The sequence below is a fragment of the Gymnogyps californianus genome, chromosome 4 (assembly GCF_018139145.2).
Source record: "Gymnogyps californianus isolate 813 chromosome 4, ASM1813914v2, whole genome shotgun sequence".
Taxonomy (NCBI): Eukaryota; Metazoa; Chordata; class Aves; order Accipitriformes; family Cathartidae; genus Gymnogyps; species Gymnogyps californianus.
Window position 1 is genome coordinate 27,690,541 of NC_059474.1, and position 72,089 is coordinate 27,762,629.

The 72,089-nt window shown below is 38.9% G+C and overlaps 1 long non-coding RNA gene across 3 annotated transcripts; it reads left to right on the forward strand.

The window, feature by feature from the left end:
* The first annotated feature begins 2,396 nt into the window (after positions 1-2,396).
* On the forward strand, positions 2,397-28,521 carry LOC127015826 (uncharacterized). Of its 3 annotated transcripts, none has more exons than XR_007766385.1 (7): positions 2,397-2,535; positions 3,600-3,728; positions 3,947-4,079; positions 15,010-15,137; positions 18,752-18,921; positions 25,256-25,309; positions 26,127-28,521. It is a non-coding gene; the product is annotated as an uncharacterized LOC127015826 (long non-coding RNA). The 3 variants fall into 3 exon arrangements; XR_007766386.1 differs by lacking the exons at positions 25,256-25,309; positions 26,127-28,521 and adding exons at positions 21,175-21,283; positions 21,407-22,300; XR_007766387.1 differs by lacking the exon at positions 25,256-25,309.
* The last annotated feature ends 43,568 nt before the right edge of the window (positions 28,522-72,089 follow it).

Consider the following 72,089-nt stretch of genomic DNA (forward strand, 5'->3'; position numbering starts at 1 on the left):
ATGCCATCACTCGGAACGTCCCCCCCTTCCTTCTTCTCCCCCCAGCTTTATATGCTGAGCATAATGTCATATGGTATGGAATATCCCTTTGGTCAGTTGGGGTCAGCTGTCCCGGCTGTGTCCCCTCCCAACTTCTTGTGCACCCCCAGCCTACTCGCTGGCAGGCGGTATAAGGAGCAGAAAAGGCCTTGACTCTGTGTAAGCGCTGCTCAGCAGTAACTAAAACATCCCTGTATTATCAACAGTGTTTCCAGCACAAATCCAAAACATAGCCCCACACTAGCTAGTATGAAGAAAATTAACCCTACCTCAGCCAAAACCAGCACAGCAGTGCATAAAGAACTCTTCTCTGTGTCTTAGAGACGTTGCACAGGTCTTGTCCTGGTGTATAGATCTGCAGGATTTATAGACGTTATGGGATCTTGAATAATTTTCTTCCACCCAGTTAACACCAAACAGGCCGCATTTAACAAATGTATATCTCCAGGAGAGACATTTAATCTTGATACAAAGACATGAAACAATTACAAATTCACTGTTTCCCTTAGGATTTCCCTATAATGATTAATCATCTTCATTGCTGGAAAAATGTCATGCCAGAAATGTCTGGCATTACATTCTGTCCATATGTTCTTATTATGACTCTACTATATTAAATATCCCCTTAATACATAATTTATTGCTGTGAAGGCACTTGCAAGCAGTAATCAAGCCACCTCTCAAGCCCCTGGTTTTGGGCTGAACAGATTGGGCTCTCAAACTCTCACTGCAAGGCAATTTCTCCAGCCTTTAAATCGTTTACATGGCTTTCATCTAGAGATTTCCTAGCTACCTTTTTACTATGCAGACACTTAAACTGTACACAGTTTCATAATATTAGTGTCAGTCTTGGCATAGCTAAAAATAAATTAATTTCTCATACACCTATTACTAACTTAAGCATGACGTGACTGCCAGCCCTTTTTAGTGCTGCATCATATAGGAGCTTGCGTGGAGTTGTTTTTTTATTAGGAATATGATACCAGGTCCTTTATTCTTTTGAAGCCTGCACTTGGTTTCCAGCACTAAAACCTTGCTTAGATGTTTTATTTGAGTGTTCACTCAAATACTAATCTAGTTCACTCATCCTGCTAATCTATTAATCTTTTCTGCCATTTTCCCTGTGCTCCCCATAGTTTTACTTATCTATTCTGTTCACTATGGATAAATATTTTAACACTTATGCTGATTGTTAATGGACAAAAGCACTCTATGATGCTTGGAGTAGAAGCATAAAATACTATCACAAGAAAAAAAATAGAAACATTAAAGAAACAAAACCAGATTACTTGTGAACATGTTTGCACTTCCCACGTCCTGACTGGCTGTGCTGTCTTTTTCTTAAGTTTCTAGCATTTTTATTTTTTTGTTCTTAGCATAATTTTAAACTCCTTTTTATAAACCTTAGTTCTCTTTGGGATAGAGAAGGATTTTTTTCATCGAGATCTTTAGCTTTGGTTATTCATTCACAGCAAATTGATTGCTCGTAAGCTATATTGATTCCATGTTTATTTCCCCCCTTCCACATGCATTTGCCAGATACTGATTTCCCACCCCATCCAAACTTCTGCCTTGACTTCAGTGTTGATCCGAGTAGTCTTCTAAATAAGATTTTCCTCCGTCTTGGAAATGTAATTCTTAAAACAGACCCATTTTTTATGGGTTTTTAACAACATTCTAGGAAAAGGGTCATCATTTTGTTTCCTGCAGAATTCTTACTTTTTTGTCTCAGTTATAATTTTAATCAGTTTGGGGAGACAGAGGCAGCCTGACTAGTGCTTGCCTGTCCTTCCTTAAAAAGCTATGTCTTTAGATATTCTGCAGAAATTCTACTGATCGTACAAAAAACTTCAAGAACATAAAGGCCACACAAATGCCTGGCAAGGCCTAGGATATAAATGTACACAATAGAGAAACATAAAAGAAAGCTCAAGGTAAAACACAAAATGAATAACTAGACCACACTGCTTGGACAGGTTTAGTTTTACCTGAGTAAAAGCTTGTTCTACTTAAATAAGCAAACCAAACAAACCAGTTACAGCCTGGTAACCTACATACAGCTTGAACACTATCGAAAATAAGCAGAGGCAGAAGCAAAATAAATCACTCCTCTGCCTTAACAGAGCCTACCAAATGCTCTAATCCCTCTCCCTCCCCTCTTTTTTTTTTTTTTTCTTCTCTTTTGAATGTGTATCATCATCACAGGCTTTTATTTAAAAAAGATTTTGAGCTTAAAAATATTCAGCTGCAACCAGTTACTTCCCAGCTGGGATACTGCCAAGCCTAAATGCTGATTTAACTCATTAGGTACATACTCACAGTTTGGCAAAGAAAGGTCATTCCCCCAGGAGAAGGGCTGTGTTGCTGGGAGCTGCTAAACCCATGTGTATCTTCCCATAAGTGCTACAGGAATAAAACTGCTTTCTCACCCCTCAGCTTGCTGTCCTGCTGGTCTGTGGTGCTGTGGGATGAACGCAGCCTCTGGGTTATGGCAGGGTAAGTTCATTGTGCCTTTGCAACACCTTAAAGCTCAGCACCCATTTCTGGCATGAAATCAGTCCCTTTGGTAATGTTGTGGGATCGTTGTCACCTTTGCAGTCACGGAAGATGGGATAGACTTTGGACTTCCTATGTGAACCTTAGAAAACTCTAGTTGTAGAAAGAATATTTAAAGCACTTATTATACTGTGTTCTTTTTTTATGTCTAGTTGATACTTTTTTTTTTTTTGTCTTTTTCATTTCCCTTTTCTTTCTGTCCTCTCCACTGCAGCCTGAGGGACCTGTATTGTGTTTTCAGGAAAGGCTGTCTCTCAAGCTGTGTGGAATCATGTTCTATCTTAAACAGGCAGTATTCATGAAAGGAAACACCCAGAGGTTACTGAGAAGCTTCATTACAACCTCAGATGCAGCTTCCTGAGTATTAGAATTAGCACAATGGCTAAGTAAAATATGCTAAGTAACTGTGTAATTGAATGCCTTAGATTTTCCACCAGATTAACAGCTGGGGTGTGACAAGTATACATGTAGTCCCAGAGATGGTGAAGTCAGTATCTGTAAAAAGTTTCTTCTAGACTTTGTCTTCACAGAATAGCAAATATTTCACTAGAATACACTTCAAAAAAAGAAAGAAAAAGGTTTTTTTTTTTTTCTTGTCTTACAAACCGATACTTAACACTTGGTTGAGAAGATCAAGCACAGGAAAAAGTTTCTCATCACCCCTTCTGGAACACAACCTTCACAGCTAACAGAAGAGACACTGAGCAGGGATGTTGATAATTAGAAGCCTGAGCAAGTACAACAGCAGCTAATAAGCCAACCTGCTACATGTGGGGTGTGTTTAATATTAATAGCCTCTGCGAGTCCACAGATGTGCCAGTGGATGATGCTGGAACAAAGCACTTCACATACCCTTAGCAAGGGTAAAGCTTTGGGAACCTGCATCAAAAGAGTCTGTTGTTAAGAGTGTATTGCTTAGAAGTAGTACAAAACTTTGTTATTTGGTTTTTGTGCATATACTGTTTTCTTTGCCTTTGTGGTTGTCACTTTTTTTTTTTTGGTAGGTCTACATCATTTTTGATCTTTCTTGCTGCCCTTGGGGGCAGCAGCCAGCCAGGACTTGGGTAGAGGACACCCACAGCAAGGGCTAGGACTGATTTGTGCTATCCAGTAACCTCCTGGTCTGAACAACTGTAAGTTCTCCCACATCTGAAATAGATCTTGGGGCCTTCTGGTAAACTCCATAGAAAGACTAGCACAAAGTTTGTTTCATTAACAATTGCATGTAAACCCAACATGTTAGTAGGGTTGTTTTGTTTTACCTGACTGAGGTATCTTCCAGTTGATTCATGCTATGATTTAGAGGCATTTAGAAGCCTTACTTCGGGATTTAATCTATTCTCTTTTTCAGTCTGGCGTCTTAAAGTTTAATAGTGGAGGAACAATCATTGTTTAATATATCTGCAAGCTGTCACGACTTATCCATCAGAAAAATACTTGCCCTGTCTCTGATGTTTTAGCTCTTGAACTGGATTCAGTGTCAGGTGAGTTAGCGGCTACGTACTAGCCTGAGGTCTCCTAAGAAAGAATTCTCTCATCTGTTGTGTTTACTTTGCATTTTTCTTTATTTTCTTGTTTGTTTTTTTGGAGTTTTTTTTTTTTGCCAAATTTTCTTGGTAGAAGCTGTAAAATACAGGTTTCAGTGATTTCTATGCAAAATTCCCATCCTAACAGTACTTCAGATCACTTTCTTTGGTGGGGGGTAGGAAGTGAAAAACTGTCAGTTACTTTTCCTTGATGATCGATTTACAAATTTTTCATGAGTAACAAGAAAATATTCATTTTGACATAAAATATATTTCACATAGAAAAGACACAATCTTCTGAATTATAAGTTTAATTCAGCATTTCTTAACTGCCCATACACAATCTTCTTACTTTTAGAGCTATCAGAACATAAAAGTTATTTTTATGATGAAAATCTTCTAAATTTGGTAAAAAAAAATGCACAATAATGATAGGAATGTTGAAATAAACGGAGGTCAGCAAAAATAGGAAATAGGTAGAAAGACTAGTGATTCATTTTTGTAATGAAGTTGTTTATTCTTACTATGAAGGACAATACATGTGTACAAAGTAGATTTTGAGACAACATTGTTAATATATATGTTTTTATTGAGTCAGCTTTGACAAAGAGACTTTCATTGCAATCTTACCTGCTTTCAATACTCATCTCTCAATATCAACTGGCTGATGCAAATAAATCTCTTATCTAACACTGGTATTTGGGTAAAGCTGTGCAGAAGCAGTTTCAGCAGATGGAGCTAGTGTGCTTCCAATCTCTAACAGCTGTGCTCACCGTGGAAAAAGATGAGCAGAAAAGTATACAGGACTGTGGTTAGGGATATGTTAGGGTCAGTGGTGAAGATTTTCTTTTGGCTTAGTGGAAAAGTAGCAAGCATAAGTGGGAATTAACTATCCTTTATCAAGCTCTGGTGGATAAGAGGAGTGCAGCTTTGTGATTCAGATACTAGTGATGTACCATAACATGGAAGAAAACCTGAGAAGAATATTGAATATTGCAGTTGTCTCCAAAGTTCACCTGAGTGACTTGCGATTCAATTTGCATATCCATGCGTGCAGGCAGGGAAGGAGTAGGAAGGCAAGAAAGCAGAATGATTCCGGAAACTTTCCAGTCTGCGCAAAAGTTCAGGATTTCCTGTTTGTGACATTAACTTTCTAATAGTAAAACACGCAGATGCTGGTGGCAGCGAGTGGCTGCGCTCTGTCCTCGTGGTGGGGGCAAGGATTCACCCTGTTCACACCCCTGACAACTTTTTTTCAGTGCACTGAGGAAAGTTATGTGCTATTTCAGAAGTTTACATGTGGTATCTGTGCTATCACGTTGTACCTTCCCTGCAGTTCTTCAGCTCTTACATTGTGATTTAGTGTAGCACATTATAAGAGCAGTGTGTGAAAGTTTCAAAGCCATCATTGGTCATTGTTACAGCAGCATAACACTGACAAGCAACTGATGGAAAGAAAGGTTTTATTGCTGTACTGTTCTCTCCTTCTTGCCTATTTAGGTCTTCAGCTTCTGTACTTTAGTGACTCCATAGGCTACTGAATTCTTGAACAAAGTTTCAGTGTATAAAGTTTAGGGTATAAAGCAAGGCATTATTTTGTTATCTGCATGTCTGATACTGAAAGGACAATTTTACTTTACTATAAGTTGCCTACTGCAGCAACAAACTAATTCGTGGTTTTGCACACACATATAAAAAATTGTTCTGATTTTGAATTCACATTGTTTTGACTTCATGATCTAATTTGATTTTAGTTGTCTTTAAAAGATTCTTTTGTGCAAATTGTCGTCTATTGTTAGTATTTCAAGACTTTGTTCCATAAATCTGTAAGATCTTGCCAATCCTGAACCCTTACTGGGCATTACTGCTCTCAGATACCAGGAATGTAGTATAAAAATGTAGGCAAAGCAATTCATCATATGTCAGAATCTCCTCTTGGTTTTCATATGGCCGATATTAGTTACATAGAGCATACAGCCATCGCTAATTATACTTGAAATGTAGTTTCCTCTAAAGGAGTGAACACTGCAAAGTGTTGCTTAATTTTCCTAGTTATGATGAGTCAGCTGAATAATGACAATAAATCCCGACTGGAAACTTAGAGATCTGGGGATTGTCCCAGGTCTCTGACAGAATTCTGAATGACAAGTTCTTGTATCATTTGCGGTCTCAGTTTCTAAAACAGTTGTGCTCATCTGTTTTTGTAAAGTCCTTGAAATCAATGGATGAAAAGTGTTGCATAAAAGTTGGGTTTAACATTGCAGTATTGTCTACAAAAGAACATGTCCACAGTTTCCTATTCTGCCATGAATGACTTGTCTATGTGGAAAGCTGGTGCACAATAAATTACAGTGTGAATTTACAGTATGTGACTTACTCTGCACTGGCTCCAGGTGAGGGCATTCTCAGCATAACTATCCATCTCACCTAGCTGCAGGTGTCCCCAGGCTTCTGCACTGCTGATGGAGAGTCTTCTGCAAAGGGAGATTCAGAGCATGTAAGCTAGACCTGTGCTGTGATCTTGCCATGGATGAGTGATTTAGGATCCTTAAAGAATCTGTAAAAGTGTGACTTAACAGAGTTTGATGGCAAGGTTCACTCAATTTTCCTTTGTATGTTTCTCCCATGTAATAGAGTTAGAATCAATTTTCCTTGATTTGCACAGAGACAGGAGATGCAAAAAGGCAGGGGAGACCCTCCTGTTGAGTCACGAGGTTCAGAATGGACCCCCTTGCTTTCTAAACTCCTAACGGAGCTTAGGTGCGGCTAGATCCAAACTTAGTCTCAGACCTGGTCAACGGTTTGTATCTAAGAGATTCAAAGCGTAAGGAAAAGCTCCTGTTGAGTCACGAGGTTCAGAATGGACCCCCTTGCTTTCTAAACTACTTCTCAGAGAGGAGTCTAGGTGTGGCTGGATCCAATCTTAGTCCCAGACTTGGTCAACGGTTTACGGCTAAGGGAATTATATATGCACAATCAATCCTTTGTATCACTTAGTTAGGATTTAAAAGTTTAGCATGCTATTAATCACTTACCGATCCATCCAGACATCTGGGGTTAGTTTGCTCCAAAGTTCAAGCCCTGTTTCCCGAAATAGACTATAAGGCATTGAGTCTTATAAAAAGAAATAATTTAATAGAGTGGTACAGCAGCAGGGTCAGCTCCAGTGGAGTGCTGTCGGTCAAGTTGGGGGGTGTGGGGGAGAAGGAGAGGAAGAAAGGAAGCAAGGACAGAACAACCCGAACAAAGAAATCCCTGGGCAATTATACCCTTACAGACTATTTACCTGCCCCTCACGCATTCTTCACACTCTCTTCATGCATCTTCCACACACCCTTTGGTCCAATAGTGATCCTGGCCTGACACCTTCTGACTCCTTATTGGATTCCTTCACTGTCTCCAGACAGGCCGTTCATTGTCTTGTTGAATTGCAGGTGCTGTTGGTGGTAGTAGCCTTGAAGCCTCCTTATCTTCTGATTTACGCTGGTTCTGGAGGCCCCTGTTTTGACTAAGTAGGTACACATTCAGTAAATCTAAGTGAAAGTTTACAGCCTGCAGCCTAAGATTTCAGCAAATTTAGCTACTCATGCTAAGTAAGTAAAGCTAAGCAAATAGCATACTAAATCACACATTATAACTTTAAGTGATTCATTCTATTTAGAAGTTACTTATTTAAGCTAAATGACTAATGTCTCTTAACATTGAGAGGCTTCCCTGCTCAAGGGGAGAGTTGCCTGGCATGCAGTCCAGTTGCTGTCCAGGGACAACTGAAATGGGGCTCATCCAACAATCTGTCGTTGGTAAAAAATCTGGTTGCTGGAGATCACCACCATGCAGCCACGCTGCCTAGCAGGGAGCACTCATAGAAGGCTCACTTAGGCTGCCATATTTATGGGATAAAGTGGTTGGCTCGTAGTCAAATTGCATACAACGGGAGAGGTATGCACAAGACTCCTTGTACCCACAACTTTCACTGTGTTGCTCTGCTCCTTTGTGGGTTTCCTAGAGGAGTTCTTAGCCCGGCTACGGCTCAGGCCTTTACCTCCTTTGGAGACTGTACCAAACTGCTACTGGTTTGGATAAGAGGGGTTGAGTGCATCCGTCACAGATCTCCGCTCCAGAGAAATCTCCCTTTCCCCGCACAGCGACTATAAAGAGAGTCTAGGGAGATTAGCTTCCACTTCAAGTGATGTGATACCTTTCCCTCTCACCTCACTGCCTTTGAGACAAAGTCTTCTACATTTAGTTTGGAATTAATTGTACATGCTCTAAGGGGTATACTCACAGGGTCCAGACTCCCTCTACAACCAGCAGAAAAAAGATAAGTTTCTTGAGAAATGGATTCAGAGTGGGAGACTGACATAGGTATAGCAGAGATGCCTCTGCTTCTCTCTCTGTCTCTCATTCTCTATTAGAAGTGGTAGCAGACTATACTCCCAAGCATAAAGTTAACCTTTGTGATGAGCACATAAGGAGGTGGCACGAAGGAACTCATAATTCACACCCTCCCTAATTCACAGCACTCACTAACTTCTCCATGTTGCCAAGCCAAAGTGATATAGCTTAATAACAAAAATGCTGTCTGTATAGAAACTCCCAGAAAGTGAATCAGTGTCCCATGGGCAAAGACTCCACATCCACTCCTGGGAGTTGCTAGTACTCCAGGTATTGTCAGTGGAATACTTAAATAAGCAACATACGGTATTATTTTCCCAGTTGTAATACTTAATGAAACTAAAAGTACTTTTAGTTCTTTACTACTGTGAAACTAGGTACTGTGCATTTACAACTGATATGACTATTGCAATGAAATATCATCATCTTACTGATGCCATGGTTTTAAACCCATGTGACCTACCAAAACCGCATTATGCAAAAAAATAACTTTAAAGGAAAAGGGATCGTACATCATGGCCAACGACAACAGCACGTGAGAGGCAGAGCTGTGCAAGGACTAGTGTAGGAATTGCAGACTTTGCTAATAAATGCTTTCTGTCAGGTTCTTGGCAGGAAACAGATAGAAAAGCTGTAAATCTATTGCAAAGACAGGTAGAGATGCTGTCTTTCTGAACACCAGATAAAGTCTGACCACCTACAGAAGAGATCTGAATTCTGGGCTGGCAAAGATATCTCACCCTCTTGACAGTGTTGGCAAAGCACTCATCAAGGACTGGAGTACTGAAGGTGGTACATGAAGGGAAAGAGCTTCTGTATTGCATCAGCTATGGTTAAAGAATGCATCAATTAATGATTATTGAAAAATATTTAGAACATCATGCAGTAACGTTTTCCTTTGAATTATCCCTGCACACAGGTTCGTGAACAATCACAGTGATGAATGAGATCTTACATAGTTCTGTAAAATAATAGGAAAGAGATTCATAGTAACTGGGGAAGTCTTTCTAAAAGCAGTATGTTGGAGGGAAAAAAAAAAAGAGGGAGCTAGAGATTTAGTTGTTGAAATCGTTTTGATTCTTCCTTAATAAGGAACATACCCTTAACTTCTTTGGGTGCTGTAGTAGTTGTGAATGACAAAGATTGACTGTTACAATGTGAAAGGAACCTCTTCTGTCCTGTGTATTCTAGGATCTAACATAGTAGGATTTTGGTGTTAATTAGCTATGTTAATATAAACAATTATTAATAATGGAACTGAGAGATCAGTCTATAGCAAGATAAATCACCTCAGCCAAATACAATCTGAATTTCATTGATTGCTTCTTTTGAAGTTATCTGAAAACTTTTCTGCAGTAATTTTTAAACCTTTTCTCCCCCAGTGTGGATGCTTTCATTTTTTTTCCTTTGCATACACTTGATTTCTTATCATTCTCCCCTTATCTTCACTGATGTGAAAACAGGCAGGAGAAACGCTTTTTAACTTTTTCCTTTTGTACGTAACTCAACAACTATGTGTGGAACAGATGGAAAGTGTCCTATGCAATATATTTCATCTGGATGACTATTCATGGGGTGTATGTCTTGTTTAAAACTCAGGAGTTTTGTAAATGTCATAGGAGTTTGAGTCTTTTTTTTTTCTTTTTTTCTGGGATTAATTTTCTATTGCATACTATTTTGTTTGCAGACTTATTTGGATTAACACACATACACACACACTTTTTTCTTAGGTCAAGGCTTACCAAATTGCAGCTCACAAGACATTTGTGACCCATTAAGCCTTTGTATGTGGTTCACAAATGACTTTTTTCCTTTTGTCCATCCTTAATGGAACCAAATCATAGAATTACAGAAAGCTTGGGGTTGGAAGGGACCTCTGGATGTCATTTGGTCCAATGCCCTCCCTCAAGCAGGGTCACCTAGAGCAGGGTGCCCGGGACCATGTCCACATGACTTTTGAATGTCTCCAAGGATGGAAACTCTACAACCACTCTGGGCAACCTGTGCCAGTGCTCAGTTACCCTCACAGTGAAAAAGTGTCTCCTGATGTTCAGAGGGAACCTCCTGTGTTTTGGTTTATGCCCATTGTCTCATGTCCTGTCACTGGGCACCACTGAAAAGAGCCTGGCTCCATCCTCTTTGCACCCTCCTTTCAGGTATTTATAAACATCGATAAGATCCCCCTTGCACCTTCTCTTTGCTAAGCTGAACAGTGATTTTTTTTTTTTTGAAGTACATGTTTGAAAGTAAGGCAACGTGCATGCCGTTAAATAAGCCAGAGCCAAGGAAATGGTTTTGACTATTACACTGTGATCACACACACTGTTTACCTGTTAACTTGGTTCATGACTTTCTTATGGCTTACTAGATCCTCCAGACAATGCCTGGGCAAGACTTCAGGCACCTTGCACCAAGGACTGTTCCCAAAAGGCAGGATGCATGAGACTACACCAGGTTTGGCTCCCTCTTCTCCCTGCAGTTCCCCAGGTCTGTGTCAGGAGGCTTTGTACCCTCAGACATCCCTCGTGCTCTGCTCTAGGGCTATTGCACATACCTTCAGTCTCACATTGTGAAAATGCCTCTTGAGTTGTAGGGACCTATGTAAGGTACATAAACTCAACATCCCTCCCCCTCTGGTCAGTTTTACAGGACAGGGATGGAGACATATAGGACTGCCCAGGCAAATGGGGACTGTAGCAAATAAAAAGCCTCTTATGTAGAAATTCAAGGCCATCCTTGCTGCCTTACATTTTGGGAAGTCAACCTTACAAAAATGTCACGTTGGATAGAAGGCATCAGCAATAATGTTGAAAAGCATGTTCAACAGGAGAAAAGAAAGCACATTAAACTTTCCACAGTGCAGAAGAGTGTACTGAGGACAGGAACGCTGTTTTCATCTGTGGAGTGACAGAAAAAGTCTCAGAGGCCCTTGTTGCTCTTTAGAGTCTCAAAGACGGCGTTGATTAAAAAAATAACTATTCTGAGTGCCACACTATTGATGAAAACAACACATGGAAAGCTCATCTCTCGCTTGTGTCACAACAGATGGTGCCTCCTTTATGATGTGGAGAGAAAGGGGTGTTGCAGCACTTATGAACAAAAAAAGTTGTAGAGTCTGGAGATGAAGACACTGTTTTATTCATTAGCAAACTCTCATTGCACACCTCCTTAAAATGGAGCATGTCATAAACATTGATGTTAAAAGTGTGAAATTCTCCATACCCAAAAGTCTAGTCCTCTGTGGAAGACCATGAGGCTGAATTTAGAGACGATGTGTATTCACAGCCATTCAGTGGTGATTAGGGGTGCAGACCTAAAGCACATTTAGGTTGGTTTGTTTTGTTTTGTGGGAGGATATAGATGTATTTCTGCAAAAGAAGAATAAGGCTAACAATATCTGTGAGGTACTGGCTGGGACTGCCTGAGCCATTTCAGCTTTTTTTCATATCTCAGTGAAGTGAATCAGAAGCTGTGCAGTGGCAGAAGTTCCCATCTGCCCTAATTGACTGTATGAAATCTTTGAAGGAAAATCTCAAAGTATTGCAGAAACATCAGAAGCATAATGACACTGCCAGGTTGCAGCAAAGGAGGAACTAGTGGAGAAAAACCTTTTTCCTTCAGGATGTGAGAACCAGCGGTCTTTATCCAAGTCCTTAGAGATCCCAGAGCTCTGCCAGGAGCAGTTCTTGGATCTACAAGCAAGCACTTGTTCCTTTCTCCTGTGACCCAAGAAATGCTCCAGAATCTGTGCAGGTACATCTTTTTGACCTGAAGTGGACTGTGAAAACAAAGGTAACATAACATGAATGATGTCTGGCTGTTTTCTACAAAAACTTAAATTATGAGCCTTCCTAGCAATTGCTGGCACTCGTACGAGATTGTGCTTTCTCTTCAAAGCATACCCAGATGTGAGCAAATATTCTTAAATAAAAGTATTAATAAAGCTACTTTGTGATCGTGACAGACCAATGATCACTTTACATCAGTCCTCTTTGTTACATCAAGTTTTAAACTCACGTTACTGCTAATAATCAGCAATAAAAATCTGCTGTGGAAGTCCTAGTCAACCATAAATTGAATAATGACACTGAATTCCCCTTGTAGAAACTTAGTGTATGCATCATACTACATCTATGAAACTTTCTGAAGTCTTGTATTGCAGATGGGACATATTTCTATGACTCAGAGCCTGATACCCATTCAGTATATCTCTTCTGAATAAATTTGTGGGGGGAACACCTGAAATAGATGCTTCCAGGGTAACAGTCAGATTTTATATATGACCAATGATTCTGAATCCTTCCTTTTTTTTGAGTGCCCCAGATAAGAAAAAAAATAAATGGATCTGATTAACAGAGAGTGAGCAGTCATCAGGAATTCACCTCATCTTGCCCTGGAACCTATTTCTCACAGCAGTGATTCTACAATTGATTAGCTACTCTAAGGACAAAGTAATGTGTATCAAAATAGGAAAAACCTGTCGCAATTTCCCTAACAACATCCTGGAGGTAAGCCCTGTGATTTTTAGCACGCAGAGCTACTGACTCTCTGGAAAGAATCTATACTGTTTATTAAGGGCAAAAATTAATGACTGCCACAAAGAACGCCACTTCTAGACATAAATGAACACAGCTGGTCCTACAAAAGCTATAGTACATATTATTCAGTACTGCCGACACTGTGCAGGACTTTCTGAAATCACCTATTTCAGATCTGGTGAATTGTCTACAGGTCATTTTTTCCCAGCTCCTGCCAGTGTCTCTCTTCCATCTGCATGTGGAAGAGAGGCCTTTGCTTGAGTCAGGTCTTGAAAAAACTTTTCCCTTTATTTTTCTGAGATAACACATTAAGGAAGGAACTCATCCTTTCTCTTCCACCATTCAATGCTGCTCTTTGTTTACATGTCTTTTCCTTCTTCTTCAATGGGGATCGACAGTTTTCTGGCTATCTTCTTATCTGGTGTTCAAGGAGCTTTTTAGCTTGCCTGCCACAGTTTCAGGTGGCTTAGTTAGGATATATCCGTCTTTCACCTTTTCAGAATTGCTGGCTTCACAGTTTATTTCCTTTAGCCAGCAGAGTTGTTGTGGTGGACTGGTGTCCATGCCTTCTGCTGTTTTTTTGTTGTGATTGTTTTCAGTTTAACGGTGCAGTCTGGGGGCAGGGGTTGTATGGTATCTGTTTGCCTTTCTAAAAATGTCTTTCCACCTTGCTGTTTCTTTTTGCTTCACAGTTAGGTAAGATATAAGGCAGAGAGTTAGTTCTGAATTGTGCAGATTCTGCAAACTTCATGTTCCTTAATAGCAAATAAAGTCCACTGTCTGTAAACACAGTCCCTGGAAAGCTGTGCCAGGCAAGCTGAGGTGTGCAGGTCAGGGAGAGCAGGTACCATTTTATGTCTAAGACATCTTTTTGCCAGTCGTCCCAATAGTCATGGCCAAACACAAGATTTTCCTTATGTACGTAGAGAAAAATGTGCATGTGTATGTACGTAGATATTATATTTGCATACCATATATATATATGTACTTCTAGTTTACTCAGGTATTTTACCCACTGAATCAAGACTAGATCCCTTTGTCAGTTTAATAGATAGACAGCTAGATGTTTTTGGGTTAAGGATTCGAGAACCTCACCACTTATATTTGTTCTGTAAAGAGCATAATGAGTCTTGGTTGTGCCTCCATTCTGGAAAATACTGAAAGCAGCAACAACTCTAAGTCACATATATCTAGTAGTCCTTCGTGAAAAACAAATTAACAATGGAACAAGTCCAAGTTGTGATGTTAGTTTTGGCTCTAGGAAATAGCTTTACAGTAGTTTATGACAAATATATATATATATCTGAAGAGTGAGTCCTCAGAACATATTTCTTTTGGTATTATGACCCTAAAGTGTTGCTTTATTTTTTATTTTCAGTTTGTTCTTTTTTCTTGGTTGGTTGTGTTTTGTCTTTTTTTTTCTTTTTCTTTCAGAAATGGCAGCTCTTCTTTCTTGTCATCCTAAAAAAATGGTGTTTTTTGAAGCCTGAGTTTTCTCAAAAGTGGGAAGAGCAAGCAGGTAGCACTTAAAACTGCAGTATGCAGTACCTGTTGTTTTGTGCGAATATGGCTGCAGGGCCAAGGGCTTCTTTAGACTGAAAAGACAACTAATTTAAGTACACAGCAAGTTCCAGCTCCCCTGCCTTAGAGTTATGTACCTTCTAGAATAAACAGTGTATTTGCTAAATACAACCTGTTACTGCTTTACTAGAGTTTGTGACATACTGAAGCAAAAGCTAGAGGGTAAGTGGAATGAATTAGCACCTGTTTGGTCCTTGGATATCATGAGTTTACATACTTTTGGAGAATAACAGGGAATAATGTCCCTGCAGGATTTTGCCTGAGTACCTGTTGTGCTGGCAAATTAAAGGAGCTGAACACCAGGTTTCTCAGCACTACTCCTGTTTCACACAGTCCTTGCTGGGAAATTTACAACTACCTTTTTTTTGTCTCAGCTTTGGTCCAAACAACCCTTGAGAGACAGTGGAATAAAGTCAGAGGTCCATCTGAGCAAAGCGGTGATTCATGATCTGATGTCAAATATTCACATCTGTCGCTGAATCAAGTGTCTCATAAGGAGAAGGTGAGCTGTCTTACTTGAACATTCACTCTTTCTGAAGCAAATACAAAAATCCAGTAATTAAATGGGGGGGGGGGGGGGGGGGGGGGGAAGGAAAAAAAACCCAACCCAAAGATACCTAGAAAAATCAACTTTAAATATATTGAACAGGTGCAGTGTTTTTCATATGTTTCTATAAAATAACAGGATGCTGTCTCTGTGGGGCCAGGTTAATGCTAGTATGTGGAGCTAGAGAGGGGACAGACTGGTGGCACTTTGCTCCCACCAATTGTGTGACCCAGGGGGATTGTGCCAGCAGCATGTTTTACCTAAGGAGAGATGTAGAGGAAAGAGCAGGGCTGGTTGCCTTAGATCCTCTTCACCATGTCTCAAGAGAGTCCTCCAAGACGCAGTGAGTCTTCCCTCTCAGAGTCTGGTAAGAGTATCCCTCTCCAAGGCCAGAGGTGGTAATGCTCAACATTAAGGAGTAAAACTTCCAGCACAGGCAATGCAAAAATGTTATGTTATCTGATGTGTCATGTTTCTTGCAAAATGATGCAGATCTGAAAGACTTAGAAGGGCTTTATTTTGTATTTATTTAATAAATAATCACAAGAAAGAAACATTGTTATTAACATATGATATTCTATATATCCATTTTTTCAGACCTCTAATTTACAGCTTCAACCACCTTGACTCTACTTAATTTTCTAGAGTTACAGAAACAAAGTAACAAGGTAGCTGAAAACAGACACATAGCTTTAAAGTAAAGGCTCTAAAATACTTTAAAACTAATCTTTTTTTTTTTTTTCCTTATTGAGTCAGATGACAAATCCTTGCTTGATAACTGCTACTTTTTAGCTCTTGGATTTCTCTTTTAAATGTCATTATCAGATCCTTGAAAAATTCAGTATCTCACTTTTCACCCTTTTCTGTGATTAAGGAGATTACCAGCTCCTTCACAACTCACAAACGAGTCCTTCTCTTTCACAGTAATTAATACCTGACTAAATTTTTTCTCTCATCTGTTTTCTTTGCTAATCTCAAAATGGGTATTTTGGCATTTACATAATCTCTATACACAGACTCATATAGAGACTTTTAAGAGTCTGTACAGAGACATTCAAATGCTTTGAAAATTAAGGTAAGAGATAGGAATCTGAACAATATTAATCACATTTGAATATTGGGTGTTGAAACTCTTAAGAGGTGATGTAAACAGCTTTCTCTCTGGCCGAAACCAGGACAGGGCTAGCTACAGCCACAGCATGGTGATGAGGTGCTCTCCCCTGTTAGATCCCATGATCTGTGAGGTGCTCAGGTCACAGGCTCCTTAAACGCTACCATTTTCCTGTGGAAAATCCAGACCTTTGCTGCCTGTTATCTTAGTTCAGATCTCAATAATGGCATCAGTAACCCCTCTACAATGATCGGTGTCACCTACTAACTCCCACCCCATTCTCTTCCAGGATTTTGAATCTCAAGCATTCAGAAGTCATAAACCAGGCTAATAATGTGTCAGAGTAATTAAAAAGAAAAAAAAAAAAAGAAAAGAAAAAAAGGAGAGAGTTTAAAATACTAAGTTTGGGAGCGCTCTTTATTTCCTTTTAGTGCTGATATATTTAGGATTCATGTTTGAATGAAGAAGCTTTTTTTCATATTTAATGTAAACTGAGATTACAAGCAATACCATGATTCTGATATGTGGGAGGAGTAACTATGGTAAGACTTGCTGAAGAGCTGGATATATTGGAGTTAATGTGAGGAGTAAAGCAGAAGAAATGGTTATGCAGCTTCCTGAATACTATTTTTCTTGGAAGAAGTTCCTGTTATTTTGGTGCTTGCCCTAAATGTGGTAGAAAGGTTGGAATAAGGCAGCAGGGTAAAAGCAGGTATTAGAAATAAATTATTTAATGTTTTATACATCTGCATTAGAGTTTCCTGTAGTGCTTATTACTATAATGCCTAAGCATTCCCTTAGTAATTTACATCTGCTCTGTGGAGGTGTTAATGCACTTCAGTTGAATCATCTGCTCTTCTTCTTTTCCTAGTAGAGAGCCAATGCTCAGGATCCCCTCTCTCTTCATTTTTCTTCCTTGCTAGGTCTTCCTCATGCTGTTTATAGTGGAAAAGCTTTCTTGGAGAATATAATTTTGCATGCATTCTGATGGTGGTCAGATATTACTGAAAGCTGATTGCATTACTAACCCTTTCTAACTCTGAATGTTTTCTGTTTCTGGCCCTCATGCCCTTCACCCTTTGTGAACTGCCTAGCTGCAGCATAGTCAGGCATGGCCAGAGGTGTATTCACTTGGGGTCCCAGGTGACTTCTAAGAGTAGAACTTGTGTTCTTGAAAAAGTAACAAAAATACCCTGGAACTGAGAGAAATGGAGCACAAAGCATCATGTGTTTTCAGTCGCAACACTAGTAAGGAGGCAGCACTCAGCAGCCAGCAGAAGCCTCTCAAATCTCTGGAGCAGTGATGTTCTGTAAAACTGTGTGGAATAATGCAAGGAAAGGTTAATGCTGCCAGACCTACCTCAACCAGTTATTTAATTTGCTTTAATACAAACCTTGTGTATGGAGTCCAAGGACTTTGCATCAGAACTGTGCTATTTTAGTACCTGGAAAGGCTGCAATAGGAGGCTCAGTGCCCAATTGCCATTGAAGTGCAATACTTTTGAAAATCTCATGAGGCATCTGCCTACCTCCCCTAATCTCTAATTATTTCTGTGTATCCCCTTATTAAAAGGCTATGCTTTCTCAGTAGTGCATTTTTCTGCTCATTCCAATATGGTAGTCTTTAGTCCAGTCTGTCAACATAACCGTCCAGGAATGGCATTTCCTGTAGTTAGTACTGTTCCTAAATATTAATTGTATTTGCAGAGTATTGCTTGGAAGACATGTATGTGTTCACTTCTTTCTTCAGTATTTTTACATACTTGTTACAATGATAAATGTTACTTGGTTCTACCTGTATTGCGCTGTATCTGTCTATAGTACTCTTACTAATACTCACTTTTTCAATAAGGTGTGTGAAAAACCAGCAATGGGTAAGTGGTAATATATATTTTCCCATTTACAAGATAATGGGAAGATGTGTAAAATGTAGATGTATTTGATTGCACTCCTTCCCTTCTGCCTTTTATGTCAACTTTCTTAGATCAACAGTTCTCAACCTTTGACAAACTGAGACCATAAGTTGAAACCATACAAGCTGTAATCCATATTCCTCTCAGCTATAATGAAACTGAAGGAGATTATAGCTTTTTGAAAACTGCTTTTTGTTTGCTGAGATATGACTCTATGACTAAGACCACTTGCTTTCAATTAGGAGCAACTTTGAACAAGTGATACATGTACACATGTATTCATAGAGCTTCTAATGCCATGGACGTTCATCTCTGGACAGCAGAGATACTTTGGAAAATGTGTTCATGCAAAGAATACACAATAACAGTTATTATCTGCTACAGTTTCTTCCTATACAGTCTTCCTTTCCATTTTTCGATGTTCAACAGCATTGTATGTGGGAGGGTTTTTTTTTATTCTTATTGAATCTAACAGAAATGCTGAAGCCAAAGGCAGTAATGGGCTTTTGTGAGCTGTTAAACCATTATTCTGACTCTTTCCTTAGGTCATTTATTCTTGATACTTCTGTCCTCTCTTCAAGATGTGCGATATGAGACTAATTTAATGAACAGCATTAACTGGAAGATTCTTAAAAACAATTGTTGAGGGGATGGTATAAGAACTTGGCTTGCCTGGAGAGACTTTAATACAGCTCAGGACCATTTCAGAAGAAAGGTAAGTGTAATTTCTAGACCTGACAGACATCATCAGCTTCATCTCTCTAGGTTTTGTTTTAAGGAGCCTAATTACTAACTAATCTACAAGAAAGACATGCCTGTAATACCCTGAACATATTCTGCTACTGGTCTGGGATAAAACATCTGAAAATTCAGGATGACATTTGGTGCTCTGAATGACGTGGGTTCCAGTCCATTCCTGTCACCAGACCTAAAATCTGGGATCTTCAGCTTAATCCAGAGCTGTGAGAACTTTAGTGGTTTTTTAGCTCAGAAACTGGTAGTGGAAGATGAAACAGTGGAAAACAGCCCTGTTTGAATAGGATCCATGCAGCTCCAGTAGTTACCTTCATGAGCTCTTCTGAAATCTGATTTTCTGCTCTGCAAACAATACATGAGAATACTAGATATCTTTCAAAAGTTGCCTTATAGTAAGATTCTGTATTTCTGGGATGTGTGCTGGCTGATAGTTGTACTAGAAATCTTTCTATATGGAAAACAGAAAACACTACTGGAGTTGCTGGAGAATAAAACTTGTCAGCAATAATTAGTTTTTGCAAGAAGACACTAGAGATAAACTATGGGAATTTGTTACTGTGCTAAGCAACACAGTAAGTCTGAGTAGCTCAATTTCAGTCCACTAGAGGTCTGTGAAATCATTTCCTAGGTATGTTTTTAATCTTGTTTTGAAGCAACCTTGCTGAGTCTGATACAGTCAAAATAAACTTTTGATCCAGTTCCTATTGTTCTCAAACAAAAGACTACAACCATACAGAGATCTATTTAATAGACGTGGCTGAGTTAAAGAACAGTCCTAGCTGATTCTTTATTCTTGGATCCGCACAGGGAATTGCTCTAACTACTGATTGACTAATATTTTAGGTAAAGAATTGGCTTTCCTTACAAATGGTCATTTTTTCTAATAGGAAGAGAGTACCATGTGGTGCAGAGAGTTCATTAGCATGAAATACCCACCCCATCGTGGTTCTCCATAGTGCTAAATTTACTTAAGTGGAAAAGGAGCCAAGATCCATGGCCTCACACAGCTAATGAGGCCTTCCAGAGCACTGGAAGGACACAGGTGGTTATCTATTAGTGTCTAGCTCAGACTGTTTGACTGGCTTTCAAATTGCTTGTTAAGCCTCAAAGCTTATGGTTCCAAATATATCTGGGGTAATAGTTTTGTGGTTTTTTTGGTGTTTTTTTTTTTTTTTTTTTTGTGCTATACTAACCCATTTGCTTTAAATTCAATCCTAATTACAGTTATATTAGAGCATATTTTAGCCCTCATTTTATGCTGCATGTGTAGTCAGTTCAACTTGGCACATAAAAACAGCTGCAATAATGTTCTAAAAGACATTAGTAAATTTGTGATTTTCATAATAAAACCAGTGCCTGGTGTTAGCATTCAAGAGCAGGAGCACAGCATTACAAATCATAAGATAATTGTGGCTATTCAGAAAGATTCAGGTAGGCTCCATACATCCTAATCTTTAATCCCAGTTGCTGCAGTTCAAAAAGAGTGATTGTTGAGAGCATAAGCTGTAGTAAAAATGATGGTATTCAAAATTGCCTGAATTAATTTGAATGTATTATTTTCATCTCTGCTCAGGATTCAATATTTCACTTGGTTTCAGTTAAATTCTTTGTATTTGGTTCATATTCAGAATGTGGTTCATTTGTGCATCACTAAAGAGGGCTACTGCACAATAATTTTTATGTGCCTTGAAATATAATTAATGTAAAGCTGAATATCATTGATAAATGGAGGCTACTTATCAGTATTTAGCATATAGGGAAATATGAAAGGGAATAATGTAATTTGTCTGAAGCAATTAGTTGTCTAAATTAGAGATAAAGGATTAAGGATGAGAAATTTGAAGAACCAAACAGAATAAATATATTGAATGTTCAAAAGCACAAACATGACACTTTCAAGTTGTTAGCGCCTCGTAAAATGATGAATGTCTTTGTACGTTCTATGGACAAACACAGAGTGCACAGTATTAAATGATGCCTAGGTGTGATATGCATAATCACCTTGGAAAGTAGTAGATAGGAAAGGCTGCAATACATTAGAGTGTTGAAACATGCTTATTGTGGCACATTTCCACTAGAATGAGTGGGGACCACTGACATAATAAAGTGATGGAGAGCCAAATCTTTCACCTGAAGAGACAGAAAATAGTACATTAAATAGCTTACAACAATGTTACTTTTGTTGTCTGAAATACTTTGTACTGCCTGTTAGGCTGGAATGCACTTCAGCTGCCAGGAATCTGATTTACTGAGATTTTTGGAGGACTATAGGATGAAGTTTGACCACTGACTAATGCTGGGCTCTGTCCTATCTCCTGGATGTGAGTAATAGCAAATATCAAATGGCAGGAAACTGTGCCAAATATCTTTGGGCAATAGTGGCATTTAAACTATATATATAAAAAACGCAAATTCCCTTTTCCTTCTCCCCCGTGTTTCCAAAGGTGATCCAACATAGATGTAACATCAGCTGCATATTGATCCACCAGTCCTTTGGAAGCCTAGCTTATCGTCACTTGTACCATAAACCAGAAAGATAAATTTTTGTAGCTCTTTTTCCTCAAGGAGCAGGAGAAGAGAAACTCACAAGAGAGCCTGGGATGTTTAGAGGTTTGTAAAAAACAAAAAAAAACCCAAAACAACAACAAAAAAACCCTCACATCCTATTTAGTGAGTGTTCCACAAGAGAGAGAGAAGGCCACAAGTTCTGTGTGAATGTTCAAATACTTAAGGGCTATCTTCCTAAAAGAAACTCCAAAGTTACCACCAAAGAGTTCCTGCAGGGCGGGAAGTCTTTTCCTGGGCTTTTAAAGTATATCAAGAGTTTCAGTATTTGGATAACAGAGCAAACACGACCTTTATTTGAATAAAAGATACTGGTCTGTTACGGAGCTTGAGAAGCAAGTACAAGAGAATGACCCTGCTCCAAAGGGCAGAATCAATTACAAAACAATGACCATCGTTGAAACAAGAATCCAAATCATTTTCCTCGTTTCTGTGAAACATGAGATGGTATAGTCATCATCCCTACTATCATGAATAGGCTGTGGTATGGTAATGAAATGAAAGTACCTTTGAAATAATTATTTATGTATAATTTTTAGAACAGAACATAGAAGATATTGGGATGACTTTGTAAATTTATTTTATGGGCAATTTCACAGCCTTTCTCTCCTGTTGAGAATTTGATAATTGATATTGATTGTCTCTAAAGTGAGTGCAGGAATGTGTGTAATGGTATTGCTATGGTCTATTTGCTGTACATGCATTGTAGCTGAGAAAATAAATAAGAGTCCCCATGTTAACAATTATGTCACAGAGAAGATCACTTTTGCATTTCTGGATCATGGGAATAGATTACTAAACAGAGATTAATCCTCAGTGCAACATATAAAGTGTCTACTCCCACTTGAATGTCTGCTTTCAGACCCAGAGTGCAAGACCTCAGATGGAACTATTCTAGTCTGTGATTCTGAAAGGCAAAAAACCAAACCATAATGCCCCTGGAACTGTCTTAAGAGGAAATCTTGACCCACTTTTGTAACAGGAAATAAACACACTGTATTTAGTGTAGACCTACTGTATTGTGTGCTATCAGTGTGTTTCGGCTGACTGCTATGGCTATCAACCCACTGAAATGGAAGAGAATCTGAGTGAAGAGTTATTTTCTTCAGTCCTGCAAAGTACAGACGTGAAGGTCAGCAAAAGGTCAGGGATGACTTCATGCCACTCCATTCACTTGTGCAGTGTGGAGATTTAACGCCAATGAGTAGAAAGAAAAGGCAGATACACCTGCATCCAGCAGTACACCGTGGCTTGTATGTGGAAGTTACAGTGGTTTTTAGCTGAGCGCTGGTTTTGTGGGAATGTGGGCAGATCAGAGTCCTGAATTCATGCTGCATGTCAAAAGTAGGTGGGACTTGCAGCCAGACCAGGAGCATGTTCCTATCATATTGCATATGAACATTCAGCACATTAGCTACAGCTAATCTGTTTTGTGTAAGTTACACTGCTTGCTCCTGATTGTATTAGATGGTGGAAAACTGATAAGAAAAGACTTTGAAGATTCCCCCCCCCCCGATGTTTTCTTAGACAGTGTTATTAGCATCTGCACCTCTGATCAGTTTGGCTATTTTTGTTTGAAGTTTTTGAGGACAGAAAGCATTTCCACAAGGAGGTATGCACTATTGTCAGAGACCAATACTCTCTGACCAGGTACTTTTAGATATTCCATATGTGGAGGGTGTAATGTTTAATATCAAAATTACTTATTTGAAGATATTTGATGTTACACAGGATTTCGATTTAGCAAAGTGATACAAAATATACTGAAAACACAATACAAATATAAGTTACACTTAGCAAAATATAGCAGTTGTACTGGGCATCCCCAATCACCAGGAAGGAATATGTGGGTTGAAGCCAGCTCAAGCCAATTGCTCTCTTCAAAATACTTTTGCTAGTTGTCTAGATTTATACTCTATGTTGGGCTGAACCACTTATTCACTCCCCTGCCCCCATGCTGGTCTGGCTAACTCAGGGAGCCATTCACTCTCTTTTAATAACTCAGAGAGAAACATTTACACCACCAGTTGATCCACTCAACTGTTAGTAGCTGTGTATCTAAAACAAAGGCCACTTTCCAGTTCCCCCTTGTGTTGAGATAAAGTCAGATTCTTTGCAACAGCTTTGGTCAGTCACAGCCAGTGTTATTCCCTGAGCTTCACAGGCACATCCCCCTTGCCCGTCTCCTCTGAGCCTTCTTCCATTGTAGGGGTTTATCGGTCAGTCACAAGTATACGAAGCAATACTTTTTTGCTTTTTCTTCCAAATACTGAAATTACATGATGCATAAGTGCACCAGGTACCAAAGTGTACCAAAGATAGTAGTGCAATTCTCCAGGTGCTTCAAAGTACCCTTGGCTTTTCTATACCTGCCTCTTTTTAGAGGATGAACATGGGTAGTGTTCTAATTGGATGTCTGAACAAATTTCTGTTTGTATTGATACAGAGTTCCCAATAGTCTACCTCTAGTTGTGTCCTCGAAGAAACACCTATTTAACAAAGGCATGTAGCAGCTCACTACTGTAATGATCCCTCAAGAGGAATTTAATTTTTAATTAAGTGAAGCCGTGTGTTTACTCTTGCTATATAGCTGATTAATCAGGGCTTTGTTAACTGTGTAGAGGAAAGAGGCTAAATTAAATACACCTTTAATGAGGTGATAGGGAATTGACCTTTGCTGTCATCTGGAGGGCAATGTATAAACACAACCATTGAAGGGATTGTTCCAGAGAGGTTAGATAATATCCGTTAAAAGGCGTCTTAAGTAATGGTAGATTGGTGGTAAGAAACATAACCCACGTGACAGAATGAGTTTCATGGAAATTGTTGAAGCTACCTCTAGATTATTAATTATCAGGTCTGATAAAGAATCTAGCGTAGCACTGTTTACCCCTTCAGAAACATTAAATGATCTTCATGTCCCCTGATGTTAAAGTCCTTAGTAAAATATATAGTTTATTGAAAGATCACTGTTATTTCCCTGAACATCATTGGGCAATGAAGGAAGGTGACTTAGCAGAAATAACACTAAGAGGTTTCTAGTAAAATTTCACTGCAGCGAAGTTTGTAGCAAAACTACCGATTATTTCTGCAGGATAGAAATTTCATACAAGATCTTCTTCCTCTATCCCTACTGCAGTATAATCTTTATGCCAGTGCTTCATTTGGACAGGTAACAACCATTATTTTGTCAGTAAAGTCCTTTTACTGGGATAAATAGATCTGAGGATACATGTCTTGGCAAGTAAGATGCTAAGGAATGAATTGACTCTATCAGTGTGCTGGTGACTCAGGCCAGGATGTATCTTGGCACATCATTCCTGTAGCAGCAACAAAATTATAACCTGACATGAGTTTTTGACCCTCTTTATCTCTGAAGATAGTACTTTGTGGGATGGCTATTACATATTATACTTTAAGGAAGGATCATATTTTATGATATGAGGTTATATTGCTAAAAACACTTTAAAAGTGTTCAGCTGCTAAGAAATAGGAAAAATATGAACTTTACTCATTGAGAGAAAATTGTTTTTGTGCTTTTCTTTCTTGAAGAAAATATTGCATGAAAGCAATATTAATAAAGTCTTCCTCTACCATTCAATCAGTAGAAGGAATATTACTTCAGCCTTTATATTATCTTTTCTCTCCTCTGGCCATTTTGATTAAATGGGCATGTGGTCTCTGTTCTTGGGACACCAAGGGGAATTAACCTCAGTGATTTTTTTCAGGTGACTCTGCCCTCATTTATGCCTTAGGCACCACTCCAGGGATACAACTAGAAGGTAATTATCTAGACACTAGGGAAGGGAAGTTAATGAATTGGAAAGCAGTATTGAAATGTAGCCTTTACTAACTAACATACACATTTACCGGCTCTATGAAATAATGTCCTTGGAAAGGCAGCTGCAGTAATGGCAGAGTTTCAAAGGAAAGCCCTTTAGATATTTCCTTTTATATATGCAATTGCATATTGACCTACAGATGTGGACTCATGAAATCATACAAAGTGACATTCCAGAGCAACCTTCCAATACTCCTCATAGGGCTGAAAGTCAAATTGGTTTTAAGGTGGATCCTATTTAATTTATGAAAGAGTTTGTGTTTGATCACTAGGGATTGGACTGGACCAGATTGGACTCACGTTGCTTTGACTCTATGCTGCCTTGGGGGTGATCACCAAGCTTTTCAGGTTCCCGTATCTTTTGAGCAAATTGCTCATGACTTTTTCACAATCATTTGTTTTCTTCCCGAGGAAACAGAATCAAGGATCTTTCAAAACTGCAACAGATACTGAGAGGGAAAATGGGAGAACGCAAGATAGCTTTCTGCCTGATTTCTGCCTAGCTAAGTTGCTCTCCTCTGTTTTCTGCTAAGAAATGCCCCTGGCATATGGGATAGAGGTGGAGATGAGTGACTCACACTTCACATACATGGTGTATGAAGAAGTCAGGATTCTCCTTAGGAATACCAAAAGATGTAAATCATGCAGGTGTGCAGCTGTGGAAGCTGAACCTGCATAAAGCTACCTCTGTAGCCCTGTCTCACCGTTCCCAATGTATAGGGAAGAGGATGATCCTTCTCTGTTGCTTCCTCTTCCAGGCACTACATGCCCAGAGGCTGAGAATGCACTCAACTAGTGAAGCCTCTCTGGTCTATGCCCGCTGTCAGAAATAAGCAGCTTATTCTTTCCTGCTAGAAGAAGAGGACGACCTAATTCCTAAGTAAGATGTCTCCCTTTCCCCTTGTTGGAGGCAGCTGCCGAGAACTTTGCTTTCCCTGGTACCAGCACATAGCCGTATGTGTTCTGTCACCAGTTTGCCCTTGTAAGTCTCTGATTTGTGAGCTGGGTATCTTGAGATGCCAGGGCCAGGCTGTTTGCCAAGTTCCATTTGAGGTCTCTTTCCCACGTGGCTAATTCCAGCAGGTGTGTTCATCTTTGATCTGGCATGAAGTTTAAATCGCACTGTTGGAACTTCAGGAGGTTCCAGCGTAGGTGGTGAGATAAAAGGCTCTGCTGTGAGGGCTCAGAGTTGTTTGTCTGTTCTTGACCTACTTGTTCATGTGAAGGTGTTAACAGACCTGGAGTCTCTGTGCATAACCCTGGAGAGGTGTCTTTTTACATCCATGACCACTTTGATGCATGAGTTTTACTCCAATGCTTCGGACTTGTTCTGCATTGGTCTGGGATCATAAGGCCTGTCTTCTATATGGAAGAAGACATCATCTTTCCTTCCATTCTGTAAAAGAAGATGGCTGTATTGTTGATTTGTCTTACATGGTAACTCTGGGAATGTAAGCCTCTGGGCAAAGAGGGGATTTTCTTTGTGCTTTGTTTCTTCCTCTTCCATCCTCAACAAGCACAGGCATAATTTCATCTAAAGAAAAGCCACACTGAGCAATTACATATTTTTGAGCCATTATTACTATATTGTAATGGGTGCACCTCATGGACAAGTAGAATTTCTGTGTTTGCTTTAGCGACTGCATCCTGCCAACAGATTGGTTCATATTCTGGGAGCTGTTTTTCCACTTTAGTTCCTTCTGTTCACAGATTTTCATAAATAACAACTTAGGATGTGATTTATTGCTCCTAAGTATTGTCTCTACCATATCAATTAAATAAATACACATTAAGCATAATGATAATTGGCTGATGTTCCTCAGGGTTCACTCCCTGGCCTTCTGTTCTGTGCAGTTCACACAATTCTTATCTGTAGATTATGATGATGAACAATCAGCATTGCAGAAGAAATATATTTTGCTTACTATCAACATTTTTCAACCTCTATTAGTGACAGTGTTTTGTTGAACTGATGAACTGAATGTCCATAAACCACCTGTGCTTTAGGGGAACTCGGATTTAGCATTTGAAATGGTTAGCTGAGTAACTACTGTCAAGAACTTAAAGTACTCTGCCTTTGATTGACACATTTTATAGTAAAGACACTATTTGTCATTCCCATACCAGAAGGTATTTATTTCTTTTTTTTGTTTCTAAGACAAAGAATAGAAAAAAATGAAACAAGAAGCTTTTCTTATGCTTTTCAATCAATCTCTGTTGCATAGTAATGCATAAAATGCATGAAATGCATTTTTTCACATGTTGCTTATTATCAGAAACTAATAGCAGAAATTCTGATTAGTCTTATGGATGGCTTATATATTCCACTCTTTTAAACTAATCTATATTTTACACATTTCTAATTAAAATGCAATAATACTTTGAGAAGTTACTCCTAAAGTGGCAGGGAGGGGACAATCACAATTATTGTTTTTATTTTATTTCCTGGCCTCTTAATGAATTCTGTATAAACCATATCAGGAAAATTAATTTTTAAAATATCCAACTATGCAAATTTAATCAGATATGGAAGTCAACAGGGGAATATTTTAAAATTTTCAACATATTATCTGTAGTAATTTTTTTTAAGGAGATTTTGTGAATAAATCCATTGATGCTGCATGAGCCAGAAAATAATCCACGTCTTTTACATGTGTGCGCTATTTTTATTTCACCTGTTGTGATGAAAAAGGGGTAAAATCTTTTTTTTCACACCAATTCATAGAAGTTAGAAGTACAGTTCACAAATGCACTAAAATATGCTTTACAACAAACACATTCATGTGTTTGGCAGGCTGTACCTTTGTGTGCTTGTTCTAGTATAGATGTTTGCCTTTTTGCAGTGAGTGACAATGTTGGCTCATGTTCCTCTTGTAATCCATTATAAACTGCGTATCTTTTCTGCAGAACTGCTGTCTAGGCAATCATTCCTGATCCTGTGTCATGCAATTGATTATTCTTGGCTCTGTATGTGCACTCTTCCCTGCTGAACTATATTACTTTTTTCAATCTGTTTCCCTATTTGTCAAGATGGTATTGAATTCTAATGCTGCTCTATAACATAGTAGTGGTATATTCCAGGGTGATATCACCTACTGATTTAGTGAGGATAATCTCTGTTCTACCATTCAGATCTTTAATAAATACATTAACTAATACCAATATATTAATTAAGACCAAATAAAGAACCCTGCAAATCACATTTAATATTTCTTTCCATTTTGATAATGAACTACTGATACTCACTCTCTGCTAACAGTTTTCCAACCAGTTTTGCAACCTATAATAGTCTTTCTGTAATAGTTTTGTCTGGACCAGGCTTCCCTAGCCTGTTTGTAAGAATGGCATGTGAGAAAGTGTCAAAATCTTACTAGTTTTGGGAAAGAGAGGAGATTGACTACTGGGAAAAAGGTTCCTGGGAAACCTTACCAGGTTACTGGGAAAATTGATTTGACGTGTTTTATCTCTGGCAAACCCATCTGCACTCTTCTTCCTCTCTTTGTCCTCTTCACGACTCTTTCAGCTGGTTCGGCTGTCCATTCCTGGACTGAGGTTACACTGGTTGATGGTTCCTCAGCTCCCACCCCACAACTCTGTGTAGCGATAAGTCTGTGTCATCTGGTACCTCACCCTCTTCAAGCTCTGTGAAATAACTGCTAATGGATCTGAGATTGCCTGACGCCATTTCTTAAGTTTATATTGTGAAATTCTTCAGGTTTAGCCATTCAAAACCAACAAAACTATATAAATATCCTGTAGCCTGTTCCTACCCTACTTTTTTTTTTTCTCCCTGCTACTATTTTTTTCCCAAGGGGAAAAAAAAACCAAACAAACCAATAAATGGAAATGCATATACATTTAGAGCGAAAAGAAGACCAGACATTCCATATGTTGCATTTCTATTGCTCTGTGAAACTTGAAGCCTTTATTATTACTAGGCTATATTAGTAATTTAAGATAATTTCCAGATATAAAACATGAGGCAAAATAACTATGAAATGATAAGCTGTCCTGTGAAATTGTTTCGTTTCACACTCAGGAATGTATTCATCTTATCAGGACAAGAGGGCAGCACTACTGAGCTGAAATATTGTTTTAGTGTCGATAAGGTTCAGCCTTATCCTATTAATCCATTTCCAGTTATCTTGTAGATAGCAGGTATTACACAGGAGCCTCAAAGATGGACGGAAAGCAATATTATTGCCGCACACTTGCCAAGGAAAAATCTGCAAAAGTCTTTGAATATGTAAAGGACTGTAGAAATGTTAAGGGTTATCACTGCAATCTAAGTATAAGATTTGTGTAAATTGATGGTGTTCGAGGGGCTAATAGGATACAGTCTTTCATGATTGCTAAGAGTCTAGTACTGAACTTTCATCTTGTTTGAAAGATGATTTCAGGGTCAGGACTTGTATTGGAACCTTCAGGATCAGCATTATTTCTGCAAAAACTTGGGTATTCTTACAGCACCACTTTCCAATCTCAGAAACTTTTTAGACAATGTCAAAGAAGGCACTTGCAATGCCGATATACAGTAACTACTTCAGGAAAATTTTATGAAGATAATATCAAGATTTTATTAAGACCAGGATCATCCATTTACCATTCCTTTGAAATGTGAAACATCTGCAATTGTCATATCTATGTGTCCTATTAGCCGGTTGTTTATGCTGTAAAACAACAGATTGTGGGGTTTGTTTTTCCCCCCAGAAAACTCCTACAAACACAAACTTTCTGTTTGGCACCTTGACTGTGTTCTTAGCCTTTTTTCCAAAGGAAAGGTGCTTATAGAACCATGGTATCAGTTTGCCTCTGCATCCTTTATTCTGGTGGACAACTTAACCCCCTTGGAAAGAAGGCTGGAGGGCCTGGGGGTTCATGTCTTGCATCCTAAATGTTCACCTTGAACATCTGTCCTCCTGCTGGGTGCCAGCAGCAGGTGCTGGGTGATGTTGCAGGAGGGAGGAGGTGGCTGGCAGGCTGGCGGGGCACCTACAGCCCTGGGCTATGTGGGCTTTTTGCCCAGCCAAGGAGTGAGACAGGTAGGGGACATGGGTGGGAGCTGAGAACAGCAGTGGTGTAAAGCTGGTGGTACTGAGGTCCGTCCACCTGTGGATGGTAAAGCTACAGGTTTTGATAACTTTTCTACTCACAGGACTAATTGTTGGAACAGTATTTTATTGTCTTTATTAATGATACGGAATTATGTTAGAGGATTAAACTGTTGGTTTTTGCCCTATCAGATGTTTAATCTGCTAGTTATTTGTATATATGCATTAAAACAGAGATCTCTGTGATGTTACAAGTTTCTTTTAAGAAAAAAAGCACCATTTTTGTTTTCTGAAGAAAATAATAGTTTCCGTGTTGCTTTTTTTACCCTTTTACTCTCTTGCGGTCCCAGCTGTTTATTAATCTAAAGGAATATATAGAGATTATCTTCTCCATATTACTGATGTGCCGATTCTGGTGTGTCTAGAGGCAACATTTGAGTGACATAATTGAACTTGGTGCTGAGACTGTTTTAATTACATTAATTTTAATTATATACAGTACATTTTAATTACATAGACTGAGACAGAGGGGCTCCCATCTATTAAGATCCTCTGCGATGCATTTGCATAATGGCACCCTATTTCTGTGTGCAGTGTTACACTTCTTGATGGCTTCATTATTGGTGGAAGGTGGATTTTTTTTTAAATTTCATTTACATTTGTGTTTTTAGCATGCACATTTGAAAGCCACCTGACAGCCTTCATTCCCCTGCACTGTAAAGATGCATTTTAAACCAAATATTAAAATTAGAGGAAAAATTAAAGAAGATTCTTGTTTGTGTGTTACTCAGTTCCTGTGCCAGAGAGGGCTTCCAAGGACTCAACTGGAAAACCAATTTAAGAGTTTTTATAACAGTTGGGGAGCACTCATGTGTAATAGAGGAATAATGTCCTAACAGATGAATAATGCCCTACCTCTCTGTTCACCACAAAAACTGCATGGCTATGGTCAAATGCATGTTGACAAGGGACATATATTTACCAGTAAATATAGATTTCCCAAAGGGAGCTTTCATCTCTGCTACCCTTCTTAGATCCCATTTTTATGTCCCTGCTGGGGCCCAGGCCACACGTACCTTATTGTGTGCAATGTGGTAGCTTCCTCTGAGTCCCTGAAAAGGTCTCAGTCCGTGGCCATGTCCTGTCCCATCCTCTCCCTTGGCACCCAAACCATGCAGGGTAATTAATTTCCCTTCGTAGGAACATGATGATAAATGGCTGGCATGGGGCTGGCTCGGTTTTCTCGTTAATCCTGAGGCTACTGGTGACCCCAAATACTGGGCTCAAAATCATGGGTCTCAACCACAGGAGAGGTGCTGTTTAGTTAACCATATTGCAGCATTATTTGGTTACAGTGACCTTGTCCCTTTGCATTTTGTGGTGTGCTTTGGATATAGATAACACCTTTAATTTTTGAAAATGTTAACAGGATCAGAGTCTGCTGTCTGATACATTCACAGCTGTCATTTACTTCTGCTGTCTTTAAGTGTTTCCTAAACACCAGTCACTCTGATACTACATTAATTCACTGAGCCTAACTTCAACATCTTTTTCTCTCACAGAGCAATATTTCTTTACTTGAAATTCCTTTCTTATGGGATTTGGGGGATTTTTTTTTTCTCTTTTCTACTGAAAGACTTTCACTCTCAAGTGAGACACAATAGTAAATAAAGCAAGGAACAAATTATAATTTGTTTGGGAATAGTAATCCCTAAACTAAATGAATGTCTAACTCTAGGGGGTTATTTCTGGGTGCCTCTAACAGTCTGGAATTTGGACCATAAGTACGCATCCAAATATACCTAAGTGATTCAGTAATTTATGTTTAGTCTTTGAAAAGGAATGCAGCACTTGATGAGGTTTTTGGGCACAATCAGATGGACTAACCCTTCTAATCTGATTAACTGCTCCCATACATCATGCTCTTTTCTATTTTCTCCTTCCAAGTGGACATTTCCCCCTCCCAGTTCAGATGACTGCTTCCTCCATTTATCTTTGACCTAAATAATTTTGCAGAACTGGTAAGACCGTAGTTACACTGGTAAACTGGCATGTGTGGAGGGGAAGGAGGCACAATTTTCAGTATAGGGATAGTGATACACAGATGGAGATAGTAATGATTAACCTTGAATCCAAAATAGATAGGGTAGTTTAGCCTGTAAATTCTTAGAATACTAAACTGCTTTCATTAGCACACCAAACTGAGAGCTGGTCAGACGTGTTCTAGTGATATTTTATTGACAGTAAACGATTCATGGAAAAATCAATTCTTTGCCTCTCTGGAAAATCTTGATTTTGGCACTTCCTAATATTTAAGAATTAATTAAATATTTAACAAATTCAATATTTATTTTAATTAATTCAGTATTTAATAAGAAAATATATGCTGGGTCTGGTCCAATCTGAAGCAAAATGAATCTTTTCACTGAAATTAAATAAAAATATTTAAATTCAAATTGGTTTAAGAAAATATTCATAGGCAATTTTCTTTAGTTCCTTGCTGACTTAGTTGTAGTTTGGGTCCCTTTCTCCCTTATCAGCCACACTCCCTGAAGCACTATATTCTGCATTATGCAGTGTAGTTTTGCTCTGACCAAGCTATGCACTATGAATCATAAGAATCACATTACTATTGATGCATTTCAGGAGAGACAATTTCACCGTATAGCATGGCCCAGATAGATAGAAAACAGGTCTTATAGGACACCCATACAATGGCATCCTCATATCAGAAACACAGCTAATGCTGTCCTTGTTTAGAAAACTTGCTTGTAGGAATCCTGAACTGAATTTAATTTGGAACTTCCACCCTGTAAGATGTATTTGTATTCCAAAATGTTGTCATAATTTGGGAGAGTCAAGCTGTTGATGTGACACAACTTTCTTTGCAATACAGTCAGGCATAAATCATCAGAATATGCTATAAAAATTTTGCGTTTGTTAATTATTCCTTTGGATCTAATACTGAACAACTCCTCCAGGAGTGAACAGTTCCAACATTGTCATTAGGCCTTTTTTTGTCTTTTTGCTGTGATCATTAATTAATACTACTAACACTAAATTTCATCTTCCATTTTTATCACTCAGCCATTCAATAACATGCTTTAATTTTGAATGACCTGAATACATTACTGTGGTGGGTTGGCCCTGGCTAGAAGCCAAGCTCCCACCCAGCCACTCACTCCTCCCCACTTAGCAGGGAGGACGGCAGGGGGGTGACAAAATAGAAAAAAAACAGGAGCAAGATAAAGACAGGGAGATCCTTTACCAATTAACATAATGGGTAAAAAAAAGACTTGATTTGGGGGAAGTTAACTTAATTTATTGCCCATTAAAATAAGTATTTGATTACTGATTTGGGTGGTGGGAAACAAAAAGACAGACGTTAAACCAACATCTCTCCTGCCCCTTTCCCAGCCTCAACTCCTCTCCTTCACTCCAGACTCCTCTCCTTCCCCCTTTCTGTCACTGCAGGTCACATTCAGCCCCTTCAGTGAGGCAAGGAACAGCACAGGATGGTGGTCCATCGGGACACGGTGGTTCCTCTCTGCTGCTCCTTCCTCCTCACACCTTTCTTCTGCTCCAGCATGGGCTCTCCACGGGCTGCAGAGAGTACTTGCTCCACCGTGAAAGGCATGGCCCCATGCTCCCACTTCACGTACTGTAAGGATATTTCACACTTACATGTAGCTGGAAGTATGCGCTTTTGTAGCCTGTACAGCACTACCTCTCATGCATTCTGCATCAGAAAATTGTGCTGGCTCACCTGGCAAAATATAGTACAATTATCAAAGAGTATAGATTTTTATAAAATTAAACCATTAGGCTGTCTTGTGAATTTAAACTTAGCAGTTGGATCTGTAGAGATATAAGTGCATGTAATATATCTGTTACAAGAAAATGCTCTGTAATGTCCTTCATGCATGCTGTCCTTGAATGCAATGTTGTAGCTCTGTCTTAAATCCTATAGGATGCTTCTTTGCTCAGTATTTTTGAGTGTACTTCACAAATGATATGAAGTCAAAAGGAATCTTTCTTTCACTGTCAACAGGTCCTGATCACTAGTCAAAAGCAGGATTTGGTTCAGGTTGTGAAAGTAGTTGATACAACATGAAAAATATGTGCAAAAAATCTCACACGGCAGAAAGGATACACAGGGACAAAGGAAAAAATTGCATGAAGGACGAGGAGGGCTGGATGGACTGGGAGCCACAGGGCACGGAAAAAATAAAAAATCAGAAATAGAGTGAGTCAGGGGCAAGAAGAATGAAATAATTTTTTTAAAGGGGAAAGACTCCTTGTACTTATCTGAGGAGATTCAAACGCAGATCGGAGCATGACAAAAATCAGGTTTTTCAGATGAAGTCCGTTGTTTCAGAAGACTGGGGAACTGGGCCTTCCCTCCTTCAAGGGGTGCCACAAGCCCCGACTGCACATTCATCCGTTCTGCCAGCCAAAACTGGTGTGTCAGAGCAGGTGATGTTACATTCTATCTTACAAAAGGGAAGTTAATCTTTATTGTTACCTTATTTTCTTAATATTTGACTTGCTTCCACAATTATACTATTGGCTTGAATGAAGACAAAACTGTTCATCCATTTACTGTTGTCCTCAAGAGGGAGAGGGACTTTGAAACAACTGTTTATACCAGCACGAGGGCTAAGGAAGGCTAATGCTCCACGCTGCTTGCCTCTTGCTGAATACATATTTCTATAACATTTCCACCAAATTATATGTACATATTCCTGTGTTGGAAGTCTGGAAATCAATTCTAACTTGATTTCAGGATGTCAGTCATGGGTTGTACTGTGGCAGTATTTAATCTGGTGCTCTCTTCAGGATGATTTGCCACCTCAGAAATAAAGTTGGAAAGATTTTGTTTTCACCTTGACTTTGTTTTGTTTTCTTCTTCCAGATACGTTTTGCTCCTGCCTGTATTACAGCCTGAATAGGAAGTAAGCACATGAGTTAGCTCATATTGCAGCACTGTGAATTTGATTTTTTTCTTTGTTGTTTTGCATTTGCTTATACCATTTATAAGACTGATAGCTCTGATCGCTGAAGTGCTCTGAACTCTGAGCAGACAATCAAATCTGCAACTTTCATTTTACAATCGCAATTAGAACTCAGTATTACCAATCAATTAAAGAATAAATAGAGATGTGCTGACTCATTTGGAAAATTAATGGTGTTGGCAGTGAAGGAGAGTGGACAGAGCAGGTGTTTGATGTCTGCCCTTGAGTAACTAAACCACTAAAGCTGGGATTGGATTCGAGGCCAGGTATAATGTCTGAAACAAAAACATTTTCTGGTACACTGGCTCACATCAGTCATATTCCAGCACTCACTCGGTTTCAAGCCACGGTACCACAACAATATTTTTCCAGGAGGGGAATGCCTGAGCTGATTATTTTGGAAAATAACTTGCCTGAGGATATTTTCTCATTACTTGCATACAAGGAGGAACATTACATATGATTTATGTCATTAAAAAAGGTACTTGCCCAGCCATAAATGGATATAAAAAAAGGGAACAGTTCTCTTCAGCAATATTTTTCTCTTTTTCAAATATCAAAATAGCGATGTATTTCTGACAGAAGGCCAAATTCTCAGGCCAAGCTTTGATTGGTCCTATTGGAAATCAGCTCAGTAAGATTTGACAAGACCTAGGCAGGAAATGACTGACATAAGAAATTAAAAAACCAACAACAAAACCCCCCAACAAAACAAACAAACAAACACCCCCCACCCCCCCCAACAGTTCTGAATTGGGATAAGAGTCTTTTTCATATATTTCTCCAAAAGAAGTAGGAACCAGAAACATTTCACTGTGCTCCCAAAGAGGCTGAAGGTGAAGACAATCCTCAGGTTATAGGAGACCTGAAATAAAGTTCCAGATCCAGAAGTTATTTTGGTTATTTATACAAAGTGAAACATCTGTAGCATTATATGGTTGTTGCAGCCCAGAAGTAAGGATGTTTGCCTGTCGTGTCCTAGGAAGTGTCCACAGCTACTCACTCTTTCTGGCCCACCAGGTGAAAGCCCTCAGATGTGGGGGATTTGGAAAGATCCCCTCCATGCAGCCAAGCCGCTGCTGCATACTGACTCACCTGGGCCATGAGAGAGTGAGGCTCAAGTCTGGTCACTAATTCAGGCAAAGCAGGCAGCGACCATGTGCTCCCCACATTTCGGAGGCGCCTGGCCTCTAGGTATTGATGTGGCACTTAGGGACATGGTTTAGTGGAGTTGGTAGTGTTAGGTTAATGATTGGACTCGATGATCTTTAGGGTCTCTTCTGACCAAAATGATTCTATGATTCCATTGAGGTGCCCCGTGGTCAGTTTATTGTGGAGAAGAGCAAGCTGTCCTAAAAGAAGAGTTGTGAAAACTGGTGCTACGAAAAGATTGGTTTTTAAGAGATCACATTCCTTGATGAAATGCCACACTGTCAGAAAATTCCCAAATGGACATAGTTGCTGTCCTTGGAGTACAGGACCCAAAACAGAGTATAATTAATGTAATTTAAATGCCTTTATAGTTTAAATCCAGTCCTAGACAAGTACAAAGTTTTGGAAATGGAAACATTTATCAAAGTTTTTGGTGGGGATATTGCTGAGACACATCTGCAGATACCTTCTATATCAGTACAGTAGCAAGGACTCATTACGCAGATACTCTGGGGAGCAGCATTCTATAGATGCACTGAGTGGGTGATGTTCTCTCTCCAAAAACCACAGGTGCTCCTGGGCAGTGACACTGAATTCCTGCAAACTGCATGATGCATTGAGTCACCAGCACAGCTCTAAAGGGAGCAAGGACAAAGAAATCCTCATATATCCCTTGCTGAAGCACCACTGCACTGTTCTGCTATATCTGGAGTCCTTCGCACAAGCTGAAGTGAGGACAAGATTTGCCTTTTAGCACATCCTGGCGGCTTACGCGCAGGGAAATGAGAGAGAGAAGTGGAAATAGGAGCAGATAAGGGTCATAGATGCACTTTAAAGAACTTAGGATTTATTCACCACACATACACAGACTGAAACAATGGAGGTAGCCTTGGAAAGAAAACAATCTGTGAGGTGATAGCAAAGAACATAAGAGACTGTAAAAAATACAGTACAGTTGTACATGCTCAGTGTAACTACTTTCTCCCTCCGATATCCCAGTGGTCTACAAATAACTCTTATAACCCAATCCAATCATGCTTTTTTACATACGACTCCTAGCAGCTAATAATAGAGATGATGAGAAACATCAGCAGCTTTATTTTATTTTGTTAACTTTTCTGAAGTGAATGATACTGGCACCTATTAGCAAACCTCTCCAGAGGGGTCACATACTTAAAGCTATGCATCCTAACTAGAAGATATAGTTTTTAATACTCCCTAGACCTGATGTGTGTGGTGCAGACATCCAGATATAGAGGATCCCTTCCCCAAAAGAAATAGACAAATTTTTGCTAAAAATTCCATTTTAAAACCAGAACTATCCATTACGAACTGGTACTGCATTGCCCTTTCTTATTGCTTTCCACAGGTTATACAGTGGGCTCCGTCCTTGGTACTGGGCTCCATCAAAGTACTTCATCAGTGCTCCAGTTACGATGTCTCATGAGAAAAGTAGCCTCACTGAGAGATCTGATGAATACAAGTGTCTTTTGGTTTTGGTTGGGATGATAGAGTTAATTTTCTTCATAGGAGCTAGTATGGGGCTATGGTTTGGATTTGTGGTGGAAACAGTGGTGATAATTCAGGGATGTTTTAGTTATTTACACACTGCTCTGTGTAGCAGTGCTTACACAGAGTCAAGGCCTTTTCTGCTCCTCACACCACCCCACCAGCGAGTAGGCTGGGGTGCACAAAAAGCTGGGAGGGGACACAGCCAGGACAGCTGACCCCAATTGACCAAAGGGATATTCCATACCATAGGACGTCATGCTCAGCATATAAAGCTGGGGGAAGAAGAAGGAAGGGGGGGATGTTGGGAGTGGTGGCGTTTGTCTTCCCAAGTAACCATTACGTGTGATGGAGCCCTGCTTTCCTGGAGATGGCTGAACACCTGCCTGCTGATGGGAAGTGTGAATGAATTCCTTGTTTTGCTTTGCTTGTGTGCGTGGCTTTTGCTTTGCCTATTAAACTGTCTTTATCTCAACCCATGAGTTTTCTCACTTTTACTCTTCCGATGCTCTCCCCCATCCTGCTGCAGTGGGAGTGAGCGAGTGGCTGTGTGGGACTTAGTTGCGCTGGGGTTAAACCCAACAACAAGAAAAGAGGAAATGTGAGCATCTAAGCATTATCTGTGATGAAATACTACAGCAACATTTTCCACTACAAATCTTGGTGGTATGGATAACTTTTCTAGCCATTGAAAAACATATTTTCCTCAGCAAAAACATGTTTTCCTGTCAAATTCTAGTTTCAAACAATTAAATTTCATCAGCTGTAGCTGCAAGTCATCACTGTTTGGCAGAACTCCTTGCTGGTTGCCTGATACTCTGTATATCTGTATTACTCTCATTCCAAAGAAGAACTAAATGTTTCACTTGGGCGGAGACTTCCAACAAAAAAGGTTAATCAAATATAGGGGAACAGATTGCAGGAAAACAGAATGAATGCATCAGCCACACATGACTGAATTCTGCTTTAGAGTTTGCTAGGACTACTGACAGCAGCGTCTTATTCAGCTGAAACTCAGCAGACGCTGGCTGTTAGTACTTCAGTGCTACAGATGCTTGTATAAAAAAACCTCATTAAATTTAGGGTGTTTAAGGTAACTTTTTGGTGTATGGAAAGGCCTCCTAATGGTTTCAAAAGGATGCTGAGCTTATTGTATTTTGAAAAAAGTCACCTCAGAAATGGAAGTAAGTTATGAACATGTCATATGAAAATTATGGGGCTTTCTTGCTCATAAAATAAAGAAACCTCATTTCTACATACTGAATTTAAAACAAGGCATCAGTCTACAGTGCCTTGAGTCTAGTCTGCGAATAAAAGAAAATAATTTCCCTCAGTGCATATATTTAATAAACCAAACTATATAAACAGAATTGCTAATGGAGAACCCCAGGCCTGAAGAAATCACAAACAAAAAGCTGAACACAGAACACTGTTTGAAAGTGACTTTTTTCCTTGAAAAATGTTAGGTGAAGAACACCAGCATCATTTGCCATTGGCCAGCAGTTCTAAACACTGTGGGGATAAGAACAGTTACCTTCCAAGCTCCTGTCTGTACAGCTTCCCTGGCAGCCTGCAGGCTCCTGCTGCTGCCTTCACCCACACAGCTTTGCTCAGCTCTTACTACTTCAGTGTTTTATTCTAGTTCATCAAATTCACTTTTGCCCGTTGTTAATGTTGTAGAAATCAACTAGGCGGTCCCTCAGGATAGTGTGCGTGCTGGGTTACTAAAAATCCGTAACATATTTACACATGCAAGCCCCAAAATATGTTTTGTTTGTTTTTTTATTTTATTTTCAAGTGCAATTTTACTGTGCAATTCATCTTGTGGGTTCCTAGGGTAGGACTGTATGTTTTAGCTCTCCCACATCTCTTTTTCCTGGCAAAGACAGTCTTTCCCAGTCAGGTGTGTGAATTTATTTTCTTAGCCAAATGCAAACATCATCTAACTTTTCAGGCAAAAAATACTGTTATTCAGGACTGCAAAAGGTCATTAAACCAGACCTACCCCACAAAGAACATAGATGCTAACAGATGGGGAAACATGCCATGGAGCTTCTGACACCCTCTCCTTCACATAAGATCCGAATTACTCTTTTTCTGCTACAGTGTTGTGATCACAACCTGTTGCTCTTCAGCTCCACCAAGAAGGAAGACACTGCTGTGCAGAGCTGCTCTTCTCCTCGCCTGCAGCCCGTGGGAGGGAGAACAGCAAGGGAGCTGACTGCAGCCCTGCTCACACTATGGCTGCATTGACCCTGTCACATTAACCCGGGGGCGGGGGGGACACTGCTTTTTGAGATGTTTTGTTTTGTTTTTCAATGATTTATTAGTATTGATATTTTTGCAATATATAAATCTGGTTTTAGTTGGCCTTTATGTATGAAAGGATGTGAGGAGAAGGGACAAATGTGATTACCTGTCACAGTAGAAGCCCTGTCAGTGAGATTAAGGAACTGCTGGTTTTCCACACGTCCGTGGGCATTTATTAACAGAAAGAGTCCTCTGCCTGCTTATGAAACTGTGTTGCCTGATCCTTTGGTCATAAGAGTAACACAGGCGGTGCTGATCCTCCTTTCCCTGTCTGAGAGTCACTACAGATGTATTCCCGAGCCCTGTACCAGCAGATGCTTAAATGCATACAGCTAGTGAGACAATTATTATAAGGCTGTAATGTGTTAACAGGAATTGTACCAGGCTCTAAAAAATAGCAGACAGTCATTGCTAGCTCTGCACTGTAAGTCATATGCCAAAACTGTAGAATTAGATTTTTTACAGATGCCTAACCCTTGGTCTGTGAGCAGGAAGAGGTACAATGATTATGATACAAGGACAATAACAAGCTTAAAATGCAATTACAATCCTAAAAGGATCTGAAAAAAAAAAAATCTTAAAGATTGGATACACATTTATAATTACTTCTGCCTTTGCTTGTGTTATAAAATATTTTAAAGAGGGCTAAGACATCATTCTGTTTTAATGTGTGACTGACAACAATGGCCCATTCTTTGCCCTTTTTCTTGCATCTCGGCTAAAATTTCTTAGGAGGAAGCTGTGCAGATATTGCATGTGTTAAAGTAAAGCAAGGATTTAAAAACAGAAAGCTTATAATGTCTTTGGAAAAGTTTTTGTCAGTATCTTCTGTCTTAGTCTGAAGGCAGTTGAGGATGCTGCAGAAGGAGGGAGACAAACTTCTCAGGATGCATGAGCAAATTCTTAATACTCTTACATGGGTTTCTGCAATTTTCATGCGATTGTATCATATCTATGTCTTGCAATATCAAATTCACCCAGAACTAGATGGTGCACAGCAATAATGGAATAAAATCCAGGGCTTTTTAAAGCAGCTAAAGTAGTTAAGAGATTCCTGAATATGTTTAAGCAGATTCCTCACTGTCATTTTGCATTTTATGGGGCTTTGAATACTACAGGTAAGTCACCTTAGGGGTGCTTCTTATATTTATGTATGGAAGCAGGTAGCAGTCTGTCACTTCATATAGCATTTAAAAGTAAAAGATATGTCATTGACACTGATGCAGGTATATCTTTTTATTTATAGAGAAGTTTATTTAAATCCCACTGTTTTCATCATGTCTTTGTCACTGTTCTTTGATCATAAGCCTAAGCCCTGGACTTGAGCAATGAAATCAGAAGAGAAAGCAATCTGTTATAAACATCTTAGAATTAAGACATTCTAAAGTTGTAGACAAATTAGAAAAATGAAAATATTTTAGAAAGGGAAGAAGTCTCAGTTTCAGTTTTGAATAACAAGCGTATATGAGAAATTACCATAACATAGTATGGCTGCAGACAGTTCAGAAAGCACTGAATGTGGTCAAATGATGTAAATTGTTCATAGATATAATTTTTGAGGAGATTTATGTTTAATTTTCTTGGAAGGAAAGAAAAAAATATTCTTTCATTTATTACGTGTTAGTTCACAGATCTTTTTCCATTCACTTCTGTCAAACACATGCCCTGGCTACATTATGCTGGTTTCTCATTTCTGATTACATATCTCATTTGATGATATTGATATTATAATTTCATTGAACTCGTATATCACTTTTTTGTGATTATGAAGTAGAAGACATCTTTTACAAGAGAAAGATTTTTTTCTGCTCTACTGTGGACAAATTTTAAAAACATTATTTTCTTCTCAATTTGAGCTGTTGTTAAAAAGGTCTATCAATAAAGCAATTTCCCAGTGATTCCTATTGGCTTATTGTTGCAGATGGTCTGTGCTCTGGTAGTATTTTCAATCTGGTTTCATCTATTCGAACACTGTGAAAAGCCAAATTCAAACTGTTATAGTCCAGCTTTTCTACTCCTAGAACTTGAACATGCTATTGATTCTTTTACAGTTAGGTATCTATTACAATTATCCAAATGATATAATATACTCAAAGAAACTCTCAGTCAATCAGTTTTTCATCAATCATCTCCACTTACCCAAATTCTGAGGAGAAAGAGAGAAATAGAAGAACGAAAGGCTTACCAAATCTTCATGTAAAGGCAAGAAGGAAAAAAACCCCAAACCAAAATATCATCATATTCCACATTGTCTGATGAAAGCAGTGCTATCTACTAAACTTAACTCTTCTGAGAGTTAAGGAGAAGATGCATTTTTTCTAATCATTCAGAATATTTTCTGTCAGCTGTGGCAGCCACTGAATCCTGAATACATTATTATCCTGTTAGAAGAAATGGTGGATATGGAAGGGAGAGAGAAAAGGTCTCCGAGTGTTGTCACCTGTCTGGAATGTATGAATCCATGGTTATCCACACAAGTCTTTCCAAATTCCTTCTGCCTTGTGTGCAGGTTGTACACAGCCTCTCTGGGAATCCATACTGAACACAGCAGGAAGGATCTTGGCATCTTTTGTAAGAGGATGAAGTTTGACTTCTTTGGGCTGGAGGTTTCAGCCACTTAGGTGGCCACTTGGACAGAGCCTCCATTTCCAACCCTCCTGTGATTGAAGAAAAGCTTCCAAATACCCAAGGCAGGAGGTCCTTCAGGGACTGTAGGCAGAAGGTCCTACTCCTGTACTGTTCATCCTCTATTTCAACCTCTTTGTTTTTCCTGCAATTTCACTTGCTTACAGGGAAAAGCTGCACTCATTTCTTCCAGCTTTTTGTAGATTCCCTTTGAAATGAAGGGATTCCAGGAACTACAGTTCCAGCCTGACAAAGATGTAGTTTGTTATTGACACCATAAGTGTATGTAATAAAGGAATGCTACTAATTTCTTGACTTCAGTTAACCAGGAGAGATGAACATTACATGGTGCCATTTATCATTACTTGTGAAATCAGTGTCCTTTGGCTCCAATCCATACAGCTGGAGGTTGTTTCACTTGCACCCTGTCTGCATATTATTCTGGCCTTCCAAACAAGGTATTTTGGCATGCTTTGAAGCATTGTTGAAGGAAAGTTGGTATTGCTCAGTTCTGTTTTTCCGCCTTTTTGAAAAATAAAAACAAAAAACAACCAACTAGGAATCATTTACAGTATCTGCAATAACATCTAGCAATATAATAACATCTAGAAATAATTATCAGAGAAAAATCACTAAAAAAACCTGGGGCATACGGTTTGAAACTCTGCATTCCATAGTGTTTCCATTAATGTTTATATTTCCATAGAAATTGTCTTAATAAAGTTTTCTCCAGTCCCTAGCTACACGTACCTATGATAAAATCCTATGGCTGCTACAGTGTTCTACTTACGCTATTTCTCAGCATTTTAGTGATCCCTGGAGAAGGAGGATCCACATGTGCTAACTGATCAGATGATGGTTATAAGCCCTCAATGCAGTACAGCTCTGAGAAAGGCAAATGTTATCCTAGAATATATCAGCTGAGATATCTCAGCAGAAATAGGGGAGAGGAGTTATTTACTGCTGAGCAGATCCCTAAATGAGGAAATTAAACAACAGGAGCATCCTTATGTTTCACGAATGATTGATCATTTAACCTCCATGTTATCATGGCCTGGTAATCACCCAGTGTTCTGACCTTTTTGCTGGAATGTAGTACATTTTGGTCTTGCTCAGGAAAAGTGTTCTTTTAATGGTGTTTGGCATAACACAAAGGGAAAAGCATAAAGAATAAAAGAGTGGAAAGTTCATAAACTTGCTTGCATGTATTTCATTTGATCTATGCTGAGATCTAAATAAGGGGAAGTTTAGAAGGAAGATTTACCTGTTTTCACAGACAATAGAATAAAGAATGGTTGTGAAAAAAGATCCAATTTTAGAACAGACTTTAACTACAGCATGTTAAATTACATCCATTCTTTTCAGGTGACAGTAGTTTAACATTTGACAGTGAAGCTCAGATCTATATCCCTGCTCTAATATCTCCCTGACCAACATGTTTCCAAGAAGAATGCTGTGGCCCAAATGAAAGAACTATGTATAGACCAAGGACCAAAGGAAGAAAAAAAATAAAGAAAAAGCAAAAGCAGGAACCAAGCATATACAAGGAAAGGATGAACGCAATAATAAATAATTTCTGTGGGTATCAAAATTAAGAAATCAAATTAATATAAATAATCCACTATTGTAATTTACTTTCTGTGCATTCAAGAAAACAAGAAGTATATCTGTTCACTTTGAAATACAAGATTAACTGTCATTGCTTGGCTTTTTAATAATTACAGTTCTCCTTTGTTAGTCTTCTTGGTATAGTATTGAAATAAGAATATACTTTCAAAGCTGAAAAAAACATGCCAATCATGAACCATCAACTTAACAATCATAATTTTATCTGAAATATTTTTTTTCTCCTCCACACCACTCATAACATTATCAGTCTATTATTTCACTTTGTTCACTTATGCAATTGAGTGGACAATCTAATGCCATCAATTTCTCTCCTACCTATGTGGTCTGTCAGTCAATATTCTGTCTTGTTTGCTAGGGTTTTTCACAAAACTGCAGCAGTGAGGAGAATGTTTAAAACTAAGAAAATGCCACAAAACCACAATAATAATAAATAATAATACCAGAAAAATTGGCAGTAGTATTCAAAAATACAGCCCCTCAAAATACTTCAGACTCTTTTTCTTAAATTGACAGTATTTTAGTTTGGTATCATCCCCTTTAATATGTAGTATATCTGTATTTAGTTAAATTCTGAGTATGACATCCATCAGCATAAATAAGTGGCTAGATACTAATTTTATTTTTAAAGGTTTTTCCTTAAGAGAAATGAGGCCTGAAAACATGTTGTACTTTATTCTCACAAACCTAAGCTATTATTCTTATGTTAGATAACAAGAAGCCATGACTTGGAGTGATTTTACACAGCCTGGAGAAAGACAGAATAAATAGTATTGTGTTTGGTGAGGTTGCAGTTATTGCTAGTGCTGAGTGACAGAAACAGGTAAGATTCTTAGACAAAGTATCCCTTCTTAAATTATATATTAGTACTTAAATATTGCTAATCAGGGACTGTTAACTAGTGTATTTACATAATTTATGTAGCAGATTATCCCATTTTGCAACCAAAACAAATGAATCCATTTATTTACCCAGTGCAACCAAGGTAGCCACCTCCTTTCAGACATTTTACAGCTAAATGGAAGGGTCATCCTAGCATCACAGAGTTGGTCATTTAGCCTGACTTGTTAGAGGCTTCGATTCTGTATCATCCTCCATCTGTAAACACATGCCAAAAAAAGATGCAGGAACAGAGCAGGCAGAAGAACACGGTCTGGCTGCTTGGGTTTCATCTGTGCTGTGAATCACATAATGGAATCCAAACATAGCATAGGGGTAAACAACAGCAGCAGTGAAGGTACAGCAGCATTGGCTTTAGTATGTGCAAAAACGTGACCGGAACACAAACTGCATGGACTTCAGAAACTCACTCTGGTTTCTGCAGTGAGCTAAAGCTAACATTGCTGCTACTATTACTTGGGCTAGCTGAATTTAACTGGTTCATTATTTCTACTGACACATGTAGTAACCACCGCATTATCCAGGCATGTAGCTATAACCTAGGTGTAGGCCATACTTGAGGAAATAAGGTATTAAAGTTTTCAAGGAAACACATCAGGAGTGGAACAGTTTTGGGCAATATGTTCATGTTATCCACAGAGTCTTGAAGTGATCCATGTCTATTGCATTTTCTATGAAATATTTGTGATTCTATAAAAATCAGCTCAAAGCAAATGACTGTGAGAAAGTTTATCACATGAAGATTCTTCTTCTAATGACAGCCCCTTGTTACCTTCTCACTTCAGCAGCCTTTTACATTGGTTATTGTGTAAGAACCATTGTACACAGATCCCTATTGAGTCCTTGGTATGAAAGGTATCAATTCTTGATGCTCCTCTGTGCTTATTGTCAAGGCTGCCGTAGTGACTGCAGTGACACTGAACACAGGTCTTTGGCTCATCATCCAGCATGAGGTACAGCGTTCACCTACTTCCAAACCCCATCGGTATTTTAAGAAAACAGGGCTATGAATCATCCAGCTCCTTCTCTTCACCAGTGAACCTGAAAGACTGCTCCTTCTCCAGGGAGCTCATGAGTAGCTGAGGTGCGAGCAATGAGCTTCTGCTCCTAAGCCTTCAAACCACAGGAATGTTGCACCTAATAAGTATCAGCAATAACTATGGATAATAACCTGCTCCATGTATAGCTTTTTGGAGCAGAATTTCATGCACTCAGACCACTGACAGGTTGGGTTTTTTTTCCCCGTTCACAATGAACATTAACTCAATTTCTATAGCTAATTAAGTGTAGCAGCCTCTTCAACTTCTAATTCGTCCTGCCGAGAGATCCACCGCTCTGGAGGGTACTCGCTAAGCATATACCGCCCCTTTGAAAACATAGGCTCCAGCCTCTTCCAGGCACACTGAAGTGTTAATACATGATGTGCCTGTGCTGTTACAGTGTTTTCCATGGTAAAAGCAAAATAAAAAAAAAAATAGGCAAAGGATCTCCTCCCCCCAAAAAAGATATGGGAAAAAGAAATTTCAAGACTTGCAATGCAAACCATTTGAAATTCTCAAGCTTCCTCAATGCTTTTTTCTTTCATATTAAATGGAAAGAAAAAATAAGGAAGTACTTGGGATTTGTTCCATGCCAAATTACTTCTGAAGAGGACAGACCTGACTGAACGAAGTGCAGTTCTCTGGAGAAGTCTCCTAGTGTTCACTTTCCAGCCCTTTTCCCACTACTTTTCTAAAGACAGGCATGACCCCATGAATGGGAGATACCTGGCCAGGTTGCCCAAGGTCAGTGTTACCTCAGGCCTATGAGAGCTCATGGGAGGCTTGCCCCTTTTCTCCCCACCCAGCAAATCTGAGGTGTTGTTTAACACTTTGCTGTTGAGGAACACAGTCACTGCCTCTTGATTCCCACTAACAAAAGATCAAGTGCTATTTCAGCAAAGTGGCAATTGGTTTAAAATATAATGTTTGCATCTCTGTGGGGCCTGGAAGACATCCATATGTTCCTTTATTGTCCAAGCTAGCGCTGTACTTTTGTCAAATGCAGATTGATATTTTACTTCAGCCCTTGCAAATCCTTGCTGAATGTTTTGATTTATTAGTTCAACCTTTCTTCTGCAAGTACAATTCTCTTTGCAGCATCAGGCACTTAGACAACCCTATGGGAAAAAAAATTATGCAGGAAAACCACTACCAAACTATTTTATAGTACATACATGCTAAATATTTTCTGGAAACTTCAAAATGAAAAGCAATTACTTTGTGCCAACAAAGCAATTATAATGAGGAGCCAACAAGAATGCTTGGCAACAGTACGTCCTGTACCATTGATAAAGTGTTTTGTTCTCCATTTGGATGCAAAACTCCCCCATCTCCACATAAAAATGCGTATTTTCATCCCAGACTGACACATGCAGTTTCCATGACTGCATGTCTAAAGCACACATTTCTATTGTGCATAAACTCACAGAGTTCCTGAGTAAGGTAACATCATTGCTTGCATTCTTCATGCAGAGCTTTCAAGACTCCTGTTTTGAAAAATAAGTCTCTCCTCACAAATAAGCTTTCTTGTTCATAAACACCATGAAAAAGGACTCTGAAATGGTGTCTTTAGATGCCTTATTTTAACAAGGAAAATTAAAATCTCATGATACTTGAACTCTTTTGCTGTCATTGCTGCTGAGAGTACAATATAAAAATGTTTTATTGACCTTTCTTCCCTGCCCCCCCCAAGGTAGTTCATTTTTCATGCTAGTCTGAAAAAGTGAAAAACAAACAAGTAGCAAGTAGTCAGCAAGGACACACAAACCTCAACTGAACAAAAGTCAAGTTTTTTCTCCCCAAACTCATAAAGCATAAAATAAATTAAAAAAAAAAATCACTTTGTAGCATTGTAAGGCTACTCAGTGTTCTGACCTCTGCTCTTCTCTATCTTATTGTTTATCATTGGCTCCTATTATTTTACCTATGCAGCAGGACATAGGATGTGCAAATGTAGCCAAAGGTCTGTAAAATGCCACTACGTTGTTTTGTATCTAGGCACTCAAGTGTTCATTAAAAAATTATTAACTCTAAAGTAGCAAAGTGCATGTTGCAGAAAGAAACCCTTCAAAGAACATAACATAAAATAATATCTCCAGATACCACCTGAAGTGAGAATTAAGACTTTTGTGCCCAAGTAGTTTGCTTTGAGTTTCAAAGTTTAAGAGTTGTCAGTGTACTTTCATTCCACACTTAACTTTAGACATGACATCAAATAATTCCTTGGAGAAACTCCCCCCTCCAGGGAATCTGTAATCATACAATGGAATCAGTCTGATATTCCTCTGCAAAACCAACAAGACAACTGTCGTGGTTTAACCTCAGCCGGCAGCTAAGCACCACGCAGCCGCTCCCTCACTGCCCCCCCCCCCCCCCCCCCCCCCCCCCCAGGATGGGGGAGAGAATCAGGAAAAAAAACCTCGTGAGTTGAGATAAAGACAGTTTAATAGGACAGAAAGGAATGAAAAACAATGATAATAATAATATGACAATAGTAATACTAAAAGAATTAAACTATACAAAGCAAGTGGTGCACAATGCAATTGCTCACCACTCATTGACCGATGCCCAGTTACTTCCCGAGCCGCGATCCGCCCCTTCCAGCCAGCTCCCCCAGTTTATATACTGGGCATGATGTCATATGCTATGGAATAGCTCTTTGGCCAGTTTGGGTCAGCCGTCCTGGCGGTGTCACCTCCCAGCTTCTTGTGCCCCCTCCAGCCTTCTTGCTGGCTGGGCATGAGAAGCTGAAAAAATCCTTGACTTAGTATAAACACTACTTAGCAACAACTAAAAACATCAGTGTGTTATCAACATTATTTTCCTACTAAATCCAAAACACTGCACTATACCAGCTACCTACCAGGAAGAAAATTAACTCTATCCTAGCTGAAACTAGGACAACAACTGATTGCTGGAAACAAATGCATCATCACTATATAGTGAAAAATCTTTTTGTACTGGAAAGAAACTGTTATCTACTATAATGTTATAGGTTTCTAATTATTTTCTCTCATTATATTCTATTACGCTCTTGGCCAGAATACCTGAGTAAGCGTTAATGAAGGGGATTTACAACATGTATTTACACATGACCTGTAATTTATTTTGATACCTACTTAATTCTTTTTTTCTGTAAACTCACAGCTGTTCCTTTATCCAGGACCCACCAGACTATGAGAATGATGAACTTCATCAGGCTCTCAGCTGAGATTCTAGAATATTATTTAGGCTGTCTGAACACTGTAAGCAACAGAGATAAAATAATTATCAACAGCTGAGCTATATCAGCTCAGCTTTGTATCTCTCTGCTCATTCAGCATCTAAATCACATTCTCAGCAAGAGATGGCCAAATGGCTTCCGTATCGAAACGGGTCAAAGAAACATCCCATGATTCCTCCATCTACTCCAAAGTGAGCCCATAGTCACACACATCACCTAATTTCCATTCCTAGAAGAAAGGCTGAGAATCACCAGCAGCACACTTCAGCTGGCGGGCCTTCACAGCCCTTGCTTCTTTTAAGTCATTGCACAGTCTGCTCTTTCTCCTCTTCCCAAAATCTTCATGAATGTCCTACACTTCCTTGCATCAAAACTCATTGCTGTTTTGTCAGCTGTTCATTTTAATTCTTCCACTTTTTCCCCCATTTGGCAGGCTGCTCCTGGAAATTCTGCTTCAGACACTGCTTCCTTAGCATAGTAAAATTAATGTGCTTCACGTCTTCTATTGTAGAAGCAGAAATCAGTTAAGATCTCTTTTTTAACAGAAGTTATGTACAGAGAACATCATCTGTCCCTATGCATCCTACAAATTGTCACGTATTAAACAACTATGCAGCTAATGTTTTTCTAATTTAGCTCTAAACTTGTACCTTTTTAGCATGCATTGCTTTATTCTAAAAAAGGCCAGTCCACTCCATTGTCACCAAGAGGCAGGTGATGTTATTACACTGTCAGCATCCATAAGCACTTCAGAGAATCACTTGTGACGGCTTTTAAACTGCATTTACTTTCTCTTTTCCTACTTACAGTGCTCTTTCAGAGATTACTGGTAACTGTGTCCTATGTCTCCTGCAGACAGTCTGGGAAGTTTGAGGGTAACAAGCCGCCTTTTTCTCTGATCATTCTGAGCAGACCATTATAATGGGAGCAAATCTATTGTTGTGGGTCATCAGAGATCTTAGAGATTTCCGTTTACACAGAACAAGTTTGGAGGCAGATAGTTCTGCTTTGAATAGATTAACATGGAAAAAATGGCAATTGATACTAGAGTTAACCAGACTAAAAAGAATGAACAGAACTTCAGAAACAGAACTGGAAGTTTTAGTTTTGTCTAATGTGTGCTTTGGATGCAATGATCTGTTTGCACACTCCTGGAATTGACTTTATAAATGTTTTGTGATCAGATATTCTTACATGAGATAGATTGAGTCTTGAATGTTTTTAAATGCTCTCACAGCAGTGCTGAAAGCCAAGATTGTAAAATTCAGACTTGGTCCTGTAATTCTGCTAGATTACAAATCATGATGTAACCCCTGCCCATAACATGTTGAAAGCTTCACTTGAAAGTAAGAAAGTGGCTAAATTTGTTCATAAAACAGAATATTGCTTTTTAATTTAAGTTTTTATTCTGGCATTGCAAAAATTAATACATTGACTTTTAAATATTATAAATAGAGTCCCTGAAACATATGCAAATTCTTGACCAACATGTAACAAAGCTAATGCTGCAGTAAAAAAGCCATAGCAGATGAAAATGCCAGAATTTATGGTCACTATCTTATATCACTCTGCTTTATGATCTATCTGCAGATTTAGCTAATATCTGTCACAATCAGCAGGACTCTAGCTTTGTTTCAGACAAACTATTAAAAAAGTACTATTGTATTGCATAAAACATACTTTGCATCACAGAAATGCTTTGTTGAATCATCTTGGTCTTGGCTAGTACAAATCAGAAATAAAGCTTAGTAACAGCTCATAGAGGTAGTTTGGGATTTACAGAAGAAAGAAAAAATCCTTTTCTGTCCCAAACTAATACAACAAACAGAACTTCCATCATGTTCATAGACAAAACATTCTACAGACCTCATAATCCATATGCCTCAGTTATTTCACAGAGTAGAAGAGGTCCAGAAATTTAAAAGACTCAAAACACTGGAAACCCCCACCCTCACCCCAAGAAATTACTACTAAATAAAACCTCTCTTTAAAAGATTTTCCCCAAAACTCTATATTTAAGATGGTATAGGTACTCTGAAGTCACAATAGCAAGAAAAATTCATGTGTATGTAGCAAAACTGGCCTTAAACAGACCTTATTAACTGCCTGTAGGAGCAAAAACACTTTAGAGACAGCAAAGGTAGCTGAACAGCCCAGATATTTATGTTAAACGAGTCCAGGTACACTTACCAGAACTACAACAACAGCAGCATAACTGAGTATAACTCTGAAATAACTTTCCAGCATTACTCTCCTCATGGCATTCAGGTTAGCAGTTAATCAGTAGCAATTTCACACCAGTCAAGGAAAGAAAACCCCTGAATCAAGCCAGCTAGACTGGCTAATTTCTGAGAAACCAGCTGGCTGTATCTGCTGAGGGATTTATAGCCTACAGCCCTGCGTGTGGTTCAGTGGGATTTGTTAGGAGCAGCAGCAATGAAGCATTTGCCAAAGGCATGGGATTGCACAGGTGTACAAGTTCTTCCACTTGGATTAAAGGCAAAACTCTGCCACATGGGAACACTTCATCCCAAAGGAAAAAATCTTAATAGCCTTAATAATTTCAAATAGTAAGATATCATTACTACCGTGCCTTGCCTCTACAGCTATGGCAGAGAGTGCTGCTCAAAGAGAATGTTCCTTTGGTTTAAGCTTTGGTTTTCAAATTTAAAAGAAATTGAAAAACCTGTACATGTCTGTTCAGAAACTCCTTAGGGTACCGGCATTCTGAGGTTTCACTTGCCTTGTTTCATTGCTGAAACATATTTTTAATCAAGAAAGCTAGGAAATGCTCACGCTTGTTTTGGTAGTGTAAAAAAACCTTACTCCCTGAGTAATGTAAAAATGAAAGTAAACTTTTTCACTGACACACTTCAAGTGGAATCTGGTGTGATTATTAAAGTATTAGTTTAATTTTTCTTTACCTTGGCAGGTATGAGACATACCTTTCTTCACTGGGAGAATCCTTAAACAGAAACCAACATTTTGTAAACCAAATTTCTGCAAGGCTTCCTGAAAAAAACCCACCAAAACAGTCATGAAACCCCAGCTCTTCCTATAAAAGTGATAATTGATATTAATAAAACTAAAATAAAAAAAAGAAATCCTACACACACACACAAATCCCAAAGCTCTTATCTGTTGCTGTTTTGCTCTATTTTATACTATTTTGCTTACCTATATTGCTAATAGAGCTTTTCTGTAGTAAAATGCTGAAGTTTCCTCTGGCTGCATACATTTGAAAACAAATTATGTGTTTGGATTTTCCATGTATTGTCAGTTATTAAAGGGGAAATAGCTTAACTATGAACACAGAAGCAGAAAAGCCCCTCTTGATGGGTTTTTAAGACCACCTGAGAGTGCTCTGATCTGAAGCACAGAGCTCCATTACAATTTCAGTGTGAGCACTGGCCCTGTAATAGTCACGAATATTCAGTTATTGATTCAGAGGTCTCTGGGACACTTGAGGCATTTTCTCCCTCTTCCGTCCTGTGAATACGCATGGCTTACTTCAATTTCAAAGGGAATTCTTCCAGTAGAAGGAGAACTTTAGCTAGTTTGCAAAACTACTATTGCTCCTCCAGTGACTGTTTCTACTCGCTGTGTTTTATCTTTGTCTTATGTCTATAGTTCCTAAATGCTCTGACAGCTGTCAAGTATTCCTTTTTCTTGGGGTCAATGCCAGCATTATCAACCATCTTCACTGGCTGAGAGCTGCTAAGCAATTGTGTGGACAGGTAAACTAAATCTTTGAAGTGAAAGAGAGGAAACTTTTCATTCCGTATAAAAGTTATTCTAAGGAGAGGCAGAAAGGTTTTCGATTCCAACAAGACTTGGATTAGAAAATAATGAAATACACAGCACATATTTGTTGCTCATCTGGGGCTTTAGTCAAAGCTTGTTGAAGTCAAAGGACAGATAATCTTTCTGCTGAGAATTTTTTAAAGAGAGAAGAGTGTCCAGAATACTGTATCATCGCTTTTATAAATCTAGATGAATGCCCCTTTCCTTCCTCTCCCCCTCTTCTGATGGATAAATCATCATAAAAATCTTGAGGTCATTGAAGAGAATAGTTATCTGCAATGAAAGACATGGTTTTACTTAGCTGAAACCTGATGATTTTAAAACCCAGCAATAACAGGGTTTTGATGGGAGATGAAAGGAGAAAGAGAAAGCAGAGAAGATAAAATATTGTGGGTGTGAAATGACTGCAGCTCCTTTAAAAGTGATTGCTTTTGATCCTTGCTCAGTTCAGTAGCAATATGAAGCATAGAAATAAGAATTTCTGGGACTAGCTACTATATAATAAAATGTTAAGATGGTGATCCGTTGGGTTTCTTATGACGAGATGAGCCCAAAGGCAAAGAACTGTTATACATTAGCTTTCCCAAGGGTACTGTATTCTCACCTGCTCTAGTAGGAATTAATTCCCAAAATTCTTTGCCACTTTTAAAAGGCATCATTTCAAGGCATTAAAACTCCAAATGGTCTGAGGATATTGTGACAGAAAAAGTTCAGAATGTTGAAGAAAATTAATATATTGAAGTCTTTTCTCTTACCACCAGTCCAGCTCAGGAACTGCAGAGGAAAGTATAGATATATAGTATTTTTTTGTAAATGGCCAAAGGTTTAAATATTGTATTTGAGAGTAGACCAGCTCAGCTCAGAGTTATATTGGTGAAAGTCAGTCTTGCTTCTTTCCATGCTGTCTCTAGTGAGACCTTTCATTAGCAGCCTTCAGTTTCCTTTATAAGATAGTCTTCAGTTTCGGTTCTATTCAAGCCATTAGTATGTCATAAAAATTTACATAAGCCTCAGTTACATCCAGAGAACATTAAATTATAAAGAGAAATTATGGGTATACAGTTTCTAATGGAACAAGGAGAAGAAATACATAGCAGAGAAATTCCATGAAGTCACTCAGCTGCAGTCACTGAAAATGTCCCCATGGGTCTAGGATGGAGGGGCCAAACACATTTTTTGTAGCCACTCTCAAGTTACTGACAGCATCTTGGAGAGGCGATTTCTTTCACGAACTTAGATAGGTGGGGAAGCTAGGGGCTCACTGCTGAATGAAAGCCAGGTGTCTCTCCCAGTCCAAAAGGCAAAGTCCTAATTCCCTGGTGCACCAGCTGCATCACAGCCACCCTGCTGTGGTCAGAAAGGATAATGGCCAGATCTCAGAGCCCTCTGGGACATGTGGTTCAGGCGCACAGATCTGTCCTACAAGTGAGATGCTGCCAGTCAGCTCATCAGCTGTATCTTGCAGCTGTGAGAGACCGTGGCTGCAGGGCCAATTCAGTTCAGATCGCTTCAGGAATATAAAGGGAGCAGCTTGTCCCCATTCAAGCTGGAGATATTTTGAATGGAGACCTTTCCCATGTTTCCTGGGTAACGTAATTTGGTTCAGCGTGAAACATATAGCATCCTGACATCAAGCAGTTTGTAATAACACTTCACTGTTTGTTTTATCAACTTAGCAAAGCACAAATGCTGATTCCTCATTTATGCTTGGGAAATATATGATAGCTTAATGAGAGACTTAAAGAAAAGTATCTTGAGATATTCTGATAAGGAAACATACATGACTTTTTGGAGATATTTAGGCCTTGCAAAACAAGCCACACCACCTCCCTTCACAAAAAGAAAGACATCTGTTTTCTTATTGTCTCTATATAAACATTACACAATCACACACATTTTGTTAAAATTTTAGCCTTTTTAAAAGACTGATAAATAGCTGCAAGTCAGGCTTCAAGTGCTGGTCTGTAACATCTCTAAACTTTGAGTAATTCTGGCAGTTTTGAAGGATTGGTTACTCTGGGCTGTCCAAAATCATTTCCGGTACACATGAAACAGTTTTTTGACTGTTATTGTTGGGGATTGTAATGAAGGAGAGTGCAGAAATATTGGAGGTGGCTGCAGGGCAGAGGAAGGGTCAAAAGGCAGAGAAAATTAAGCTTATTTCTTAAACTACATACAAGTGATGCCACATGGATCAACACTGGTTTGCCTTTCATATATTGTTGGGTAGCAAGTCACGAAAGATGGTAAGTATCTGCGAAACAGTATTTACATTAGTTCTCCTTCATTCTTAGGGTTTCCAGAATGTCCCCTCTTTCTCCCTTCTACCCACAATTCATACTTTGACTTTCCTCTGTCTTCCAAGGTTAGTTTGCTGTCCTCAGGTTACAGACAGAGGTGGATTCTTAAAAGATATTTAACAGGATAGTCAAAACTGCCACAGATGTGAGAAGTCTCAAAAGGAGTAAGATTGGTTCTACTTTACGTTGATCAGAGTAGTACACCCAGGACACTGTAAAGCGGGAGAGAATCTAGCTATTTCCACACTTAATATAAATGCAGAGTTATTTCTTGCACAAGGGATACTTTGGCTATAGCAGGATGCAATTACCATGCAAACTCATCTAAGCGGTTTTCTAGGCTTCTCAGTCAACATTTTCCCAGTGTGTCATTTATTGATGTTTCCTATTAAAATGCACCCATACAACATATGCAGCATCCATCCTCCTCTTGCAAGACAGATTGTTGTGGATTTTGAAGATTGGGGACTCAGGTATGAAAGTATGTAATAACTGCCTGCGTTCACAGGCTTTTCAAAACCCTTGGATTTTCTTCACAAAATTCACCATGGTAACAGAGAGACAGCAAAAAAAGCAACCCTTCAGCCAAAAAGGAATAGTGTTAAAGTTCTGCTTCTTGAGCTTTAATTTGCCATCAGCTTCATACCAGGCTTTTTTGTTGGTGAATTACATAAGCAAATATTAGTTAGCTGACATACACAATTCACTGTGCTTTGGCTTGTTTGGAATTTTCTTTTTAAGTATGTTTATTCTTTTGTGGTAGTAAGGAAAAAAAGCTGAAACTACCAATAACTGTTATATGTGGCTGCATATTTTGTATACTGGTTGACGTAAATAGCAACCAAAAATGAGAGTTTCTTGTTTCACAAGTGCTACTGAGAAAGAAAAGTGCTGAGGCTTTGAAGTGGGCCAGTTCATCATTACAAGACTCAGTGTGCATTCACTTGGTTTGTTGTGTTGACTTTCAGGAGAATGAAAACAGCAGCAAAGCTACAAAGGCATAATGCTGTTTATAGAAACTCTCAAAAAGGAAAGTGGATAGCAGCTTTTCCTGGCTAGTGAACAAAGTTCAATGGCCTGTCTCTTTTCACTCGTGAAAACCCTCAGCCCATATCTGTTACCTCATACCCATGGGAACATAACATTTCTAACCAGACCAGTTCTGTTAGGCATGGAGTCCTAATCCTCCTTTTCTTCAGCTTTTTCGTAATACAAAGCACATCCTCAGATTGCTTTTAATCACCACTAGTGGCCCTGGAGGCACTTGCTCTGAGTCCCCATCTGAACAAAAGAAAGCCTCAACTCTTCATGAGTTTTGTCTCCTCTTGTTAATGGCACACTCTAAAGAAGAGTCTCTAAGTTTGATTGTGTCTATCGAGTTTCCTGTCAATAACCCATAACATATGATTAATTGCCACTATAATGCTACCACTATTACCATTCATAACTCAGCAGCAGACAGTGAAAAAGGCATATTTTAATGAGGTGCAAAAGAGCCTTCAAGTTTTAAGCTGCTTTCTGTCAGTGCATAAAATAGCTATTTTGAAAGCCTTCATGCCAGAAGAACTTAAGTACCCTATCACCTTAAAATAATCTTTTCTTTTTCTCCTTTGCATTGCCCTTCGAGAAAGGGCACATTATTTGAAAAAACTGAATGAGAACTTCTTGAGCAAATACAAAGCATGGTTTTGGAGTGTACTTATACAGTGAAAACGGTGCTAATTGTAACCAATAACTTTGATCTGCAGGAGTGAGTGATGAGGTGAAGGAAACAGTTACAGCTCTATAATATAGTGCCATTCATTTTGTCACTTGAACCCATGAAACAGATGGATAGAGGAAAAGCTGACAGAGGAGGACTAGAAGACAATCTCTCTTCTTGGTACCATGTGAAGTAAAAACACTGTCCTCTGAATTACTACAGTGATCTGGATTCACCCAGGAAAGTGAGACCTGCATTACCTTTTTTCTAGGACAAGGTATTTCAGATGCATAAAATCATCTAAAGGCTGCATGTGCTCCACATTATCATCGCTCTTTGTGCCCAGAAAAGAAAGTGGCAGCACTTTTTTAGCCCATCCTCTGAACACGAAATGCGAGAAGTCACAGACACCTCCCCCAAAAAACATCAAATATAATCTCAGAGCAGTCAAAAAAGTCTTTACCACAGGTTAGGGGACATCCAGGCTCTATTTTGATTTTTGGCACTCCTACAGCTTCCCGTTCAGCAGCCTGTTGCAAACACTTCTTCTGTCTGATTCCTGTTTAGATGCTTAGTTGGTGGTCATGCTCCTCAGCTCCTCCCTGCTGTTTTCTAGCAAATAATAATAACTATATCTCAAGCTTTTAAAGCACCCATGAACTCTGTTCTGAGCATTCACTGCACATGTGGAGGCAGAGCATTGCTTTGCATAGCTGTTCTTGGATCATGGGACTTTCTGGCCTGTGGAGGCTTTCTGGCTTGTGGAAAAAAATTTGTGAAAATCTAATCTTCCTTCTCCCCGGGCAACACCCCCTCTTGTAGCTCTCTAAAGTGGTCACAAGGCTCCTGTTAACCGTAAGGAATGAGAGCATACTTTCTGTTCTGGTGCAGCTCTGCAGCATGGAGGGTCAGTGAAGATGGATCTAGCCCTGTAGATCTGTGAATGGCTGAAGTGCCAAGAACTTAACTGCTGGTACTTCATGAAATTCCAGATAAAAATGACTAGGAAACCTTTCTCCAACTATAACAACAAACCTTTCCCCAACATTTGCTTTCCTCCTTTAAAATCCAGGAGTTTGCATCTAGTAAATGAATTTTTCCAGTGTCAGTTTTACCTTCTCCACTGGGTTCAGGAGCAGCAGCAAATGCTACTGGCCACTCAAACACAAGTGTATCAGTGTCAGGCCTTGTCCTTTCTGTAAAGTACATACTCCTCCAGATCTATCCTGCTGTAGGTCACAGGGTGACCCTGTAATGTTCCTGATAGCCTAAACCCAGGATGAACTAACTGTTTAATAAATACAGTCCTTAAGACAAGGTCTATTATTGTATCTGTATAAATGTAAATATACATTTAGAAAAAAGAGTCTGCTCCTACTACTTAACATTTTGCAAGTAAAATTCTGATAGTGAGGATCTTCTAAGCTCCATTTAAATTGGAAACATATGGAAAGTATAAGTAATTAGATAATTATGTATCCTATAATGTCAAGAGATGAGATGACGGTTAATAAACTGATGTCTTTTCTCCTTTTTTCCTTTCCAATTTCAATAAGCCTTTAACAAATACTTAAATATATCCTTCATATAGGACTTTTCTTCTTTTATTTCTTCTTTTTTTGATTTATGTGAATGGCATTTACAGGTAGCCTAACATAAACTTGCTGTGACAGACAAACTGAGAGGTCATCAATATTTGTACGATGAAAGCTGAATGCACATTGCGAATGAAAAGGCATAATCACCTTGGTGGTGAAGGAATGAGGCCTAGTGGCAAATACAGTGAAAAGCTGAAATAAGGTGTTAACTTCTAGACCCTGTAGTGAGTAGGTAGATATCTACCTTCTGCTGATGAAGCAATCTGCTGAGGGAATAAGCTGCTGCTCAGAAACAAGTGTATTTCTCCTGTCTGATGTTCAGCAATATCCCTTCCCTCCTGTTCTGTTGTCTCTTCTTTTGCATTGTGCTGTTGAACGTAGATTGCAATGGATTGTGGTGGGTTGACCCTGGCTGGATGCCAGGTGCCCACCAAAGCCGCTCTATCACTCCCCCTCCTCAGCTGGACAGGGGAGAGAAAATAAAACGAAAGGCTCGTGGGTCGAGATAAGGTCAGGGAGATCACTCACCCATTACCATCACGGGCAAAACAGACTCGACTTGGGGAAAAATTAGTTTAATTTATTACTAGTCAAATCAGAGCAGGATAATGAGAAATAAAACCAAATCTTAAAACACCTTCCCCCCACCCCTCCATTCTTCCCGGGCTTAACTTTACTCACGAAACTTTCTACCTCCTCCCCCTGCCGAGCAGTGCAGGGGCACGGGGAATGGGGGTTTGGGTCAGTTCATCACACGTTGTTTCTGCCGCTCCTTCCTCCTCAGGGGGAGGACTCCTCACACTCTTCCCCTGCTCCAGCATGGGGTCCCTTCCACGGGGTGCAGTCCTTCAGGAACAGACTGCTCCAGTGTGGGTCCCCCGTGGGGTCACAAGTCCTGCCAGCAAACCTGCTCCAGCGTGGGCTCCTCTCTCTCCATGGGTCCACAGGTCCTGCCAGGAGCCTGCTCCAGCATGGGCTTCTCACGGGGTCACAGCGTCCTTCGGGCATCCACCTGCTCTGGCATGGGGTCCTCCATGGGCTGCAGGTGGATATCTGCTCCACCGTGGACCTCCATGGGCTGCAGAGGGACAGCCTGCCTCACCATGGTCTTCACCACGGGCTGCAGGGGAATCTCTCTCTGCTCCGCTCTGGAGCACCTCCTCCCCCTCCTTCTTCACTGACCTTGGTGTCTGCAGAGTTGTTCCTCTCACATCTTCTCACTCCTCTCTCTGGCTGCAACTGCTACTCCCCTGTAACTTCTTTTCCCTTTCTTAAATATGCTATCCCAGAGGCGCTACCACTGTTGCTGATGGGCTTGGTCTTGGCCAGTGGTGGGTCCATCTTGGAACCCGCTGGCATTGACTTTATCGGACATAGGGGAAGCTTCTAGCAGCTTCTCACAGAAGCCACCCCTGTAGCCCCCCCGCTACCAAAACCTTGCCACGCAAACCCAATACATGGATCAACACAGATTATGCTGAACATTCTGTTTCAGAGAGCAAAATTCAGAGCTTTGATGTAGGTTTCAGCTGGCAAGATAATAAGGTCATAGGAACAGTAAAAGTTTTGGACTTTAAAAAATAATTGGCTTGCTGCAAAGCAATAAAATTAACTGAAATGTTGATTTGAATAGGCTTGCTCACTAAGCTCAGATCTAGCCAAGAAGGCCCTAGCAATGTGAGAAAAAGTTTAGTATTTTTAGTATTTCAAATTTTTAATGATAAGTAATCTCTATTTTGAATGTTGTAATCAATGTTTTCTTCAAAATAAAATTGATTTTCAGTCAAGCAGATGAAGGGAGGTCATTTTGTGCTGTCTCAGATTCTGCCTAACTCATTATTACTTACACACTGGTCTCCGGAAGAGATTTTTAATTTTTCAATAAAGTTTTACATGGTCATCTGGCAGCAAATTCTTCTTACTAAGCAATTTTGACAGAATGCAGATGGAAGCAATCAGAAAAATTTTTCAGAAATAGGGCTGATAATTGATAGTTCATCTTCTCTAACTCAATACTCACCTACACATTACTGAACACATCATGTGCTATAAGGAGTGTAAACTGGAGAGAAAAAGTAAAATCTCAGTGAAAGATACAGATCAACAGGAGATTCACACAGGCTTTAAGAAGTTTTGAATCATAGATCTGTCTGCAGATGGTCATCTGATAATTCAACTAAAAATAAAACGGACCTTGTCCACAGTCTTGTTTTGTTATTCACCACATGCTACAATTTCCATCTCCATGAACTACTCAATGCAGCATTTTAAACTAGTACATGAATAACACTTTTGCTTAGGTGTCTTTCTTTTGCACTTTATACGGCTCATAAACACTTTTTGAGTCCCAAAACTCAAAGGAAAATTTTCACCATGAGTGTGTATTCCAAAAGGAAAGGATTAAAAATAATTGCAAAATTTCACCTCTTTTTCCCTACTTGCCTTTTAGCTGTTGTAGAATTTTTAATTTAAAATCCTTTTTAAACATCAGAGATTTTGCTTGAACCATGTGATAGGCTGACAAATGTAGGTGAAAAAAGGTGATAAGATCACTTAATAAATATTGCTATAACTAAGATAAGAATTTATTTAAATTCTTTCTGTTGGAAATGCATGTTTAATTTTTTTCCCTATATTTATATTCATGTCAGCAAGAACTAATGAATTTTACTGGGAAGATTTCTCAAATTTAAAAATAAATTTTTGGGCACAGCCCAGTCAGTGATGTTAGTCACCAGATTCACATTTTCAATTCTGCTTTGTATGACCTATAGCCAAATCTTAAAGCTGAGCTCAAAGATCTCCTTCCAGACCTTAAGGGAGTGCTGTCTCTACACAGACTATTCTGTTTTGGGTCACTCTCCCAATCTCTGCTGCCTGTATCTTCATTTAATGTTTTAAGACTATTCTTTCTTCCAAAGCACCATTTTTATTTGATGAAAGCCTCTTTTTCCACTCAGCCCCAGGGAGTGTGACAGTCAAGAACAGAATACGGACACCTGGCTCCTGGCCTAGTTGCAGTGAGTGGAGGCATATCCTCTAGTGATTAAAATAAAGGCAAAAGTATATGTTTGTGTTTCTCTGCCTTATCTCCTATTTTGTTGGTTCTCAGAGTAACCCACGACACCCAACCTGCTGTTCTTTGAGAATGACAAGGAAAAATAATCTGCTGATATTCTGTTCCTTAGGAAGTGCTAGTCTAAAATGATGCCACTGCCTTTTTGCAGAATTTAACAGGGTAAAATAGGAATTTATAACATTTATAATGATACACTAAAAAGACGTGACAATGATGGCACCAGTTTGAATAGCTATAGAGGTTAAGTTTGAAAGAGGCATGTGCATATGCAACAGAGAAGTACTTAAGTAATTTGAACAGAAAATCACACTTATACAGGGTCTAGCTTTCATGTAAGAGGTTCTCCATGTGTCATGTGTGTGCACGTACTCATCTCAAGTTTATTGAGAACAGCTAATCAGACATTGATCTATTATAGTTTAAGGCTCCAGTTTAAAAAAAGTCATTAATTGCTCAGACAACATATGCACATGCACATCTATCCATATGTTACCCCATAGCTCTGTGCATAAAGAAACATTAGTAACATTTTGCTAATGCGATAATCTTCAAACACAATTTCAGAGAAGGTCCTGCCACGTGCTGAACTTTCTTCATCACAGTGGATGTAATTGTGGGTAAACAGTGCTTACAGCTTATCACAAATTCTTTGTCAGATACTGACAAAAAACTCTGCGAGCTGTAAAAGCACAAAGTGGAAGTTATATAGACTCAGAAACCAAAATTATAATGAGTAATAAAATTCTAAAATAAGTTGAAATGTTAAGTTTCTGATTGCATTTGTTAGTTTTCATTTAACAGTTTCTTTTCTAGTTTCCTTTCCCTGGGAATGTTCCTATCGAAACAAAAGTTTTCCAGGATCTGGCTCTACTTTTGAAGAATAATTTTTGTCAATAATACACTTACTCTGAGTCTCTTGAGTTAATTGTCTCATATGCTTCAGTACAACACACATGGCAGTATTTGCCAATAGGTGAATATAATTGGAATTCTTCTATACTACCAAAACGTGAAGTCCAACTGACAGCTCTATACCAGACCTTGGATGGGCTGCTGAAAATAATTTTCTGATCTGCCTTGTTCAGAATCAAACTGTTCATAATTTCACATTGTAAGTAAATCAGCTTGAAGAGAAAAAGGCACGCTGGAGGTACCAGTACTAAAAATTTGAAAAATTGAATGTATGATTGTTTACTATGGCACACTTGAAAAGAAAAGTGTCAAATGGATGTAACGTGGAGCTCCCATTGTACTTAATGGAATTTTTAAGGAGAAGAGGTGAGTGCCAGTTCATGGCTCTGTGTTTTTGCTCGCTTTTTTCTGGACTCACTGTATACAATGTTTCACAAGGTGTCAATAATAAAAGAATAAAAGTCAAAGCTGCTTCTAAGGACACAGCTGAAGCGATAATCAGAATTAATTGAACAAATGAAACTCATTAATTTATTATTTCATGTGCAGACAATGCATGCAGGGTTCCATCAAGGTTAATCAATTTATCTATCTGAAGAGACCGCAAGGGAATGGTGAATACCAGATGCTGGTGTTGAAGTCTGCTTATTATTGGTGAGTCAATAGAAGTCAAGGGATTTGTAAACAATTTAGATCTCATCTTTGTGATAAAATGACAGCATTATTGACATGTGTAGACACAGCCTATCTTTGCAATTTTAGTAGTCTAGGAAAATTGTTAAATATAATCATAACAAATAATTGGTTTATGACTAATAATGTAAATTACAGAATGTAGCACTGCTCATTATTAAATTTGCCTGACCCTGTCTATTATAACTTTTTGTTTTCAGTTGATAGTCCTTTTGGCAATTTTAAATATATGTGCTGAAATTTTATGTGCTGAGTATATCCTCCAGAGTGCTTCAATGGCATTTGTTGAGGTTGTAGTCCTAACTGAAAACTTACACAGAAATGGTTTCTTCACTTCTGAGAAAGAAGCTAAAAAATATTGTTATGTTTATCAATGTAACAAATAAAGCTGATGAATTTTGATTTGAAAAGTTTGGGCTTCCCATTTTTGGGTACAATGATTTAAAACTTGGATAGGGCTTGATCTGGGAGGATGGCTGGTGCCAGTTTGTCTTCTGCTGTCCTGGAAATAATGGTCCAAATCCAGGCACTGGGGCTCCTCCTATGCCAGTAACTTAAACAGTGCCAGGGGATATTCTCAAGTACTGGAAGTCAATCACTTAAACTCTGAACAGAACGGTCTCCACCACGATTTTGTCTTGTGTCAACTAGCACAGGACAGGGACCATGTCCAAGGGTGCTGCTGCCCTGTTTTGGGGGCTAATACAGTTTAATGGCTTGGACACAGCAGCTTCCATTCCAGTTTGGCTTCTGTAACACAACATTCTTCATCAAGTTTAAAGTATTTTTAGCCATTATAAATTACAGTTTATGAATGCTTGTACAGTTTAACAGCTAAATAGCCAAAAAATCAGATTTCACTAAGAAAACTCAAGCTATTCAAACTTCCAACAATCGACAAGGTTTCTGCATGTGACTGGATTGCACATCTGCCATCTCACAGAGCAATTAGGCATGCCCAGGGCTACAGGTGTAAAACTGGATTTTCGTGTGACACCTATTAACAGGGAGTTTATCTCTGCTGTGATCTCAATAATCCCCCTGGATAACACACATGTTGCTTAAAATGGGAGGCAATCTTACTGAAATGACAAGGTGACAAGAGCTAGATTTCAAACACTGTCAAGGTGTAGATTAGACAAATATTGCAAGTCAAGCATCTGAAAAATAAAGAGTGCACGTGCAAAACCTTTAGCTGAAGTGACTTGCCCAGCAACTCTGATTCCCTTAGGCAGTATTCTGTCACCCTGACCATGAAGCTATACATTTTTTCTCCTGTCCTTTCAGGGTTTTTTTCTCATTTCCCATTGAAAGTCTGCAGGAAAGGAGGCAGACATCAATCTCTTCTGCTGCATGTTGACTGTTCTCCAGAGAGCAGCTTGTGACTCTATGAGGCAGGGTGAAGAATAGCATGACACATAGACATTTGCTGGAATACAGAAGTTAAATTCCCCAAAGCTGTACATCTCTTGCCTATAACACAGCCTCATAAAATGTGAACTATATTTACATGTATTTAAAAATTACACATATGAAAAGAAGATCACACCATAAACAAAAACTTCCCCTCTTGGACCACCTGTAACTCACAGCCTTCAGTTACACCCCTAGATTAGTTCTTCATCTTTAGGTATTCCTTAGATGTAAAAGAGTTAAATGTAACAAAAAAGTTTGAGTATCAGCATCAGTATGAGAAATACATGCAATAATTTCTGTGTCTACATAAGTAAATATGTTATGTCTTTTGGGTTAGTTTTAGTCACTGATAGGAAAGGAGCCAGCACTGTAATATGGAGTTTTTGGAACTGTACCTAAATCTTTATGTTTCCTCCATTGTTTTCCTCTGTACATGGTGAACTGAGTGTTGCTTTTCATGAGTTTGGCACTTTGATACTAAGAAAATTAACAAATGGTTAAACAGATTTTTGAAGGGAGAGTATGAAACTGCTTAATTGCATCTTGCTGAACACATATATGCCAAAAGAAGTGATTCTTATCAGGAACATATAACTTTTTTTACGAAAATGGTGTCTTATTACAGACGTTTCCAGCAAAAACTGATACTTAGGTGTAAGTTGTAGTTACTCCATTTTCCCATCTTCTAGTTTCAAGATATGTTTGGGTTTTTTTGCAAATGTCCCAATTCTCCCTCTGTGATGTTGAGCTGCAGCTGAAAGGGGGTGCAAAACTTAGGCCCCAAATCAGCTAACTGTTTAATGCTTATTTACATTGAATAAGTTACTCTTTACATGAGTAGTTTGCTTATCATGGAGTCTTTGCACACAGTTAAAGTGTTACTGTAAGAATCTTTGCTTACTGGATGGTACCAGGCTGATCAGCATCTTTAATGTTTACGTATTGCAAAAAAGAAGAAATTGGAAACAGGTAGAGCCCAAATGATCTAACTTGAGTGCCTGAGAGTCTGAAATTCGGTGTCAGTGTGTAGGACCTGTTCTGTTTGTATAGAATATATTGTGTTTACTTTCACTCTGGCAATATTATGTATTTCAACGTAACAGTATTCCTTCTAACAGTAACGTAAAAATCTTGCTGTGTTAGGCATGGTTGAAACTGATAACATAAATTATTTTGCTATTGGGTATCCTGGGTGCTTTCTGAGTCTTTGGATTAAATATGTTCTTTTCCTCTGAACACACGAATGAATTAACTTTTTCTTACTGAAGACTTTCTCTGCTTCAAAGATCAGTCTCATGTTTAAGAATTGTTATATACGGTCTTATTCAGTTCTCAAGCATAGCTGTATTTTTATGTAGAGGCTTAGAAATTTTTAAAATGCAAAGCTCTCAATTTACTGGAAATAAAATTAGTGGGGGGTTAATGTAGTTCAGCTATTTTAAAAATGTTTGAGGTATTATGAAACTAAAGACCTTTTCACAGGGTGAAAACAAACTGCAGTTAAGTTAAAGGTCTTTTAAGAGAGATTAAAAAATACTCTAAATTGGAAAAGCCAGATCAGGGTGTACTGTGAAATAGATACCCAGTGGGTAGGCATCTAATGACAGCTTGTGAACAGATATTAGGGAATGGTCATATCATTGGAAACCTCCAAGTAACCAGGATAAACTGACGGTAAATGACAGTGTATACCCTTTTTCCAACTCAGGTTTAAAGAGAACTAGTGCAGAGAACTGCAGAGACTGCTAAGCTATACTAACTTTGTGGCTTCAGCTGTGTGGATATGCCCTTGTATGTGAAAAAGGGGCAAGCTGTCAATCCACATGACTTTTGTTGAGTCTGGAAAGTCCACTCTTCACTGACCGTCTTGTCGTACTACTTTTGTTTTTCTTGCTTGATTTGATATTGCTAGCAACTGTTGCAATATCTGAGCACCAGTTCACCAGCAAAGCAGTCCTTAGGTGACTTGATGGAGTCTCTGATACCGGACGTGTTAAGATCAAAAGTCTCAGACTTTTGACTAACTACAAGAAATGCTTACAAAACTAGAGCAACATATGAAGGCATTGGTGGGTGTTCACTGTAAGTCTCCTAGGTCTGAACAGAAACGTAATTTGTGGGTGGAATTTGAAAATTATTTATGCTGTATATTATGTTATAGCAAAACTCTGGGGGTCTGTGTACATATCTCTCTGTTAAAGTTGAACTGGGAAATCCTAGACTTCCATTGTGCGTCCTGCAGAAGCATCGCTGAGACTCACTGGCAGACTTAGGTCTATCTTCTTTGAAAGTTAGTTATCACTGAGAGTAATCTAAATAATTTGCTGCTGCTTTAAGTAACTTCAGTCTTTGTAGCACAGACTGAGCTCACTAGTGGACTGCAGTGTCCCTTTGCAGCACTGCTTTCAATTATCTCATTGTGACACTCCAGCAGTCCTAGGCCTGCAGATACAGCATTTAAGATGTGCTTTGCCATCCTGACCACGCTACAGCCATATGCACGTACTCCTGTGGAAGCCCCAGGATTGTGTGTGCAGCACTTTTGTAGTGTTGTAGAAGCAATTTGGTTTTGGCCCCTTGGCAGTCTTTCTGTAGAAAGAGATTCTTCTGCCAGTAATGACACCTCTTGAGTAAGAGACTGAATGATCTCGTATCTGGGATAATAAGACCTACAGACTGCAGAGCAGTGTTTGGAGTGCAAGTTTTTTTGTGGACCAGATATGTGCCTAATCTAGCAGATTTCTTTAGAAATTTCAGTCCCTGGCTACATCACGACCATGAAGCAATTCTGAGGGCTTGCAGCACTGTTGCAGGCATGATTTTTCAAGTGTTGTAACAAGCTGTCCTAAGGTCTGACAGCACAGCTTCTCATTTCCACCTCAGGCTGACAGGAAAAACTAAAAATATGATCAGCATTTAATAGAAATTAGCTGGTGTTGTTTTGTCCCACCTCTAGCTCATTTAAACTAATATATTTTTATGTCAGTCTAGAGAAAGAGTTACCATAATTTCATGACTGAATACCTGTCTTGAGAAGTATAAAGAATGGTTGCTTGCCAGCCAGGTCCACTACTTCCTCACCTGACTGTGGGTTATTGTCTTCCTCTTGCATTGTTCCTAGTTTAAAGATCTCCTCACCAGGCTAGCCAGCTGGTTGGCAAAGATGCTTTTGTCCCACTTGGTTTGGTGAATCCTGTCTCTCCCTTTCAGGCCTTGATCTTCAGAGGTCATAAAAACCAAATCCCTGTTGTTGACACGAACTACATGGCCAGGTATTGACCTAAGGGATCTCTCTTTGTACTACGAATATTCTTGAATGTTCTTGTACTTTCCTTTTGCTCATATGAAAAAACAGTAAGTGTTCTGAAATCAAGAACTATGTCCCAAGAGACTTGCTCAAAAGCTATGACTTTTTAAAAAGTAATTAAGGTATTTTTTTAAATTGTGTTTTCTTATTTCTGAGACTTGAGAGTGTGTCTGGACAATATTTGGAAGCTCTCTTAAGTCTTGAAGGCTAAATCCTTCCAAGAGATTTTCAACAATGCAAACTGTAACACACAGCTTTTGTATCACTGATGTCTTGAGGCAGAACACATGGAATCTTCAGTCAAAAGCCTGTCAACCAACTTCTGATTTACAGCATGCTACACTGCTATACCATCAGTGGTGAGCATAAGATTTGTCTTTTCCCCAAATGCATGGCTGCTAGGGGGCGAGTTGTCTTCTTGATATGAGGGCTTTGATGGCTTTGCGGTGAAATAGATGTGGAGACCGAGGATACTTCCATTGTCGTCAGGTATTCTGTAAGTTTTAAAGTCTTTATAGGATGGAGTGATGGAGTGGTGTGATGTCATTGTTTCACTTCTTAGTTTGTGTCATTAATTCTTGGTTTTGTATTCTGAATTCTTGCCTATCTTTAAAACAGAGAACAATTAATCTTTCCAACTGTTTCTTTTACTTTGTGCAGTTTTTAACAACAATTTGTTGACTTAGCTCAGGACCACCATAGGGATTTCCAGATTGTATCCCACCCATGTGATAGCTAGACCCGGGGCTACTGAGATCAGACTGTGTGTTTTCAATCTAAAGTATCTATAAAGTATCCAATATTTTTACAGCTATATTACAGCTACATTTTTAAACAGCAATTTTATCACAAGACCAAAAATTGAAGGACAATAAACATACCCTGTCTTCTAATTTCTAGAGGGTTCTTCCCCACCAAAGTGAAGTACTCACATATATGGAGGATACAGAGGAAGCCTGTGCTATTCTGCCTGATGTTGATAATTAGAAGAGACACGCATTTCCTTTCTGAAAATAAACTGGATCTTGCAAGGAACTTTGGCTATTTGTAGTATATTACATTTCTTATTTGTGGTAAAAACAAAATATGTTTGGTTATTTTAACTGAGAGAAGCAGAGTGAAGAGGAGAGTTAAATTCTAATTGGTTTTAAATTATAACAATCTGCTCAGAAACAGATGAAAATAAATCATGGTTTCCTGTTCTAGCTTTGTCTTTTGACATGAGCAGAAAAAAGGGGAAATGAAGTGGAAATAATTCCACCGCCATAGAATAATCAATTTCTGTGTGAGAACTGAGATGACCATCTGGTTTTAGGTAACACGGGACAAAGGCATAAAATTTATGGAGGCACAAAGGATGAGAATATATTTAAAAAAAAAAAGAAAAACATCAGTAGAATACATGCAGACAACATGGAAAACAATAAGATCGCCTGTCTGTATCTAGAATTTGCTAAAAATTGAAGAAGCTGCTTAAGATTCAGAAAGCACTCTGTCTTTTTATGAGAGAAAATATTTTCCACATAGATCTGGATTTTCTTTGAAACTTATTCAGAAATTAACTTTTCTGCAAGAAAAAACCATTTCCTCTATTTTGTTACTATGCTACCTAAAATCAGTGTAATAAAAATAGTTTGAGATAAATAAGATGTTAATGATTTTATACATTAAAAAGGCAGAATATGTCTCTATGAGCCATTTAAAGCAGCAATTTAAAACTTTATATTTGGTTTGTGTAACTATAAAAACAAGTCAATGTGTTTCAGGTTAGATATCTCTTGCTAGCAACGGAAGAACTGTTATTCTTCAAAATAAGTGCTTCTTTCAGCTTCCCCAAATTGCTCTATAAGCTAAAATGTACATGATGGGCGCAGAATTGCTTCCTCTAAAATCCTAAGATTATTCCATATTTATAAAAAGGTTTGTGCAAGAAAACTGGCTGTTGATAGAAAAATAGCACAAAACACAATAAAAGAACTGAGGGAAACCGTCTCCGGCATTACAGATACAGGCTTTAATTGCTGGAGGCTGAGAAAATAGGAACTGTTGTATTTCAACAGGTAAAGACAACAGAGATGAATAAAACAAAATATTCTCTTCTCATCTAATTTTTTTCATTTAAGAACATGTGGCGGCTGCAATTTATCTTACATAAAATAATTGGCAGCCGGTGACATAGCCATGCTCACAGATGGCACTTCGGTGTTATGCATATTATTGTTTATGCGTGAGAATCGGGAAGATTGGATGAAGGAATGGCAGGATGCAAAGATATTACTGGCTTGCAGCAGAAAAGGGATTATTCTCACCTCCAGTTCCCTTTCTTTTCTATGGTTGCTTAGGGAAAGGATGGTAAATTCGAGGTTTGGGAGAGGGCAAGGCAAGCCTGCACACTAAAGGTCACAGAGAAGACTGAAAAACAGTAACTGAGGGAGTTTCCTACTGCTTTATCTCCCCTCTTATTTTGATTTCTAGGTATTAGCATTATCCCTTGAGGGAATGTATAGTTGGCTGAACGTATACGTTGTTTCTGGTGAAGAAAATTTTCAGCTGACAGATGCTGACACTGACCTCTTTTTTTTAAAATTTCTTACATAGTTTTCTGTCATAGTTTTGATACCACCCTAAAAATAAAAGATTGTGAGTAAGAAGGAGATTTCTACTCCACAATGTGCAGTATATATAGACAACGTAAATTTTGTTCTTGTGTGTACATATCCCTTCCACTAACGCCATCTTTGCATTTTATCGATATTGAAGGCGAGGGCCACTTCTTCTTCTCCTAAAGAGAACACACTTGCTGGAGAAAGAATGCTGCCACCGTTCTTCCTACCCTGTGCCTCTCTTCTCCTCATGACCTAAGTGTTATTGATACCTTTTATCATATAAGGGTATATTCTGTCTCTTTTGCTTTATGGCTTCCTTTCTTATTCTCACTTAGGAAGGATGTATCTGTTCCTGCCTCCATGGATCGTAATCTCTCAGGCTCTTCGCTGCAGCTGCGGGAGCGTAACAAAGGGGCTTGGATGAGGTGCTCAGTTAGCAGACGTGTCAGTATGAGCTATTTGTGTTTCATCAAGGCAACCTGGAAGCGGGGACAAGCAGGAAGTAGCTTTCAAGAAGATTTACACTCGGCTGAAGGAGCACGTTTGTGCTGGGAAGGCCCATCTGCGGTCACGCACCTGTGACTCTTAAACATCAGAGAAGAGAGATTTCCCCTGCCATTCCCCAGCTTAATCTGTTTTTATCATTTTTATTACTGAAGACATCCATCGTACCTTCCAAACACTCTATAAAAACAAGAGAGTCAAATAATCAAGGAAGTTTTAGATACCTTGTAAACAGAAGGTATGTGGCTGTTGTAGTCTATGGCTTGTGCTGTGTGTTATTGTCTGCCTTAAAGAAGCAGGTCTTGGAATTACAGAGCTGAATTTTTTTTAGACCTGCCTAACTTGTAGA